The sequence below is a fragment of the Dipodomys spectabilis genome, unplaced genomic scaffold, assembly GCF_019054845.1.
Source record: "Dipodomys spectabilis isolate Male_0828 unplaced genomic scaffold, ASM1905484v1 ptg000024l, whole genome shotgun sequence".
Lineage (NCBI taxonomy): Eukaryota > Metazoa > Chordata > Mammalia > Rodentia > Heteromyidae > Dipodomys > Dipodomys spectabilis.
The window spans coordinates 14,517,522-14,589,610 of NW_024870701.1; positions in this window are offsets into that span (position 1 = coordinate 14,517,522).

Sequence of the window (72,089 nt, forward strand, 5' to 3'; positions counted from 1 at the left end):
AATTATGCCATTTTCTTCACGTGAATATTGCTTTCTGCAGAGAATGTGCTTTGGAATTAAGAAAAATTAAATACTGTTTCTATAGAACTAGGATTTCTCTATGAACAAAAAGCAGAAAATGAGACATAGTCAACATGAGTCTGTGTTATGTTGTCCACACTAGAAAGATAATTTCATAAAAAGAAGGCCATGAAAAATGTAATCTGGGATTTCTCAGTTTTTCATAAGCCAGCCATTTTATACTGCTAATAATTCAGGAGATCCTCAAACCACGATGGTGAGTGTGATTTTGTGTTTTCATACATGTGTAAGGATGTTATTTGTCAAGGTACTTTGGCCTTACAAACTTGAGGGATGCTTATATTTCCACTAGAATTTGATTTAAGTGGCTATTCTTTTGTAAAGAAAAAAATAGTGTTCTTAAAGCGAAGTTTTTATATGTTTCCTACTACTATTATGAACTAATGGATACAGACTAATTTCATGAAGAACATGAGAAAATAGTGGCTCTAGAAGTTCTAAATGGTGAGAACATCAGCTGATGTCTCGTGGAGTCATGGCGGGTGACGTCACAATGAGGCCACCCTGTGAGAGAAGAAATCACAATGCCAGACAGAAAGCCAGAGAGCAATTCCAATTCAAGCTTGTAGATTTGGTCTCCAGAGAGCTAGCTCTAGGGTCTCATAGGAGCTATATTAATCCTTCCAGAGAGAAAAACCCCCAGTGACCTAAGAACCTCCCACTAGGCTCCACCTTTTAAAGTTCTACACTGGTCAGTATCACTAAGCTAAGGACCACGCCTCCAATCCATGAACCTAGTGGTGGGAAACAGAAAGGCAGTGTTTTTAAAGTTCAGTTGATGGGGTAAGTGTTTTAGAGGCCTTGCACTAAGTACACATAATTTGGGGAGGCTTTTGGGGAAGAATAAAAATATCAGGTATCTTTGCGGAAGTCACGCTTGTAGGAGAAGGCAAGATTGGAAGCCTTGAGTAGGCTCCAAATGTTGAAAGGAAAGTTGTAGGGTGAGTCACAATACTGAGCACTCACTATATACCTGGGACAGTAATAGGCTTCCATATTCAATGCCACTTACATCCCTGTCAGGCATATCATTATGTTCCTTTACTAATGAGGACATGAAGTTTAATTAAGTTCTTCATGTGGAATGAAATGAACAGAAAAGAAATTTAAGTTTATGACTGGCTGGCTACCAATTTATGTTCTTTCCACCACTCAGTGTTTCTCAGCCCTAAATGCATAGCCGAAGAACTGGAGAATATTATGTGAGAATCTCTGGGTAAGAGGCTCAGGAATCAGTTCTTAATTTGCAACAATGAGATGTACAAAACGTTATGTTGAAAAATGAACTTTACAACTTTGGGGGTGGAGTGTGGGGGAGGGGGGTGTCGATGGGAGGGCCGGGATGGTAAAGGGAAACAAAGGAGGAGGCAACAATGCTTGATAAGAAATGTGCTCATTTCCTTGCTCATGTAATTGTAACCACTCTGTATGGTATTTTCACAATAAACAAAACTTATTATTAAAAACATCTCATTGAAGTTTCTAAAACTTTGCTGGGGATAGAAACTGCTATTACAAACACTAGAAATCAGAAGGCAATATTGATTTCTCTACTCCTTAAAAATTAATACTAATTATTTAATTTTCTATCCCTCCCTTGGTTTTGTTTAAACCGTCCTCAAAAACCAGTATACTTGGTTAGGAAAAATAATTTCTAATGATCTATAGCCTATAGCATTGTAAGATAACTTGAGGTGAAAATTAATTACATATTTCCAAATAATTTGTAGAAAGGATTTTGAGTGTTCCCAACACAAAGAAATGATATATATTTAAGAGTATGAATGTGCCAGTTACCTTGATCTAATCATTACATATTGTAAACATTGAAACACTGTACTCCATAAATATGTATGATCACTATGTGCTAATTAAACATGAAAGAAAGTACAAGCAATTTCTCCACTATGCCATCTTACAAGCTATGAGCTAACAGATGCTCCAACACAGACTTGACTCCATCAATTTTTGAATGATCTACACTCAATTCAGGTAAAGGATCTTAAAGAGTTATATGTTTTCCAGGTAAATTAAGGTGCTTTCTTTGGGTGTTTGCTTTTGAGGTAACAAAATGGCTACATTCAGTTGATGAAATATACTATGCCTAGTCATTGGCTCTTTTCAAGGGATTCTGCTCAGAACCATTTTTCTCTTGTGAGTTTTATAGCATGGGTTTATGTTTTAGTCAACCTGCCTCATTCCAAAAATAGTAATACATGGGCCACAGAGAGAGACATACATATTTACATAAATATGCATTTATATACACAAATATACATGTATTTGTGTATAGATATATACATGCATGTATTTGTAAATACACACAGATGTTTGCATTTTACATGCACATTATCTATCTAAATCCTGGATTCAATTTTGATAGAATTTCAGGAATTTACACCAATGTATTTTATTTCATATGAAGTTAGTCACCTTGAATGTTACCTACAAGTCATAATGCAATAAAAAGTGAATTCTGTATTATCAAAGTTTAATAAGAGAATATGATATTGAAGTTAATAATTACTCATGACATTTACCATACCCGGTTTTGCCACCTCTATCAATCTGCTCAAATGTCTAAAACTATTCTAAAAAATAGTTGAAGATAATATATATATAACTAAATAATGCATAGTTTATTGATACATGTGTTATGTTCTGGTACACTCTAGGTATTCTCATTAGCTTGCCTGAGTACAGGTAAATAACTGGGTAAAAGCTTTTAGTTACATAAATTAATAATTAATATTTGTATATGCAATTATATCCTGTGCAATATGAAGTTCTGAAATATATATAAACCATGGAATGGCTCAGTCAAGCTAATTAGCATATAAATTGCTTCATATAGCTACCATTTTACATGGTTAAGAAGACTTAAATTCTATTTTATTTATGTTTAATTAATTCATTAATGATTCTAAAATGTTACTCTTGTTTTGGAGCATTTTAATATAATGTTTAAGTTCTTTTTACCTTCCTTTACTAACACACCTTAGCTATTATTAACTTTTCATTTGAGAGTCTGTAAGAAAGCATTTGATTGACATCCTATGCACTTCTTCAAAGCTTCTCAATGATCTCAAATTTCTAGTTCTTTAATTACACCATATTTCATCCTAACTTCAAGGATAGCAAACTAGTCTATCATCTTCAACAATCACTCATTCAGATTCTAGGTTCTTCTTATGTCCAACTTTTTCCAAATACGTTTGTGCAACCTTCTTTCTTCCCTGTACATTGAATTCACTTTACTTTTCTTTCCAACCTTCACCTTCCTATGTTGTCGTTGCACAACTCCCACACCCTGCCCCACCGAGTTCAAGCTATTAAACTACCCTAAAATTTCAGGATGTGCTTACCAGGAAGGTCTTCCATAATGAGACAGGCCTGGAAGGATCACTGTGCCTATTGGTCAGGAAGTCCAAAGCCCCAAGTTCTTATGTAAAAGTATGAAAGAAGACTTTTGGGGTTTTCTCATTCATAGATCTGTGGGAAACAGAAAACAAATACAACGAGGCCCTCTAAAATAGGAGATTAAGAGCTCCGAGCTAAGAGAAATTATAAGGCACCCCAAGTAACCAGAATAGAGTTTCTTCATTTTAATTGGATCTTATATTTCATGCTTCTATAGATAGTTATATACCTTGCTAGGATTACCTTTCATTTTAACATTCCAGATTCTTAGGGAAAAATATAAAGGACAGTATTATAGTGCCTCCTCATACACACACACACACACACACACACACACACACACACACACACACACACGCTGACTTTTATGGGATCATTTTGGATAGATACTTGATAACTTTTTCCCTTGTTAAGGCCATGCTTAAAAGTGAAGGCAGAGAATTACAATTCAAGTTGTGCTTGGATATGCACTCAATATACTATGCAACCTTCTCAGCTCTCCCTACACTGACATGTTGTAATTCACTGAATACATTAGAAAGGGGGAAAAAATGTAGCAATGAAGAGATTATTGGCTCTATCTCAACAGAAAAGCAATGAATTAAATGGTACTCGATTTGGCTGAGAAGAATGTAGACACCCACATATCTGCAGAAGAAATGCTACCGGGAAGCAATCAGAGACTCCATCAAGAATGCTAGGAAGATTCTCAACAATTACAGGCATGGTTAAGGCTAGCAAGACCGATTTGGTACTATAAAGAGGACTGACTGCAGCACTGTACAGACTAATGACTTCCTCCCTGGGGAACACATGGGTGGGGCTTGTTCTCTGGGATAAGTATTCTAGTTAGGCACAGACCCACCAATACTGGCAACTCCAGTGGCAGATGAGAATAAAAGGAACCACTGAGTTCTGGAATATGAACTGGAAATCTAGGTGCTGAAAGGTGAGGGATTTCCTCTTACGTAACCCAGGAGAACCATGGAAAGGCCTTCTTGTAGAGAGCTGACTGTCCAACGGGGCAAAAATCCAGTTAGTCTGAAGGATGTTCTGATTGTGTAATCATTTTATAATGATGTCTTGTAGCCCACACTACATTACTTGAGCAAAGAGTTAAGAAATATCAAATATGGAGGAGATTGACAATGTAGACCAAAACAAGTAAACTAATTAACAAGAAATCAAAGGGAGGGCTGGGAAGGTGACTCAGTGGTAGAGCTCTTGCCTTGCATGCCTGAGGCCCTGGGTTCGATTCCTCAGCACCACATAAGCAAAAAGAAAAAAGCTGGAAGTGGCGCTGTGGCTCAAGTGGTAGAGCGCTAGCCTTGAGCTGAAGAGCTAAGGGACAGCGCCCAGGCCCAGAGTTCAGGCCCCATGACCGGACCCCCCAAAAAAAAGAAAAGAAAAGAAAAAGAAATCAAAGGGAAAATACTACAAGGAGAACAGAATAAAGATGAAATAGATGTTCTTAACAAATATCAGGAAAGAGATGGTATCCTTCAGACTAAACATGATGCTATGAAAATTGGACAATCACAGATAAAATTATTAGATATTAAGGACATGTTAGCAGAAATTAAATATTGAACTGAAGAGAGATGAGAAATTCTTCCAGGGAGATGACTGAGTAGAAGAAATAAGATAATAGAATGTGTATAACTCTAAGGGTTCTATTCCACCTTAAAGGAATTTAACTTCAGAATGCAAGCACAGAGGAAATGGACATCATAGATTGTTTTAAAAATTAGGTGATACAATTTCCCATAGTTGCAAGAATAAAAAAGTTTTAACACATCTAATGGGGAAAGAAAGGAGATATCACACTAAGATGTACTGTTATAAGAGGTAGACTACCAATGCCAGAGAGGAAATGGGAGGAGTAATGAAATGAGAGGGAGAGAGGCAAAAAAAAAAGGGGAGTAGAAAGAGAGAGACAGATATAAAGAGACACAGAGCCCTACTAGTTTTCTACTGAAAACTAGTATATATACAATAATTTTTAGTAACTTCTGTTGCTTAACATATCAGTTGTTCCTACATCTTAGCTATTGTGAATAATTCTGCAATAAAAAGGAAGTGTAAATATCTTTCTAATGTAATCATTTTATTTCCTTTAGGCATGTGCCTAGCAGAGACATCTTTGGGTATGTTCTTAAGCTAACTGGCATTTAATAGCATTATGCAGAGCATGCCACTATTTTGAATTTCTTTTTCTGTTTTTGGTTGTTTTTTTCTTTTATGTGCTGGACTTGGGCTTGAACTCAGGGCCTGGCACTGTCCCTGAGCTTTTGTGCTCAACGCTAGCATGCTCTCACTGGAACCACAGCTGCACTTTCTCCTTTCTGGTGGTTAATTGGAGATAAGATTCTCATGGACTTTCTTGCCCAGGCTGGCTTCAAAACACAACCCTCATATCTCAGCCTCCTGAATAGCTAGGATTTCAGGTGTGAGTTGATCCATCAGGGCCCAGAATTGCATTTCTTTTGTATCTGTTGCTATGACACTGTTTATTATATACTTTCTCTTGTTTATCTACTACTTATTTTTTTAGTTTCTTTCCTTTGAGCAAAACTATGATCCCCACCCAAACATTTTAGTTTTGCATAAATAGTATGTATTTTAACATTCCAATACCTATAGAGAAATATGAAGCATTTTAGTGCACCTTAATTTAACATAAATGAGATGAAAAAGCATTAAAAAAAAACTCAACAACAAAATGATCTCATCCTTCATTAGTCTCTTAAGGACTCAGAGGAGAATATACATGACAAGGACCATTTTCTTCTGAATGCCCAGGGTTTCCCTATGAAAATGTATACTAAGTCCTGAATTTGAATCTCTCGCTTTCCTGTGCATGGGCTATCAGGAGCATTTGTCACTGCCAGGACTGTGCTAGTACAGTCTATTTCTGAAGAACAGAAGAGAAATTAACTGCTTGTTCATGATAAATCAAGAGTATCTGGTTTGCCTGTTCTCTGCCCAGTTTTCTTTGGAAGCAAGCCCTGAAAGCTATTTTTCTGATCACTCCTAACTCATGTGTTAGTGCTTATGAAAAAGGAAAACAACATTGACTCATGATAAAGATTGAGTTCTAGCCATTATAAATCTTATCAATTACCTTGTGAAGATTACAGGGACAGGAAAAAATAATCATCTCATTGTCTACTTATGTCTAACTAACATTCTTCCTGCTACTGTAGATCATTCTGGGATTTCTAGAATCAGCACAGATGGAAATGTAAGGGGAAATAAAGTTGAGTACCAAAAAAACTTGATTAATGAATATTGCACTATAAAGAATGACCAGTTACAGTTCGGGAAAAACATGTAATAGCTTATTACTTAATGGAACATAGGAGAGGACACAACATTTCCTTCTTAAGACAAATGCAAATGATTGTTATCTTAATGTGAACTGATGTAGAACCATTTTCCGTAGGTTAAAATACAAACTTTTACAAACATAGTTCTTTGCTTTCAACAGCACTTCTTGAGAATCAGTTTTGTGCTAATGTTACCAAAAGACACAATATCAAAGCAGTGATTTAGACATGAACTAGTTTGTTCATGACCTCTGTGTGCTCTTCATAGCTCATTTACACTTTGAAGAATAGTGACTTGATTTAGAAAGTAATTCATTCATTCATTCATTAAGGGCAGAAATAGTAGCCCTCTAAGTTGTGGAGCTTATTTCTTTCCATCTATTTGAGAATGTATGAACTACTATAAATACTACCATATAACTGACCATCAAGAAATGTTTGCTGACCCCCAGCTACTCACGAGACACAGATTAGAAAGATCAAGCTCTAAGACCAGTCTGGAGAAAAAGGCTGGACATAGTGCTAAAGGTCTGTAATCCCAGCACATGAGTAGTATTAGTAGGAGGGTAGATCTGAGCCCTACTCCAGGCACAAAAGGAGAGATCCAGTCCAAAAAACAACTAAAATTGAAAAAAAATGTCTTGACTCAAGTGGTATAGCAACTGCCTAGCAACTATGAGGTTTTGAGTTCAAACACTAGTGCCGCTAAAACAAAAACATAAAAGAAATGTTTTTCCATTTCTTTATGAATGGGGAAATGTCATTCTTTCTGATGGAAGCATGCAATTCCTTTGTGTATATATAAACATTTTCTTGATCCATTCATCCCCTAAGGGGCATCTGGGTTGATTCCATATCTTAGTTTTGGTAAATAATACTTCAACAAACATGGTTGTGGTGGTGGCTTTAGAGCACACTATTTTGTGGTCATTTGGTTAAATGCCCAGAGTTGGATTGCTGGGTCATAGGGGAGCTCTATGTTTAATCTTCTGAGGAAACTCCATACTGCTTTCCAGAGTGGTTGAACCAAGTTTACATTCCCACCAACAGTGTAGCAGTATTCCTTTTTGGCCACAACCTCGCCAGCATCTGTTATTATGTTTTCTTGATAACGAGGTCTTTCTAACTGGAGTGAGGTGGAAGCTCAATGATGTTTTGATTTTCATTTCTTTTACAGCCAGAGATGTTGAGCATTTCTTCATGTGTCTGTTGGCCATTCTTATTGCTTCTTCAGAGAAGTCTCTCTTTAAGTCTTTAGCCTACTTATTAATGGGGTTCTTGTTTCTTTGAGGATTTGTTTTTTGGAGGTTTAATTTTTTGAGTTCTAATATTAAGTGAAATTAACCAGATTCAAAAGAAACATAAGCTGTATGGGTTCACTTATTTGTAATAACTAGAAAATGTCTAGGATATTCTTAGGAGAGGCTCACAATGGCTCAATAACTATGTGCATATGACCATATAAAATGATACTTGTCAAAATGAACTCCAAGAAAAGGAAACAAGAGGAATTTTTTGTACGGTTTGCAGTTATATCTTTTTTTTTTTTTTTTTTGTCAGTCATGGGGCTTGAACTCTGGGCCTGGGCACTGTTCTTGAGCTCTTTAGCTCAAGGCGAGTACCCTACGACTTGAGCCACAGCACCAGTTCCGGTTTTCAGGTGGTTTATTGGAGATAAGAGTTTCATGGACTTTCCTGCACAGGCTGGCTTTGAACCATGAAACTCAGATCTCAGCCTCCTGAGTAGCTAGGATTACAGGCAGTTATTTCTTTTATCTCTTTTCCCCCCTTTGGTCTATTCCTTGATATCACTGGTTTTTGGTATGTTTGTTTGTTTTGTTTTGTTGTTTTCCCATACACTTTGTCTTGTCTGTAACTTTATCTGATTTGGGGAAGGGAAAGGGATCACAGGAACAGTGGGACAGATGATGAACCAATTGAACTGTGATACACATTAGACCCTTCGTTGGAAATGAACTTTACAACTTAGAGGGGAGGAGGATTGGGAAGGAGAAAGTAGAAGAAAATGAGGGAGGGGCTAACACTGTTCAAAAAGAAAGGTACTCATTACCTGACTCCTGAACGTGTTAACTGTAACCCCCTTTGTACATCACCCTTACAATAAAATTTAAATTTAAAAAAAGAAAAGAGTTATTTGTTGAATTAAGAACTGCTGTGTAGAATGCATAGTTTCAACCTACAGAAAATGATATGACAGTGGGGCACAGGTAGCTCATGCCTGTAATCCTAGATACTCAGAAGGCTAAGATCTGAGGCTCATGAGTCAAAGCCAGTCCGGGCAGGAAAGTCCATGAGACTGATCTCCAGTAAACCACTCAGAATACCGGAAGTGGTGCTGTGGCTCAAGTAGCAGAGTGCTAGCCTTGAGCTGAAGAGCTGAGGGACAATGCCCAAGTCCAGAGTTCAAACTCCACGACTGAGAAAAAAAAATGATATGACATGCCTATTTTTACTTGAGGAAATCTTATGAAGAATGATACATACCCTTACTTGTGTATGTAGCACTATGCATATCCTGCCATCTTTGACTAAGATGTCAACTTTAAGGAAAAAAGCAGTGAATGCTCCTCCCTCCCCTGCTCCTTTGGAAATATTTGTTTAGACATCTGGTTATGGAGTTGGACTAGAGAGTGAGCAGTTGGTAGCCCACCAGTCTCGCTGGGGGTATCAAAATATCAATGAAATAAATTAGCAATATAGTAAAAGTTAATTATTTTCACTCATGATTTTATTTAATCGTCTTGCTGTAGATGTAACAAAAGATCACCCAAGCAAAAACAACAACAAAACAAATCAAAACAAAAGTTTACTTTCTGGAGTCAACCATTTGCCACTGAATATTCTTGAGATGTGTGTGTGTCCAAGGAGCAGCTGCAGCCACACCACCACCACATGCCCAGCCAGCTGGCAGTTGTCAAGAACTGGCAATGCCTGGACTTGGTATGTGTCTAATGGCCAAAATTACAAAGCCTTCATCAGGCTTCTGAAGGAGCTATGAGTATCATTGACTTGCACATCTTAAAATCACTACTGTGATCATTATAAAACAAAGAAAAAAAGAAAACCCATTTCCAATAGCAGAAGATGTTTTTACCCTAGTGACCAGTAACCAAATGTCAACCTGAGATTTATTAGTAGTGATTTACAGCAAGTTGCCTATTAGAAACACTTGTCAGGTTCTATTTGATGGAATGTATCTCTTTTTTTGTAATTTCCACTCAATCAATTTCTCATCTTTTCTATATATGAGTATGTATCACACAAGAGACACAGACACACTCATACACACACACACACACACACACATTTTCCTTGTCCTCATTAAAGTTTAACATGACAGTCTTGAAAGGTACCAGGGAGAGGTAAAAGTGTGCCTTCTAGCTTCTCCTCCTGCTGTTTTGGAATATAAAAATGACGGTCCATTGAAATCAGTTTCTCCACAATGCATATAAGCAGTTGTGAGCTTTCTTTTTTGTTTTTATTGCTGCTCTTGTTTTTGCATCTCCTCACAGAAAATCCACCTATTGAACCATTTCCCAATAGATTCTGATTCTGTCAGTCTAGCTCTTTCTTCCTCTGATAGGTCCCACCCACCTCACATGATGAAAGCATACACAACTTCCAACGATATGTACCCCCTTCCATTCTTGCTATAATCAGAGCCATGCTGAATAAAATAGTAACTGGATATTAAACCTTAAATGCTCCCTACTGGAAAAAAAATTCTTTTTTACATTCTCCAAAAGTCGCTGGATTCTCTTCAAAGTTCTCCTTGTCTGTAAGTTGTTTACCTGGGACGTCACTGGTGCTGAGCTGCAGCACAAAACTTAAGCTTGCCTGGCTTGCTCCTCTCAGGAATGCCAATCAGAGAATGTTCTCTTTCAGACAGCCAAGTTTGGAAGTCAGTTGGTCTCTGGCAGTCAGCAGGGGGAGGGGAAGGGAAGGCAGGGGAAAGGAAGCAGCAGAGTCCTCCAGCTGATCTTCAACTTGCAAGTGTTTCTGTAATAGCCATCAATGAAAGCATTTCCTTTTACCCACGCAGAGACAGGTAAAAGACAGCTGAGTAAATCAGCCTTAGATGAAACAGGAAGCTGGGAGGGAGGGCAAGAAAGGGAGGGCAGGGAGGGAGGGAGTTTGAAAGCCTGCCATTGGTGAGCTTACCGAGGCATCTGCCAGTGGGACTTCAGTGGAATGTGAAACCAAGTCATTTTCAAGTTAAAGATAGACACAGTGGACACACAGGATCCAGAGCCGGGTTTCAAGCTCCTGTCTCTCCCTAGAATTTTAGTGGTCTCGGCAGTACTTAGCAATTGAGTGGAAGTTTGTTCTCGCAGTGAATAACACTAGGAGTTAATGTATAATCTGATCCTACTGGAATTTAAAGGAGATCCTAGGGTGCGCCCTGTAGGGTAAGTGAACACATTGGCTGGAACATGCGTGGGCTCTCTGGGAAGGTGGATACTGAGTTTTTCTTTCTGATTGGTGTGCATGCAAAAGTGTCATCTCCTGGTGTTTGGATGTAGCCGTGGTTACCTTTACTCATCATGGTTGGCTTTGTACAATTGTGGGAAGGAAATAGGGTATTTTAGCTGATTTGAAATGTACAAGGCAGGTCTGTACTTTCCCTTGTTTTTCACTGTTACCCCTTGCCTGGTGAGTTTCTTTAGTGACACTATCTCATAGTAGTATAACATGGAGCATTACCCTGTCCACTAAGTGAAGTTGTAGCACTTAGATCCCTATATGCCTCTAGGTCACTTCCTAAACTGTGGAGAAAAAACAAAAAGTGGTTCCAGAAAAGAGGGAATGGATAAGGTAATCTTTCAGAGCACCTAAGAAACAATCAGAAACTTTTCTATTTTTCATAAAGCAATGTGGGGGGGGGGGGAAATGCGGTTTTCAACAAAATAGACAATGTATTAATAGCAGTTGTTTTTGGCATTACCTCGTTAATTGCAAGCCATTTTCCTCCTCCAAAAGTGCAGATATTTGCTAAGTGAATGAAGGCGTTGTGATTTTCAGGAGCATGAGAGAAGAGAAAGAAAAATATTATCTTAAATTGCTATTACCAGGCTGTGTCTTGAGGATTCAGAAGCTTTTTTTTTATTAAAGTGAATAACAAACTCATTCTTCATGTGTTCATCATGTATATGTGTGTGTATACACACATATGTTTCATGTTGTTTTGTCAAGTGATCTCTCCCTTTACTCTTATTGACAGCTTTTCCAAACTTACACCAAATTCCTTCTGAATAAATATTGTCCTTAATAGTCACAGAGTCCATGGTGTGACTTCGGAATGGTGCTTTATATGGGAAAATACGGTTGCTAATGCTCATTTTACAGAAAGGTGGAGGAGGGGGGGCAGGAGGTGCGGCTGGGCGAAGTATTGTTAAAGGAAACCAGCCAGTTTGGGGCACCTTTTGTTTTTGTTCTTGATCAGCTTCAGATGAAATAAATGGACAAAATTAGGTACAGACAATGAATGACTTAGTGTGGATCTTACCCTCAGCTTTGATAAGAACAAATAGTATGTTGTGTTACTTTTCTAACTTGAAAAAAAACAGGCATGATGTAAACTTGAGGTTACAACCTCTGAATAACTTGGCAAGCCAAGTGAAATGAGATGTTGGCATAGCCCAGGTTTTCTCTTACTCTTCTGCCCACCCTCCCGTCTCCCCTCTGCTCTTTCTCTCCGGATCCCACAGGGCCTTCCCCAACAGTCAAGACCTTGCCTGAGGAAGAATCTGACTATCCAGTGTTTACAGACTGTGTTCTAAGTCCATCAGGATCATTTGCAGTTCAGTGTAAACATCTAACCTTCATAGAGTTCAGGCAACTTGTTAAGTTGTGGTTAATGTTTAGCAATACTTACAATTAATTCATTAGGTTGGAGAAATTCCAGCTTATTTTCATTTCCCTATAAGTAGACAGTATTTGTGTCACATCAGATGCTTGGTCGGTAGACATAATCAGCTGTGTCCCATATGACATTAAGAATGAGTTTGGCAGAAATCTTGACTGTTACTCAGAAGCTGTGAACACACACACCTTTACACAGTGCACATGACACATGGAGGTAAACCTTCCACTTGCATATTTTTCTGATCCAATCATAAAATGAAGTTATATTAGGCTTAAAGTTACATTAGGCTTGCTAATGTGGGAGTTGAGTTTATTAGTTGTCAGTGTTTTAAAAGAAAGCATAAAGTAAAATTCTATCATGGAAACTCTGTGGCAAAATAGTGTTGATAGGAATAAAGGCAAATATGTCTGTTTATTAATATTATGTGATTATGTTAGGATCAAGAGTTCTACTTCCCTGACATAATTGTCAAAGTTGGCTTTTATTTCATGGGACATAGTAAAGGTAGTTGCTTAATGATTCACATCTAAATATGTCTAATTTGATGTAAGCCTCATCACACTGGTCTATATATAGTATATTATACATTATATAACACAAATAATGCTAATATGTAAATCCAACCATGACTAGATTTTTTTTGCCATTTCTCAGTCATTGTTTCTTATTTTCTAGTTAGTTGAGATATGCTGCTACATGCAGAAGATGTTTGCTTGTTTTTGCTTGTTTGTTCAATAAGTGTAAGGAAAATGGTGCCCCCTGGAGAGGAGACTTTGGTTGGCACCTGCCAAGCATCTGGAGGCCCTAGCAGACTGGAATCCCTTTAGATAAAACACAGCACCTGAGGCTCTGTGAACCCCTTGTGTAACAAGCCAAGCTGCACGTTCATGTGAACACTGACATGTGTCAGGTTCTTTCTAGCTGAAGGAAGGTTTGGCCTTTTCAGATCCCAGTGGAAAGCTGAGTTAGTGAAATCCTCAATCTGCAGCTCAAGAATTTTGACTTCTCAGAGAAACCTTTAAGCTTTCCAAGAAATGAAGCTGTTTCTCAGGTGTATTGTTTTTCGTTGGTTGTGTTTTGCCCCCATGATAGTCATAGACTCAAAGGCAAAACTTCAAACATTGAATATACCTTTGTGGTTTCTGCTTTTCAAGATTTTCATTTGCTAAATTCTCACCATCATATTAACTCTTACTGCTTTTATATTTTGAGTAGTTTTACCTAACTGACTTGGCCAATCCAAATGATCTCATTGTTGTGGCTGAAAATGGAATTTGCTCTACTGTAGATTATTATTTTACTCTTTATTCCAGAGAAGATAGCAGACAGTCTACTGATATTTTTGGTGATCTCAGGCAGTTTCTGTGATTTGTTTCTCTTTTTTATTTAGTTGTGACCTTACTTATTAGTCATTTTGGAGAAAATTGCACAAGCATACTGAAGTGTGATGTTTCCAGTTTGATAAGAACTATCTGTAATGTTTTCATGTGTGCCTAGTTATCCAACTACTTTCACTTAGGGCTGTTAACCTTGAGTCTTCTGGCTTCCTTTTGGCCTGTAATCAATGCCACTGCATTTCAAAACAAAACCTTTCTTTCTCATTCTTTTTTCAATTGCTCAACTTCAAGAGTTCCCTTAGATATTTCTGTGATTCTCCTATCTTTAGTATCTATCTATCTATCTATCTATCTATCTATCTATCTATCTATCTATCTATCTGTATCATATATATCACCACCCCATTCTAAGACCAACATACAGTCTTATAAAAATTATGGTTATTAATGGTCAGTGGCTCACAGGCCCTTCAAATTAAAGGTAAGCCCCTTTATCACCTCTTACAAGGTCTGTCTCAATGTGGTATCCACTTCTTTAATAATTACCACCAGCATTTTACTAACGCAATCATTGCCTCCAGGATTTGTCATATACTTTCATCTGCTGATATAATCCATCTTTTTCTATTTATCCCAGATTGCTTCTTGCACCTTTCCTTTCACCTCATAAGTCATCTATCTTCATGGTTCTTTCTCTAATGGTCTAGTTTGCCTGCTATTCCAAGAGGCTCTACTGGCAAGAATTACATCTTATCCCTTTCTGTATTCTCAGTAACTGGTACACAGAAACTGTTCACTGTATGTTAAAGGAATTAATATATGACTATTGTAAGGATAATGTTCCTCAATAATTTATTGTTTTCACTTTACTCTTTTATATGCTAAATATAATTACTCTTTGTCCTTAGATTCTATTTCTATAGTAGCAATCACTAATGTTACTATATGTCAAGGAGACTCAGGAAAAGATATATTTGTTTGTCTGATAGTTGTCATTGTTGTGGGTGAGGGAATTATCTATTTCCTTTTAATGTCAAATGGATCAAACTTACAACAAGAGAGAAGTATGATGAATCAGATGGACATTATCAAGAGATATTTGTAATCAAAAAATAATCAAGATTAGGAAGATTAATATGCTTCAAAAATATATTCCAGCATGTTAGATAGCACAACAAGAAAAAGACCATGACAACTAAATTAAAAATTTTGTATTTTATACAACCTGAATCTTGACCACCAAAAACAGTTCAATAGTTTTCAGAGTGCTGTGTGCAAGAAAAGAAAGCTAATTATTTATGTGATAGTATGACATGAAGTCTTAAATCTGTTTAAAAATATTAACATTTTAATGCCTTGACATAGAACTTTGATCTCATTTTGCTCTCAGCATATGCTAAGCAAAGAAAAACTGTATTATCAATTAAAACTGGAATTTAGTTGGTGAGAACCACAGATGAAATATATAGCTGGTTTAAGGATATTTATTTAATTGCATGTTCTTTGAACTATTCATGTATTTTTCCTACATTTATTGATCCAGTATGACAGCTTGATATACCATCTCCCAAGATTTAGGAAATTAATAATTTGGCATAATTTTTATATAGGACTGTCCTACTTTAACAAAAAGACAAATCTTGCTATGGGTAGGACCAAAAATGACCACTTTAAATGTATTTTGAATCTAATGAAACTTGAAAAGCTATGTTTAAAATGTTAACCCAGAATTCCCATCTTTCATGTGAAAATATGATTTGGGCCTTTGCATTTTTGACTCATCTATAGAAAAAATGAAGAGGACTCATAAATAGTGGAGGTTCAATCATTACTTCCAAGTAGCCTAGCTATTCTGGCTAATTGATTCAACAACATAAGCTCTATTTTGTTTTGTAAATGTGCTAGGCAATGGAATTAGTTCCTTATCCTGGGCACTACTCATTGACACTAGAGAATATCAAGTTGAAACAATAGATTAATTAAGGTTTATTTATGTACTCTTTCATCATATTCTTTATTTATTTGTGCTGATCCCAGGCATTGACCTTTTTAAAAAAAGAATTTTGCCTTTCTTAATAAATAATATTTTTCTCTTAGAAAGCCAAGTTATAGGCTAGTCCTAAAGTTACCTCAGGCCTTAAAACAATGTCATGTTTTGCAGATGCTTTTATGTGAATTGGCTTCCAGAGACCTGAATAATTTCTGTATACAAGGAAAGAGTTAAACAGTATGAATATTTTTTACCACATATTATCTTGTAACTTAATATAAACTAGAAGTACATTTATCTGCATAAATAAAGCTGGGCTTTGCATTTATGCAAAGTAAATATGCTCTGAGGATGACGCTGAGTCACTCTTGAGTCATGAAAGATCTGTAATCCTCTGCAAGAGAGCAATAGAGTTATTTTTATTATTTTCCTTTTTTGGTCTCATTTTACTTTTATACCCATTCCTATATAATGTGATGGCTCACATATTTGTGCACAATGTGACAATGAATCCCCCCCCAAAAAATCACACTTTAGGAACACAGATGCCTTCATTCACTTACTTAAATGATATAGATTAACTTTGAGTGAAATTGATCTTTTAATGCATAGAACTTCCAAGCCTCAGATTGTTCATTGCTATACACTTATAGTTTCAGATTTACAAACACAATCATTTGCCAAAAGATGCTGTTTGTTAAATGTAGTAATTCTACACCAATTTAATTTTGTAGATTATTTGTAGGTGAACACATACATTATTTTTCTGTGCATATGTGATAAGATTAAGATGTCGACTTAGGAAATGTTCCTCATAGTCTAAGTATGGTTTCCTGAAACTTAAATACAACCTCAGGTCTTAGTGAGGTATAAAAACCTAGGTTTTCTTCTCAGACATGAAACTTAGCCATTACTCATGGCTAAAGGTTTATCAACATTGCTACTCGTACCTGGAAATTGCCCATTTCCCCATGCTCACACTTGCTTGGCCAAAGTATTCCCTCGGGTGTGAAGCACAATTCTACCTCATACCTGGAAAGAGGTAAAGAGGATGAGAAGATGTATGAAGAGCTCTAATGATTCCAAACTATTGGATAATAAACAACCACAAATTTCCCTATCTAGACTTAAAATCTTCTATGTCTATGGACAGGTCCATTCTCTGTAAAGAATATGCAGACAGGCTTCCTGCAGTGCAGTGGTAATATTATTTGCCTGTTTATATATTTTGGCTCTCTTCCCTACTGAGACATTCTGGCTTGCTAAATCTTTGCTCTTTCTAGTGTCTGTGATTTTATAGCCACAGCTTCTCCAGTGCCGCTGAGAGCTAACATTGTACCTATCTTCACACTAAACATTCAAGGAGTCTTTCCCATACAGTTTCTGGAACTTAAAGGAAAGTACATGAGTGTCATTCCTATGGAACACAGAGAACAAATGTGAAATGTTAACTTTCCCCATCTAAGAACTGCTCATATGTATAAGAGAAACAGAGAAAAAGAGTAATTAAATGCAAGTTTAATCTGCAGCAACCTTTTTATTGTATTTTATTTTTTACTGGTTGCAAAGTAAAAGGAGCAGGCTTGGGAGAAAAGCATGATAACGTAATACATATTGAAAGAGGTGCTGTTGAATAGCATTTACATCCAGATACTCTTACCTTTTGCTAAGCATTTCCTATCAAATAAAACTTCGGAACTCAGAGTAACGAAATATTTAAAAATTTAAAATTTTTAAACCAGTATTTTAAGATCCTTTGGGTTTTCATTTAAGTTTGAAAATCTTATTTGTGTTCTGGGCACCAATTATCCAAGAAAGTCCAACAAAGGGAGGTAAGTTTCTGGATCAAATAAATTGCTATGTACATACTACATACTTCTATTGGTTGGTGACTTAGGCCAATATTACCATTTAGGGTTCACAGATATTCTACAATAAAGACATTTGTTTGCATTGAGCAAATTAGGTAGGCAGGCAACCAAGTAGGTAAGTAGATAGGTAGATAGGTAGATTGATAGGTATAGATAAATGATAAGTAGGTAGGTAATCTAGGTAGATGCTTGATAGCACAACACATACTTTAGTAAGTTCTCTTTGAATCACTATTGGTATGTTGTATTGATAATTTACAATTTTACTCTATTGTAGTTCATGTAATACTTTCAGAAAATAAGGCTAAGTGCATTTAAATGGGTCTTTATAAATATCTTTATTTTCTGATAATTTCATTGTCTTAATAAAAGGCATTTGCCTCTATATCACCTTTATAAGAACAATAAAAATATTTACAAAAACATTGAAAGACATTTGTTTTAAATACCAGCAAAAACCAAATTTTCAACTGACAGTGTCTATTAATATCAAACAATATTCAGGCATATAATTTGTAATACAGCACAAAGAAGGAAATTGTCTATATTCTTTAGAACCCAGAAATAGAAAGAGATTGGCCATATTTTACCCATTTTGTTCAAATCTCTAACATTGTTATTTTACTTTACAATATTAGTTTACTAGATCTAATTGACATTTCTTTATTAAGACCTGGTGAAAAGTTTTCTTCAATTTTTGAGATATTTCTCAATATTATTTTTTGTTTACTTCCTTTAAATTCACAAATTTTAAAGCTTAAAAACAATGCAGACTTGTTGGATTTTGCAAAATTGCCTGCCACAGTTACCACCTATGAGAATTTGTCCTGGACAAGAAGAAGGAAAATAGATTAACAAAAATATTTACTGTTCCTTAGAATTTATAGGTTATATTCAATTAAATGCAATGTTCACTTAAAATCAAACGGTTGTTCTATGAAATTTTATACTACCAGCAACTCTTTTCAAAAAAAAAATTCTTAGCTGGGCTCTGGTAACTTCTGTAATCCTAACAATGCAGGAGGCTGAGATACGAAGATCAAGGTTTGAAACCAGCCCTGAGCAGGAAAGTCTGTAAGACTCTTGTGTCCAGTAAACTACTCAGAAAAAGCCAGAAGTGGTGCTGTAGCTCAAGTGGTCAAGCTCTAGCCTTAAGCAAAAGAAGCTCAAGGACAGCACCCAGGCCTTGAGTTCAAGCTCCAGGATCCAAACATACATACACACAAAAAATCCTAGCTATGAGATTCACACAGAGGGTAGCTTAGTGTGACAAGTTCTGGTTCTGGTATGTTCTCATCCCCTGTGCTATCTATAAGATAGCTCTGCTTCTCATTTATTAGCAATTTCCATTATCTTTCCCCCTTTTAAATGCTAGATAATGCTTAAAAATAATTTGTAAAATAAACTCTCTACACCACTAATAGAGAAACCATTCAATCCAATTTGTGAATAGTAGAAATGCTTAGAATGTTTTTTTCTCTCTTTTGTGTGTACCCTATAGAACACAAACAAGTTCCAGTTTTTTAACTTTGATTTTGCTTTAGTCATGAAAATACCCTAGTTTAAGAAGAGTTTTAAGTTTAAGATGGTTAGTCAATATGTTAAACTAGGCTAATTAATTTAAATTTGTTTTTATCTTATTCTTTGCCAACACTAAATTCTTCAAAAGAGGACCAAATCCATACATGTGTCCAAAAGTTTTCTTTTTTCTTAATTAGTATAAGCTAATAGTCAAATTACTATCTATTTAAATTTTGCAATTGACATAAGTGAAAAATAATTGAAAATACCTTAGGAAATGGAGATTAGTGATGAATTGGATAAGGAAAATGTGGTGTATGCTCACAGTGCAATACTGTTCAGCCATAATAAAGACTGGAATTTTGTTATTTGCAACAAAATGGGTAAAGATCATTAAATAATATATATAGTGTGTGTATGGTATAATTTTCCTGATTGATTTTTTTTTGCTTTTTATATGTTTATTATGTTATAATGAAATTCAGGAAGTATCAGCATGTCAATAGTACCTCTAAACTTCTATTGTAGAGAAGGCTCTCCTTTGCCTTTGAATAGCCGTATAGAAGTACTCTGTTTCAGATTTGCTAAATTATGAAGTCAATTATATCGCATTCTAAAAACTGCCTAGCACCTAAAACTTTTGGAAGACAGAAATATCCTGGGAGACCATTTGCTAGACCCTGGAACATAAATCCAAGTTACTTAGATTTACTGTATTACAATTTCTTCTCTAAAATGACATGAGGGAAGCATTTAACTTAATGAGGCAGAGGGTCTTGGCATGCAAGTTACAATGTATTTTTCATTGCACAAGGGTAAATTATGGCTGCAGATTCTTATATGATACCCTAGTGGCCTGGAAGGTACAATGTAGCTTTCAAAAATGCCTGCTTCTGTCTTAGACAATAACTTACTCTCTGAGAGGATGTTTTCTGAGAATTACCCATAACATTTCTCACAGGAGGCAAAATTTTTTGAAGGTCAACCTCTAATACTATAAATGAACTTGACTTAAAAAAAAAACCTTAGGAACAATGACTGAAGAAATAAGCCTGCATATATTACTATACAAGGTGTCTGCCTTTCACATTTATTGAACAAGAAAAATTCTCAGTTAAAATATTATAGGGCATAGAAATTTTTATTGACATTTCTCCTTTGTTGCTACACAATTTTAAAAGTAACTATGGACCTTGTAGTGGTGATCTTGGGCAATTTAGAGTTAGATAATTAAGTATACCATCCTGTATTTATAAGCAAAAATCGTAATCCTATTTTGGACATCAAATGTATAGACATAAACATCAAAGCATGTAAGAGTTTGATCAAACAACTTTACTTCTTAATAAGATAAGGTAAGAATTTAACTAAGACAAAAGAAATTAAAAATGTCCTCACCAGTCAATGTTGCAACATGTAAATAGGTAAATTTTAGAGCTTGACGATTTGCAAGCCAGAGCCCTGTCTTCAGGAGCTCTGCCAACCCATCCCCAGTAATCTGATGATGAGGGATGCAGCAACTGTGCCTGGCTCAGTTAGATACGCATTTGCTAGAAGAGAAGCCAACACGTTCTTTATGCAAACCATCAAAATTGCAACTCAGAAACATACAATCTCTCTCTCTCTCTTTTTACACACACACACACACACACACAATCCTCTTTCACTAGCTTAGGAATTAGAACAGAACTTTGCTCAACAGAAGTAGCAGAAACATCTGGTTTTAGTTGGTTCCTCTCTGTATTTTGAGTGGTTTCAATACAGAGCAGTATGTCCCTCTGTGGCTGCAGCAGGAGGAACTCAGAAATTCTTGCCTGAACAAGGTGGAATATGACCCTTTGGTGGTCAAATTCCAGTGATGACCCAAAAATCATTCATAGTCAAAGACACTGGTATTACAATTATTAAGTCATTTAAATAAATACCTATTCTCCCTATAGTGCTAAAATCAAGTTAAATCATATAGTGATATAAGAGAATAATCAAATTAAACATTTTCATAAAAGAAAGATTATATAAAATTTCATAAGCTCATAGAAGAGGAATATATCTATATGTATATGTAAGATCCACAGTTATTTACTCAATAACATATATTAAATATTTACAGTATTCAATAAATATTGAGTATTTACAATTATTTACTCCGTATATATTGTTGAGTAAATATATATGGGGTAAATAACTGGGTCTTACATATATAAGTTGTGGCCATTGGAGGAGGTCTCAGTTTTTTTAAACTTTATTTATTTATTATTTGTTTATTTATTTATATTTATTAGAAATATACTCAATATGGCTGCAACTTCCAATATTATGAGTTTACATCTTGGCATAATAAAGTCCAGTTTGTCTGTACGCTAGCTGATAATATCATGTGCATTTCCAAAGTACAAAATACAATAAATCAGATTTCATTATGTTCTTTCATAGTTGCAGAACAAAACTATTTCACACTGAACAAAAATAGCAATGTATCTATTTTTAGAATCATTTTATAACTGTGACTCCTGTCAAAATTACACAATAATCTGCATATGTGATGAAGACATTTTTAACATTTGTAGTTAGAATATGTTTGACATATTTGAGAGACTGAGGGATTAAACCCAGGGCCTCATACCCACTAGGCAAGTGTTCTGTCATTTTAAGCTATGCCTCTAGCTTTCTGTTTGCATTTTGCTTATGAAAGAGAATACCACTAACTTTATCCAGGATGATCTGAAACTTGTGGTCTTCCTGCTTCCACTTCCCAAATCAAAGGACTGAACAGCCAAATACCATGCCTGGTTTTCTGTTTGACAGTATATTTGCATGGCATCAAGTTCTTGCATTTAAAGTGTATACTGTCAACACAAAAGACATGTACATACAATTATTATTTAGTTTATATTGCAGTAATCCCTATTTTAAAGTGTTGAAGTGCTCAGAGAAGGTATGCTGAAGAAAATGGTGATGCTGTTCAATCTTCACAAACAGTAGCTGTTTTCCTTGACACAGAAAGACAGGAAGAGCATACATAGCTAAATACAGGGAGCAAAGGTATAGAACTTCAGGGTATCTAACTAGCAGTTTGAGATTACTTCAGGGTGAACTATGAAGCTAAAGTAAATGTAGATGGGCAGGGAAGGACTTCTATGTCATCCAACAAGCTTTCTCTCCATTCTTCAGAGGACTTAGTGCCTGTGAAATCTAAGCCCTTCCAGAAAGTAAACACAGCAAAAATAGAACTAAAATCTTAACCTGGAGACAGACCTCACAATGGCCTCTCACACATTCTTTAAATTTTCATTTTATTTCACTAATAAATCTCTGTCTCATTTAGTATGTAAACAATAGTTTTTCTCCAAAATTTCAGGAAGATGCACCATTTTATTCAATAATTTCTCCTTCTGCATACAATAACTTCTCATTCTGGTGTCCTTAAGAGTTCCCTTTGATTATAAATCCCCTTTGATTAAGGAGCACAGCTGCTGGTAGCATTGCTTGTTCCAAGTAGGTGCCTGGTACTCAAGGTGTGGCCCATGCCATAGAGTTTCTGCTCAAGCATGCAAAGCCTTAAGGAAAAACCCCAGTGTCACTGAAAATAAATGAGTAAGGAATCCCAAGAAATAAGTTTTAGGTAAATTAATTACTCTGAGTGATCATTTTAAGGATGGCAAAAAATGGAGTTAGAGAAGAGAGAATACTACAGTGGTTTGCTCATAAATATTAGATTAACTAAGATTATGATTTCTAGTTAAGTGGCATATGACTGTGGCTGCCGAGGAACATTCTCATAAATTTTTAAACCTTGATTCTGTAGGAATCTACAGGAAAAATAAAAGTTTCATCCATCATTTTGTGTATTGGAATGATCTGCCCTGTGTGAGAATAAAAATTAGACTTCATCCTTTTTCTCTCATAATGTTATGTCTGGTGTCTTTTCACCTATTATTTATACTAGTAGATTTTCAATCAACCACAGAGAATAGCAGCGTTTCTACCAGCTGTCAACAAATTTAACCCTGAACTAGGTGTGCTGAGAGAATGGCTAATATAGAATTTCTTAAGGCTGTCATACATTGTGTCCCATGCCGAGATCATATCACAATGATCCCTTTCTCCAGCCCATTTTACACCATGTGTAATGTCATGACTGAGAAGCCACTTTGTTTTGTACCCTTGATTATTGTTGCAATTTACCATAAGACATGAATGGATCTTAGGGAAAATTTAAAAAAAAAGAATTGTTTTGAATAATGGCATGAGTATCATGCTAAATGATACTTTATATCTTCAGGGTAAGGAGCTCTAACACACAGCTCATGAGAACATGCGTCAGAAAAAAAGTTTATAGGCATTCCTTGTTGTGTAAGGAAAACTATAATACAGAACTTTCCAGTTTTAACTACCTCAATTCTAGAGAATGAGCTAAATTAAATGCTAAAATGTTGTAAGTGATCTAATTTGGGTATCTTATGCAATTATTATTGCCTTCAAATTTTCTTTTAAACCATACATTAGGAAAGTACCTTTATTTCCTCTCTTATAACAGGTACATCATGAAGAGAATTCTTGTCTTTTTTTCTTGTTGGTGACCTCTGCCTTGGGTGATACTGCTTAGCATCCCACTGTTTCTTATCACTGAGCACACAGTAAATGTTTGTTGAATTAACCTTACTTTATCTAGTATTTTTAAAATAATATTCCAATTTTTTGGAAATGGAAGTTAAATTTTTAAGCAATTAGAAATAGCCAACGAGATAACTGACAATAATGAATGAATGAAAGCAAGGAACAATTCCTAAGAATGTTCTAAATTCCAAAAACGTTAGCAATATTCCGCTCCTCATTATCTTTATTGTTGTCTAACTCTCTATTACTGTTATCAGTCAGGTCACATTTTATCTTATTTTAAAAATATTTTTCAATATTTAATTTTTCCACATTTTTATTAGCACCAGTTCGTTGCACAAGGTGTTTTCATTTTGACAGGGGCATTTTGCACGCAATATACCTCAATCAGATTCATCGCCTCTGTCACTCTCCCATCTCACATTTTGTTTATTTGTTGAGTTTTATTTTTCAGCAGATTTTGTCTTTGTAGAGTTTGCATCAGAGAACTATTTGGAATGGTGAACCGATAAGGTCACGCTTGATTGTCATGTGTTAATGTCATCAGTTTGTTCTATTCTTGTAACCAAGGCCACTAGTCAAGTACATGAGGAGAATTACATGATCCAAGGAAGATAGTGCTGTCTGTGGTTCTTTTGGGGGACTTCTAATGAGTCAAGCCAAACATCACTCATAGCTGCTGCTTTTCCCCTCACTGAAATCATCTAACATCCAAAAACAGTGAGGCTAGAGAGACCACATATTTGTCCAACAGAATAAATCAATCTAAATGGAAGACTAAAATCAAACATCACCTAATTTATAATCTAAAACTCTTTCTAGGACTTCTCAACGTTTTCTAATATTGAGACAGAAAGGTGCCTGACCAGGCATTTCTTCACTGTTAAGATGAACACGCGTAGCACAGTATGGTGGTATTGGATGTCCTCACTGGCCTTGTGTTCATAGCATAAGCAGGTTGATTTTGGGCATGTTCATGAAATGAATGGATCCAACAAGGTAAGGAGAGGTGTGAAATTTCATGAACAATATGCATAATTGAGTCAAATGCTAGTGGTTCACACCTATAATTCTAGCCACACAAAGGGTTGAGACTTAGAAAATGGAAATTTGAAGCCAGTCTTGAGATAAAACTCCAGGAGACTCTATCTCTGATTAACCAGAAAAATGTCTGACTGGAGCAGTAGCTCAAATAGTAGAGCACCAGCCATGATAAACAAACCAAGCAATTATTGATGATTTGGGAAAATGCTAATGTCATTGTACAGTAATTACAATTACTATGACATAAAACTATACAATTAGACAATTATATAGAAATATTTATAGGAAAAAAACAAAACTCATAGAAACTAATGCTCACTGTGGTTATATTAATGTTTCATGATATTGAGATTAGTTTTCTCTCTGCATTTACTATACAAATCTTTTATAGAGAACATGCACAATGTGTCCAGAAAAATATAAAATTCATAAAGTTAAGTCTCAGATTTCCTCTGCTTGGTTCTTAGCATTTCTTGGTTGGGGGCAGAAATGGGTATGATTTCATTTACTTTCAAACTTTTACCTAGTAGCATGCCTTGCATCCACACTGAACAAATAACACCATCTCATTCTAGTTCAATTCCTTTCCAGCCTCTTAGACCAGATCATTCGCCTATAATGAAAATTTAACAGATAGAGAGTTATAATCGTCTCAAGTTTCCTCCATGCTCAAGTGTTGAGCTCTTTAAATCTGGATTCATAAAAACTCCTTATTTATTCCTTCAAAATCTGTCATTCTTTTAGCAAAGAAAAATGTTCAGGAGATTCACAAGGTTTTGAAGGACAAAGAGGTGTTCTATTATATATATATATATATATATATATGTATATATATTTGTATAGAAAGGTGATATGCAGAGGAGTTACAGCTACGTAAGTCAGGCAATATGTACATTTATTTTTGTAGTGTTACTTCTTTAAAAAGGAAGAATCTGAGACTCCATGCATACTTCTCTGCCAAGGCTATGTCTAGCTATATTGGAGAACAGTGAGGTTATCATCATTAATTCTGCAGTATGTACACTCATCATTAACCATTATGGCACTCTGACATTTTCATTGGTTCTCAACTTATCTGTAACCCCCCACACCAGTTCACCTTGTTCTTATAATTACAAAGCATTATGTGTATTAACCTAACTGAAGATATTATACTCTGAGCATTAATCATAGCTGAATTGAACTGAGTTCTCAAGAGTTTGCTTCTGAAAAGTACCACAGGACAGAAAATAAGGCTATATATCCAGGCTGTGGCAGGACCACCTTAGACCAGAACTCAGGCACTAGCCTCTTGGAAATGTATCCGTTGATAATGAAAATCTCAGGCTTTACCAAATTAGGAAACAAATAACAACAACAGCAAAATGTGATTCAGGATCCAGACAGTCCAGACAGACTGAATTTTGAGGACTTTCATTTTCTTTTTTTTTTTTTTTTTGTTTTTTTGTTTTTTTTTTTTTTTGGTCGGTCTTGGAGCTTGAACTCTGAGCCTGGGCACTGTCGCTGCACTCTTCAGCTCAAGGGGAGCACTCTACCACTTGAGCCACAGCACCACTTCCGGTTTTCTAATGGTTTATTGGAGATAAGAGTCTCAAAGCCAGGGCTGGCTTTGAACCATGATCCTCAGATCTCAGCCTCCTGAGTAGCTAGGATTACAGGCGTGAGCCACCGGTGCCTGGCTCATTTTCATTTTTGTAGGATTGGGATAAGCATCAGAATGAAACCAAAGGAAACTCCTCTCATAATGTAAAATAGAGGTGAATTTTTGGGGAGTTGGTGTGTGTGTGTGTGTGTGTGTGTGTGTGTGTGTGTGTGTGTGTACAGTTTTCTTTTCTTATTTTCACAAAGGCACTTTATCTTTCTGAATCTTCTTCTCTATCTAAATTTCCCATTCCCAATTCCTTTTAGGAACTCTAAGGCATTCACATATTGGGAGTACATTCTAGGCTAGAATCAGTGACTGAAATTAGTAGACAAGTAGATGATACAAATGGACTAAGTTAAGGCTTTTTGCATCCTCATGTTGATTCATAGGGAAAATACTTCCGAGCACCTGTTTTGTGGCAAGCCTTGAACTATATGCTGGCCATGGGGTAGGCAGTCATTCAAGGAATTGAGTGAGAGAAGTCATCACGAGTAGCAAGAAATGCAGTCACATCAGTGAATGAGACATCAATGTCGTTTCTGAAAGCTGCATTTTTAAAACTCTAATTCTTCCCAACTGTGTTGAAAATTGTCCACAGCAGCTATTTTAACTTTACACAGACGCAGCGCTTTTATAACAGGAATATGCTCATATTTTCAGCTCAAGCTCTTAAGAAAGGAAAACAAAACAGATGCTTTTGCTAAGCATAAGGAATTGATTTGAATGGAATTTATTAAAATTACTCAAAGCACTTAGTGGATAGGTTTTCCATGTCTGCATCTATAAGAAATTCTGTCCACCTGGAAACAAGAGGATTATGTTAGGATTAAATCAATAGAGCAAGAAAAAACAAGATAACCAACTACTGATGGTCAGGTCATGAAGTTTTTCTTAAATGTTACAAATATTTTTACTTGACTTTTACCAGCTGCAGATAAATTGATTTGTAGAGATATTGACATCAAGAAATTTACATTGAGGTAAAATATTCTAAGAATAGCAAGACACATTGACATCTCTATAAAAGAATACTTACAGATTATAAATATTTTTTGCATTTTTGACACAGCAACTGCCTCTTATTTAATGATTGTTTGACAACACAACTGAGTATATTCAAATTTAGACTATATCACTCTTTTAAATAAATTGGGAAAATATCAGGCTATTACTGCCTTCTCACTGCCAATGTCAATATCAAGTTTCCATGTATAATTGTTTTAACAGTGGAAATGCTTGTTGCTCTTAAACAGGACTGTAGGGAATGTTGAGATGTTAAACAAAGGCGACATTTAAGAGAAACTTAATTTAACAAGCCTTGTTCACCTCTTTTTGTAAACAGAACTGTCTTAGGTAAAGATAGCGGTAAGAACGTGCATTGAACAGGTCTGTGACTCATCCAGCACTCACACTATTCAGAGAGAGACAGCTGTGATAAATGCTTCCATAGCTGAGTAAACACCAGTACTGATGGGAACAGGAATTAATTTGAGTTAAGCATGTCCGGCAAGTGTACACCATGTGGAGCATTTGATGCACAGAGGACAAGAGAACAAGTATGTAACGTCTTTTCTTTCATGCAAGAAACTTGGCAGGTTCTTGGGAAAATAGAGAATACACAAAACAAAAGACTATGAACAGAGAAAATGTTATTAAATGTTCACTTGCATACAGAAGAACTAAAAGATAGGTCAGCAAGTACAGGCTCAAAGAGTTTCTTAGAAGAACCAATTATTGACTGCAGAGATAAAATGATAGCTTAGGAAAGACTGGCCAGGAGATTGCTGAGATGAATGAAGAGAGGAAGGATGAAAGAATTCAGTCATAATAGTCAGTGTACATATATGAAAAGAGAATTAGTCAATTGAGGGGATGGGTAGAGTTGGGAGAGATGGAGAGAATGATAGAAGGGGTGACATTAATCAATCAATTATTGCACTCACAAACTGACATGTTGAATTGAAACTCCTTTTGTAGAACTACTTAAAGGTAATTTTTTTAATCTTGAAAGGTTGAAAATGATGAATGAAGACTAGACAGCTTATTGGATGAGCTTCATTCATTCCTTTGGGGAGCATTGAAAGAACAGATTGGTTGAAATCAAGAAAGATAGACAGGGATGCCAAGATGGAGAATCAAGTTGGATTTAATAAGAATTAAATCCCTGTAGTTTGCTGAACATCTAGTGACACTTGACAGCCACCAGAAAGATTGGTCTTGCAGTTATAGTAGTTTTTCCAAAGAATTGTTTTATGTGTAATTCCTCTAAACAGTTTGAACTCTGCAAAAAATTAGAGTTACGGTCGTATTATTACTATTATCTTACGCCATACAAAGAACTAATGATTATGCGTAGAACTAACATTTGTGGAAAATGTTCTGCAGTCTTGTGCCTAAGCCTCAGAAGAAATCATATGTTAGGTCTGTCCATAAAAGAGCAGATAAAGAATAGTTATAATGGATTACTCTTATGAAGATTAGGTAGAGACTAGACCAAAATTGCTCCATGAAAAGAAAGATTTATGTCCCCAAATGACCTACATTATAATAAAAACCTTCAGAAGATATCCTCACACTGATAAAAGGAAATTTGCTTTGGTAAGAGGTTTTTTTAGGGTTTTTTAAGAAAAAAGAAACACAGAAATACATCTGAAAATTACAAACTGGGTCAACTTTTATACCAGAGAAAAAATAAAACCTATAGGTTGCCAGCAACCATCAGAGCATTTAGCGTAAATAGTAATCAAAAAGGGAAAATCAGGGCAGATCAGTTCAATTTCCACCCCGGACAGCATAATAGATCTTAGTGATAAGGAGATTATAGTATGACTGAATTTTTGTAAGAATTTGGGGTCTGCTTTACTTCACATACTTTTAAATAAGCTACGCAGGTGCAGTCTGAGAATGTGGCACATGGAGATGGAGGATGAGACCTTAAATCCACATATTATTTATTGATTAAGCATGTCTCACCACTATCGTAGAAACATGTGATTTTTAACTGATAAGCTCTGGGCCCAACAGTGAGCTAATTGTTTCCAAGTAATGGAATTGCCCTTCAAGGGGGACCTACTTCATCCTGGAGTCTCACCAACCAGGCTCATTCCTTCCTGTTGATTGAAAATGCATGCGGTTGTCTCCAGAAGAACCAGAAAAGAACAGAACGAACTAATCCTCATTACTACAAGGAAAAATAGTCCCTATAAATCCTGCTGAGGCAAAGTCTACAGAGTTGTTTGAATGTTAGATCACAATAGCTAACCAATCACAAAAGCTGATTGTATGCCTGGAATTTTTTGCTAGTTGATTGGTCAGAACAAATTTACCCCTGAGAAGCAGAAACTTTGTGCTAGCACTTATATAGCTGGGGATTCAAATATATTTCAAGTGTACCTTACATTTTTTTGTCCCAATGAAATAATGACCACTGTTCCCTTTGACCGGAGAGCAGATTCTTCCCAGTTCCATGTGGCCCTTTCTCAATCTACTCCCTTCAGGATCCTATTAGTTCCCATAGTATGTTTAGACTCTGTTGTCTTCTCTCAGGTTTCTTACAGCCAGCCTGGACACAGCCATCCAGAAAGAGCCATCTTGTCAGATTTTATAGATGTCATTTATAATTCTTCTTAGGTGGACTAAGGATGTAGTTCAGTGACAGAATGGTTACCTGGCATGTGTGAGGCTTTGGGTTCAATCTCTAGCAGAAAGAAGAGAAGGAAAGGGGAGGGGAGGGAAAAGTAGAAAGGGAGAGGGGAAGGAAGGAAAAGAGGGTGGGAGGGAAGGAAAGATTTTTACAGGCTCTCTATTAACCGATATCTAAAAGTCATTTACTTTTTGTAAGATGAAAATTTTAAACATATAAAATAGCTGTGTGCCAAATGAATTCTATTGAGATATTTACAAATGATTGGGTAAGCAATTCACAATAAGACACACTGGTTTCTTTTGATCTTCTTTTGACATAAGCAGCTTTAGACACAGCATGCAATTTTATAAGTAAAGTGAATCATCAGGTTAGTGATTCAATTATGGGAAAAACTCATCCCCCCCCACTCCCACCCTCTACTTACACAATGTTCAGATTGCATTATGTTCTTGGAGATTTTGTTTTCATGGGCCTAAATAAATCTTGTTTGATGCTTTTTCAAAGAACTGCTTATCAAAGAATTTTCAGTAACCTTCTGGCATTTCAAAATTGCATATTCCCTGGATAACAATTGTATTTGTTGTAAATAGCTTCTACGTTCCTAAAGATACACCTAATACAGAATGGCAGCTACATGAAATAGAGTTGACTATCTTGATTTCCTCAAACCTCTGTGCATTCTGGTCTTCATACTTAATACTGTTTGCTGTGATAAGCTTGTATTCTCAATTATTTTGATACATGGTATTCCTACAGTACTCAGGCAACTAATTATTTAAAATGTACACTATTCAAATGCAGTGTTTCTTCACCAAACGAATGTTAACAACTTCAGCATATTTCTTCTTAGCATGGTAATTTCAAGTGATCACATCAGATGTTTTATTATATTGTGTGCATATTCTAAAATAGATCAACAATATAAAAACTGACTACTAGGCCAAATGAGGTTTTATTTTCTTCATTAATAAAGAAGAGCTCATTCTCATTGCTTTTTTATTTCAGCTTCAAATGAGCTCACAAAAGCCTGACACATAATTTATATTAACAAACAAGCTGATTTCCTCCATATCTTGAACTTTTTTCCTATGCAAATTAACTCAGAAGCTCCTTAAAGTGATACCCAGTGATGGTCCCAGGAATTCACTCAACCTGTTACCTGCCCTCCTAGGCTAGAATTTCTTCAGAAGAGCAGCAAATTTAGGTTTCAGCGAAATATACAAGGTAAGTCTAAGATGCCATCTTTACTTAGACTTCCAGATGCGTGCAGGTGAAAGCATGGCGTCTCCTCAATTCTCCATGCTACTCCCTTCATTCCAACCTATAAACCAGTCCTTCATCCTCTCCTGGACATGCATCGCCAAGCAGGCGATTCTGAGCTCCCTCCTCCCTATCTGGATGAATCACTGTTTCTAGCAAACCTCCCCACTTGCAGTCTCTTCACTAAGCATTTCTCCATTTCCAGCCTTGATAGAACCTCAGTGGTTCTCTTGTTACATGCCCCTGACCCCCCACCAGGAGCCACCTTCAGGGGAAATTTGAATCTTCTTTCTCACCCTCTACCTAGCCCTATACCACAGGGTTGGAACTTGTGGTTGGCATTTTCCTCCCTTATTGGAAGGAGATTCTGGACCTGGCTCACATACATGGGAAAAGATTTCTTCTTGAGGTTTATAACATCCATTTTTATCACTCTGTACCTGGTGATCCTTGTCATCTACCTATATGCTGAAAAGTTTAGACATTAGGACATCTAAACATAACCCTGTGTTTGACATAACCCTAGCAACTGACAACATTTGAAGTGACTTCAGTTCTGACTGGATAAACCAAGAGCACTGTAGCCTTTGTTTCCCTGATTCCACCATCTTCTCTATCCCACTTCAGCCATGCCACTTCCCAGCCACATTCTGAACTTTATATAACCAAACTTTCTGAACTTCCAAGATCACAACTCTGTCACTCATTAGCTGTGGCTATTGGCAAGTTGCATGTGTTCTTGGAACCTTCATAGTTGATCCCTTATGGGGTAATATATAGTGTATAGCATGTGAGCCACATGAAACTCCTACAAAGCCTTATGTAGTGTTATTTGTATTAGTGTAAGTCTATTTAGTATTAAGATGATTTGAAAAGGAAAATTTTTCAAATTTTCCACCAAGGCTCAGGAAAGCTGTCTTACTAAGATGAATGTCAGAATTTGCATCTCAGGGTGATCTTCCTGAACAGGGAGCCTGTGTATTTAAGAGACAAGGGAAAGAGTCTGCAAGAAATAAAAAACAATCAGTTGTAAGAAATAGAGAAAGACTGAGTATTTTTATAAGTTTTTTATTGTTAAAATACTGTACAGAGGGGTTACAATTACATGAGCAAGGTAATGAGTACATTTCCTAACAAACATTGTTGCCTCCTCCTTTGTTTTTCCCCTACCATCCTTCCCTCCCACCTCCACAACTATACTTCCCCCTTACCCCCCCCCCCCACCCACATAAAGTGTGCATAAAGTTCATTTTTCTACATAAACAGGGATACAGGTTGTCCCATTGCAACAATGAGATATAGAAGACTCTGAGTATTAACTGGAGCAAAGTTGTCATGGAAAAACTCCAGGTTACATTTTTTTAGCTAAGCTGTGCACAAGGACTGCCATTGCACACCTGTCATTACACAAGAGTCACTGTGCCAAGAAGATCTCACATTTAGCAATTTCCCTTCACATCCATGCTATTAAGAGTTGGATTGTCCTGGAGTCCCCTGATCTCTACTCCTATTGGGTAGTTCACAATTTATTGAACATTTGATTCACTTGAAATTGAATTCCATCCTCTATGGTCATTGTGCCATTTTGTTTGTTTGTTTTTGGGTCCGGTCGTGGGGCCTGAACTCTGGGCGCTGTCCCTCAGCTCTTCAGCTCAAGGCTAGCACTCTACCACTTGAGCCACAGCGCCACTTCTGGCTTTTTTCTTTTTGCTTATGTGTTGCTGAGGAATCGAACCCAGGGCCTCATGCATACAAGGCAAGAGTTCTACCACTGAGCCACCTTCCAAGCCCCCATTTTATTTTTGATTACACTTTCGGAATTCATTCTCCATTAGACAGAATTGTAGTGTTATTTTCAGTTTTACTTCCTACTTTCCAAAACCTTGAAGAACTTTATTAAATTCACATCTTCTTGTATGTCTCATATGTCTCATAGGATTTTCAATCTGAAACTCTTTTAATAAAAGAAGATGGAATTCATGTAATAAGAAACTTTGAGTCTCTTGGCAGATTATGTGGATTTTGTTTTCTTTCTCATGTGGTGGCAGCAGACATAATGGCTTGTGCATTTGAGGCATTTTTCCTTTACCAGGCCAGGAAGCTTGTTAATGGTGCTTTAAGGGGAGGACCATTTAGAAAGCAAGCCAAATTGTTCTTATTGCATCTTAACTCTTCCTAACATGATAGCTCTTAGGTTTTGTTGTAGATTTCTACCTAACTCTGGGCACAGTGCCATATTTAACAGTTCCCCTGTATAGTTTTGGAAAAAATCCTTTGCAGAAAATGCCAGCACACAGCTTGAGCTCTTGTCCCCTGTCAGGGAGAACCTTTCACTCAGCAGGATTTCTCAGCTGTTTCAAAAATGATTTTGTGCTCTACTGGTAAATGTTGCTCCTGTGGAATCTGCCTTCTGTAGCTTACCCTTGTGGTTCATTCTATGTGCTATAGATGAAAAAAAAATTTCATCAGGAAATTTCAAATTTTTATACTAGGGTAAGAATTAGTGTCTCGGGGCTGGGAAGGTGGCTCAGTGGTAGAGTGCCTGCCTTGCATGCTCGAGGTCCTGGGTTTGATTCCTCAGCACCACATAAGCAAAAAGCCGGAAGTGGCGCTGTGGCTCAAGTGGTAGAGCGCTAGCCTTGAGCTGAAGAGCTGAGGGACAGCGCCCAGGCCCAGAGTTCAGGCCCCACGACTGGACCCCCCCAAAAAAAGAAGAAAAGAATTAGTGTCTCCACAGAGAAAATAGAAATATCAGTCAAGGGCAAAACCAGTATTTCAACTCAGGCTCACTCTAAAGCCTGATCACTGTAATATTGTGCCATACATGTTGAAGAATTCCTAGAGCTTTAGGTTAATTTCCCTCCCGTGGACATGGCAGTGGTTAAGTATTCCAGTGGTGCCTAGATTAAGACAGTTCTTCACAACCATGCTGAGCTGAGTTCTGGAATTCAGATGACAATGTTAGAGAGGTGGTGTGCCATACCCATCCCACAAAGTCCAATTTAAACCTTAAAGTTGAAGAAATAGAGTGTATTTGCAGTAACCAATACAGGAAAGTTATGATGTTGCAATCCCAGAAGCCAAGGAAAGCACACACACACACACACACACACACACACACACACACACACACACACACACAATAAAGAATTTAAAATGTGTCATAGTATTGTTTGAAAAAAGTTGAATTAAATTATAAAGAGAAATATCAAGGTGTTTGGTAGCAAGAAAGGCATCAGAACAATACTGCATAGGTGCCATTACAAAGCACAATAATTTTTTTTTCTTTTTTTCATTTTATTTTTTTGTGAACATACTGTTCAGAGGGGTTACAATTACATGGGCAGGATAATGCGTACATTTCTTACCAAGCATTGCAGCCTCCTCCTTTGTTTACCCTTCACATCCCTTCCCAGCCTCCCCCCCCCACTCCCCACCCAGCCCTCCCCCCTACCCCCCCCCCTCACCAACGTTGTAAAGCTCGTTTTCAACATGACAACTTGTACTTCTCATTGTTGCAACAGGTCCACCTGTATCCTTAAATGACTTGTTTTTCCCCATCTCCTCCACAAGTTATACCAACATCAAATATAGTAGAAGCAGGGGTTATACTGTGGGGGAGGGCCATACAAAGCAACAAAGAAATAATCTTATAAATGCATTAGAAACAAATGCATGAAAGAAAAAACATTAAAATACATATCTAAGGGTTCATTTTCCTAACATCACATTATCTGACCTTTTCCGCTTGACTCATACATATACTAGATATTCCAAATAAGGGAAACCATGGGACCTATGTCTCTTTGGGCCTGGCTTACTTCACTTAATATAATTTTTTCCAAGTCTTTCCATTTCCTAACAAATGGGGCAATATCATTCTTTCTGATGGAGGCATAGAATTCCAAAGCACAATAAATTGTGATGAAGAAAATACTGGTTAACTGAGAAACAGAAAATCAGGCAGAGAGGGATGGGAGAGGAAGAAGTAAGCAGAGAAGTTTATTTTTTAAATATACACAGTATTAAATCTGCAGAGTTCCCTTGATTTCTAAATGTAATACCTTTTGTACAGGAACATATACATGTTTGTACCTCCACATTTCTATCTCCCTGTCTGACCACCTGCCACTATACTGATGAGAAAGTTGGACTGGCCCAAAGACATCCATGCCAGCTTTTTGGTTTATGGGAAAAGAGAATAAATGGACACAGCAGAGCCTGACTCTTGAAATTCCAACCAACTATTTGGGCATCATGAAAATTGGATTGTGTGGGGGAAAATGTGATACTGCAATTCAACAAACTAAGGAAATAACTCATGCTGAATCTACAGAAGGTTGTGCAACAAATGATAAATACCCACTTCCAAACTCTAAAACTAAATATTACTAACTAATCTATTTAGTACATTTGAAGGCAGCTTTTGAATTTGAGGATGAGATTTAAGTCATTTAACATCCAGAGAATTGTCTTGTGTGTTATGTACTTCTTCTTTTGCCTGGAATGCATTTCTGTACATTAGTTACTTTACAATGTTCCAGGGTCAGGACCCCTTATACTCTTCAAAACTATTGAAAACTCCAAAGAGCTTTGCTTGTGTGGGTTACATTTATAGTCAAAATAAAAAATAAAACTAAGATGTATTTAAATTTTTCACTTAGGAGTTTAGTTAAAAACACAAGAAATATTTTATTAATGACAACCTTTATTAAACCACTTCTGAACGCATAGCTAAATGATAGGACACTTACTCAGCAAAGGGCAAAAGAATCAGCTAGCACGGCTCACAATCATTTACATGAATTCTTTGTACGAAGTTGTAACACACATGCACAACTTCTTGGTGTACAGCAAAAGGGATGCTATATACATGCCAGTGCACAACAAGGAATAGCAAAGAGACAAGTATTTGATGATGAGATTCAGAAAAATTAATAATTTTACTGCCACACCAAGGAAACAGAAGTAGAATGCTTCTATTTTAAATTGCAGTTAAAAATTACTGGCATACATAAAGACATTTGCACATCCATGTTCATTGCTGCACTATTCACAATATCAAGTTATGGAAACAGCCCAGGTACCCTACAATAGATAAGTGGATCCCCAAAATATGGTACTTGTGCAAAATGGAATATGTTACACACCTGTTAGAAAGAATAATATTATGTCATTTGCCAGGAATGGCTGGACCTAGAACAAGTCATGCTTCAGACATACAAACAGCACATGTTTTCTCTCATGTGAGGAAGCTAGATCTAAAATACACTGGGACATGACAAATTATACAGGGCTCTAAGCATTCACACACACAGTGAAACCAAAGGAAGATACACTTAGGAGAGCAACACAAAGGTGCAATGCCTGTGTGCATCTGATCATATAAAATAATACTTATCAAAATGAACTCCAGGAAATGAAAATGGGAGTTTTTTGTTGCTCTTTATATTTTCTTTTTCTCTTGTTTTGTTTGTTCGTTTATCTGTAATTGGGAAGGTAAGGGGACATAGAAATGGAGAGACAAAAAGTGAACAAATGTAGCAGTGGTACTCACTAGACACTAGGTAGGAAATGAACTACACAATTCATGGGTGGGAATAAGAGGAAAAGCTAGGAGGGGGAAGGGGTGACATTGTCCAAAAAGAACGCACTCTTTACCTGACTTATGTATCTGTAATGTCTCTGTACATCATTTTTATAAAGTTGGGCACTGGTGGTTCATGCCTTTAAATCTTGCTACTTAGGAGGCTGAGATTTGAGGATCACAGTTTGAAGCCAGACTGGGCAGGAACATATGTAACTTATCTCCAAATAACTGCCCCCCCCAAAAGCTGGAAGCTCAGAGATACCATCTAGACTCTGAGTTCAAACCTCAGGACGATTACAAACCTAATCACACACTAATAATAATAATAATAGTAATAATAATATATTATTACTACAGTCTGCATTATTCCTTCATTTCTCTCAGAGACATTGAAAAGTTTATTTACCATTACTCTTACGTATCCACACAAGTGGTAACTTGGTGACTAAAATTGATGACTTGTTAAAACCACTATGAAAATAGTGTTGAACTTTGGATACCCCAAGAAGGTCTCCAGGATCCCACTGCACTTCTGGGGGGCTTGTGAATTGCACTTGAAGACATGCTGCAGCACAGATTGCCTCTTCTAAATTTATCTTGTTATGTCTTACTTTAAAATATCTCCCTCCTCACCCACGGCTTTCAATTCTCTGTGTTACAGGATCCAAAGTCGTGACTCTGCCCGTAGAATATTCCTTTGTCACTAAAATGCAGAACATGGGTGTTAATGAAAATGAATTTAATAATTTCTCTGCTGATGATTCTGAAATGACACAGGAGAAATTGATTATCAATGGCTATTTAGCAAGACATGTCATCCATCTCAATCTTCAGGTTATTTCTTCTCAAAGGAACTTACAGGAAGAGAGATAGACACCTGCCAATTGTTTAATAGTGGCCAACTAGAGCTTCAAAAGCAATAAATCCCTTGTTTGCTCATGTAACATCTTGCTTAGTTAATTGCTGGCATTTTCCATGAACTATTGTAAGAGAAAGGAAAGGAAATAAGTGGATTTGTGTCCAATATTGTGTTAAAAGAGTAAATCAGTATCTCTTCAGCCCCAGGTATAATTGGTTTAACTGTTGGGCATTGTTTCCCTCCCTGGCATACTCCTACATTCACTTCCAGAAAGCAAGATTTAATTAGGTGACCTTCGTTTCCCACTTCCATCCCCTCAGCAGCTCTTATCAGATCCTTCAAAAGCAGTAAAGCCACTGGCAGTATCCGAAAAACAGAAAGTACACATGTGGGGGAAAGTTTCATGAAAAATATATGTATTTCCATTACAGAACTAAAGAAGAAAATATCCGCTAAGGAAAACATGTGTATAGAGAGGTAAATTTCTTACATGTCCATGATAGTCCATCTTCTGTGGCTTTTTTATTATTATTATTTGTGAGAGAGGGACATACAAAGCAGCATAGAAATCGTCTTATAAATATGATAGAAACCATTGCATGAAAGGACAAAAAAACAAAAAAATTTTGAATACTTATCTTGGGGTTCATTCCCCTAACATCAACTTATCTGACCTTTTCTGCTTGACTCAGACATATACTAGTTATTGCAAATAAGGGAAACCATGGGACCTATGTTTCTTTGGGCCTGGCTTACTTCACTTAATATAACTTTTTCCAAGTCTTTCCATTTCCTAACAAATGGGGGCAATGGCATTCTTTCTGATGGAGGCATAGATTCCATTGTGTATATATACCACCTTTTCTTGATCCATTCATCTACTGAAAGGCATCTGGGTTGGTTCCATATCTTAGCTATGGTAAATAATGCTGCAATAAACATAGTTGTGCTGGTAGCTTTAGTGTGGTCTTGTTTGTGAACATTTGGGTAAATGCCCAAAAGTGGGATTGCTGGGTCATAGGGGAGCTCTATGTGGAGTCTTTTGAGGAACCTTCATACTGCTTTCCAAAGTGGTTGAACAAGTTTACACTCCCACCAACATTGCAGTAGGGTTCCCTTCTGTCCACATCCCCTCCAGCATCTGTTGTTATTAGAGTTCTTGATTATAGCCATTCTAACTGGGGTGAGGTGGTATCTCAATGTTGTTTTGATTTGCATTTCTTTTATGGCTAGAGAGGTTGAGCATTTCTTCATGTGTCTATTGGCCATCCTTCTTTCTTCTTCAGAGAAGTTTCTCTTTAAGTCTTTAGACCACTTATTTATTGGGCAGTTGTTTCTTTGAAGATTTGTTTTTGTTTTTTGGTTTTTTTTTGGGTCCGGTCGTGGGGCCTGAACTCTAGGCCTGGGCACTGTCCCTCAGCTCTTCAGCTCAAGGCTAGTGCTCTACCACTTGAGCCACAGTGCCACTTCCGGCTTTTTTCTTTTTGCTTATGTGGTGCTGAGGAATCGAACCCAGGGCCTCTGGCATGCAAGGCAAGCGCTTTACCCCTGAGCCGCCTTCCCAGCCCCTGAAGATTTGTTTATGAGGGATTTAATTTTTTAAGTTCCAGGTATATTTTAGATATGAGACCCTTGTCTGTTGTATGGCTAGTGAAGATCTTCTCCCAATCCGTGGGCTTTCTATGTGGCTTTGTAAAGCATTCTCTCCATAACTAACCCACTCCTGGGAGAAATGGCGGTAATAAGTCCCACCTCCCAACACCAACATGAAGGCCATCAAACTTCAGCATGAGTTTGGAAGACAACAAACCCTATTCAAATCACAGCAATGTGGAAATATGATAAAATAGTTAAATAACATGCCATTCCATTTTGCTTTCAGATACTATAAGGTCAACCAGTTGCCTAGATCTCAGTCTACACTCCATAGAACAGCCTGCCAGCCACACTCTGTTAAGTAGTGATGTTTACTTCGAGCACTACTCTGTGGAAGAGTAGACATGCCTGTCATTTCTGTGGGTACATTCAGTTCTTTCTCAGAGGTAACCTTGTATTGTTCAAGCTCACAGAAACAAACTTACACAGAACAGTTAATTTAATTTTCTAGTCACTAGTGTAAGTGCTACAAAGATGGGTTACATACCTCTTCATTACCAATAGCAAAGGTAGGAATGTAAGTAGAATCCAAGAGTTGCTTAACTAAAGAAAGGGCAATAGCATAGATCACAAAAATGAGAGTGCAATAAGCTAAGCATGCATTTCTACTACAAAAATGAATCTGCCACCCAATCTTGTCCATGTGAATTGGTCATTGTCATTTTTATCAGAGTATCTCCCTTTGATATGCTGAGCTCCTCAGTTCCACATTTGTTTTGATATGGTGGCACTGGGGCTTGAACTTAGGGCCTAGCACTGTCCCTTAGCTTTTTTACTCAAGGCTAGGGCCTCATTTGAGCCAGAGCTCCACTTCTTCCTATTGGAGACAAGAGTTTAACATACTATGCTGCCTGGACTGTATTGGAGCTGTAATTTTCAGCTCTCAACCTCCTGAATAGCTAGGATTACAGATGTGAGGCACAGATGCCCAGCTTACTCTACTTCTCACCACTATCTGTCCTTTAGTTAATTAGTTACTTAGTCCTTTTAGCTAAAGAGTATCCTTGGGAATTAACTGAGGTAATGTTATGGAACACTTAATAAAATGCCTGGCAATGGTTAGGAGAGCAGGAAGTATCAATTCCCTCTCTCAATCTTGCTTTGCTATGCTCCTCCTCCTGACGAAACTGTTCTCTGCAATCTTACTTTGCTCTGCGTCTGTTGCTGACCTCCCTGCAGTTCTAATTAGCACTTAGTTTCTTTCAGTTAGCCAATAACCAAAGTGCAGTTATGTAGTGCAGCCTTGTAAATAATGGCTACTTTTTACTGAGTCCATGCTATGATCTAAGCATTGCACTTATTAAATTGCCTTAATACATTCTCATTTTCTCCTCTTGACAACTCTGTGACAAGTGCTGCACTTACATGTTATAGATGAGGAAACAAAGATGCAGTGGCCATCTAATTGGCCTTCCTGGAAGATGGAAGAGCTGGATTCTTAGATTCAAATCTTAGCTCCACCATCTTCCAGGAAGGCCATATTACCCTCACCTTAATCATAAACATTTCTATTTGTCTAATTCATAAGTGTAGTGAAACATGGTAGCCATGCCCTCGATGAAACAAAAGTTCATTCCCTTAGTGGGAATAATGGATATGAGCTATTTACTTTGACACACTCATATTCTTTAAAGTATTTATTGATTACCTACTGTTTTTGAGGCATTATTCTAGGAGGTAAGAATGGAGCTCAGACCACCCACAGGCTGCCAGACACTGTGACATTGAGGTAAATAATTCTTGGTTGTTTGAAGACACACATCGTGACATCCCTGTCTTCCACGCACCCAGGTCAGTCCCATCTCTCTGCCCATAGTTCTGACCTCTGATAGTTCTCTAACATTGATAAAGGTGCTCTCGAGTTGGGAACAGCCATTTACTCACTTTGCCTATACTTTCATTGTGTTTACACAAATGGACTTTAAAAAGGGGGGTAATTAGAGATAAATAACCCAAATTTAGGTACTATCAAGGTAAAGTGATCCCCAATGATAGGGGAGGAGAATATTTATAGAGAGTCATCAGAGACCCCACCAGCCAGCTGTCTTCACGCCCCAGCACACGGCTAAGACACAGTGTTCCTAGAACTGGGAAATGATGTAACAGTGGAAAAACTCATTCCAGGAGAGGCTCGTGGAGCCTGCTTGAGTTGGAATTCATCGTTCGTGCTCAAGCAATAAGCACAGCTCGTGATCTACTTTGCCCTCAGCAGGAAAGAAATACAAGTTAAATTTGGAATTGGTGGTGACATCTCACTTCTCCTCATTCCCATTTAAGCTCTCATGTCAGCTCAGCATTTCTCTCCAAGTGGAGATGAAGGGAAGGTGGCAAGGCCAGCTGCCAGATATTGACAGCAGGCATTCTGACACCACCATCTCCACTCTATGGACATGGGGAGGGTGGTTCTTTAGATGCGGTGCAACTAGGGTTTGAACTCAGGGCTTCATGCTTACTGACAGGGACTCCACCACTTGAGATATATCCCCAACTCTTTGCTTTTGTTATTTTTCAAAAAGAGTCTTGATTTTGCCTGGGACATCTGGACTGTAATCCCCCTATATGTACTTCCTGTAAAACTGGCAAAACAGGGCATGCACTGCTGCACTTCACTCTTTATTGGTTGAGATGGGGTCTTGTGAACAAAGCTGGTTTCAAACCACAATTCTCTCCATTGCCTGGCATGACTAGAATTACAGGAATGAGCCACCAAGCCTGGCTCTCTTTCATTCTTCATTTCAGTGTAAGGTGATTTGTAAGACTGCAGTTGGGAGTGGAAAAGTGGAAAGAGGTAAAGAATAAGAACAAAAAGTGTTGTACATCAGAGAAATAAATTTACTAAATCCTAAGACATACTTTTATTCGTTTATTTACTGCTAGTAATCCCGCAGCCAAATAGAGTCTCTGAATAAAATAGTCACACAGAGCAAAGACCTGGCAAACCATAACGCACCAACGAGGAGGCATCAGTATTGGTGATCATTCTATAGTGAAAATTCTTGCTGAGTTGCTTTACATCTGTCTTCCAAGGAATATATCTTGGTTATCTGCTGGATATGCACTGCTATTACCTCAGTAGTAGCTTTCCTTCGAAGTGTCATCACATATTACATCCTTTTCAAAAACCAAACACCTGTGAGACAACTTTGAGGCTGATTGGTCCAGAGCAGAATACATGTGGTGGAGCATGAAAGTATGAAGGCTTGGCGCTGCACTAGGCTCCCCTTACAGGTTGACTAGATCAGAGCTGGTTTTCTCCCCACAAACCCCACCCTGCATGCTGGGCCTTAAGATACTCCCCTCCCCCAGTAACTTGCAGATGTGTAATAGTAGTATAGAAGTTCATACTTAGCCCAGGCAAAAATTTAGTGAGATAACCCATCTCAACAAACAGTCCAGGTGTTTGGCCCATAACTGTAATACATGGGAAACACTGTTAAAAGGATCACAATCTGAAGAGCAGCCTAGCCTGCCTTTCGGAGAAGGCAAGACCTTACTTGAAAAATTTTTAACATAAAGAAGACTAGTGACATGCCTCAAGTGGTAGAGCACCTGCCCAACAAGCATAAAGCCCTGACCTCAAATCCCAGAAGCAGCACAATGATGAAAACAAACAGACCAAATAAAATAAACCACTTTTTAATGGCATAAAACTCCCACATCTTAGTACCTCAATTGAGGACCTCAGTCTCCTGACAGAAAAACAGCTTGTATATTCTGCTTTCCACCAGGCTGGCTTTCCTGGGGAAACATGTTGCCTGGGTTCCATTGTGAAAACTCTTATCAAACTTCAACCTTCCGAGAAATGTCACAACACCCCTGCCCTGTCCAAAGCTTGAACACGCACCTGAAATTCACAATACTAACTAGTGTGTCATAACTGAGCAGCATTCTGGGTGATAAGTTGGGCTGGAGCTTATGACTGGGATAAAAGGAATTTGGTAGCTATTTCTGGTAACATTCTTTTAATCTGGGGACATGGGCAGTCTTTATTGAGCAAAAGGAATATGTATCACACTGTGGTGTGGCAAAATAGATTCTAGTACTCAGCTCCTTAGGGCCTCTGTAGTGCTATCAGTACTTTTAATCACAGTTAGAGCACATACTGTCTTATCTATAGTGGTAAAACATCTGCCCCGATTATGCTGAAGTATCACCCTTAGAAGGATGTATTATGTTTGCTTCAGTTCTTAAAATTTAACACTTACTAAAAAGTGGGTGATTTGCACTCATAAGTTCTTATTTTATAGTTGAAATCTACAGGCATCACTCTTAAATGACAGCAGTCTATTCCCAGTTCCTGGGATTTAAGTGAAATATAACTAAAGACCCATCAGCAATGTTCTAATTAGCTTGGTACTGACTTGTTTCCACGTCTTGTGTCCTTCTGGACATATATTTCTTCTTTATTGCTCTACAGCAACTTTGAGAATATATTCCCTGGACAAACTAGAAATATTGGACACGAGATTGTCCCTGTCCATTCTTTTATTTCTTAAGATTATGGCTTTTGACCTTCATCCTACTTTGGTCCTTAAGAATATTTTAGGTTACATGATAGAAGCTGCCTTTGTTAAAAACAAAACAAAAAAGAACATGGTTATGTTTAGGGCCAGTTGCTAACACAAAACCTTGATAAAATCATTACTTTATAAATCATAGTAATCATATTATATATTCATTAATTACATGTTCCATTAACACCCCCACATGCCATTTAACATTCTCTTTACCTGCAGAAAATAAATTTCTGTAACTCAAAGCTAAACTGCCAAGAACAAGCTCCCCAGCCCATCAAATAGTCTACCTTACTTCAGCTATATATTTGTGTTTGCCTTTCAGTATCTGTCATTCTAATAATGACCAATGTGATTATGGGGGATGATAAAACTTAAGAATCTGAGATATTTTAAATCCACCAAACAAGAGAAATACTGTTTGGATAAGTAGTGTTAGCCTTCCCTTTCCAGATCTGAGTCCATTTAGTGTTTTTCCTTATCCTACTCACCTACTAATATAATTCTTAATAAGCAGTGGAAACGTATAGAGATTTAAACTATGGAAGAATAAAGGAAAGAGTCAAAATTCCACAAGGTCCAGTTTTTCTGGAGCAAGAATGAGTTATTATTATCAAGATGATATCTTGGTGAATGTTAATTATTTATGACAACTTAAAATCCTTCTGTGTGTTACCTGAGATACAAGAAGAAAACATTTCCATAGCCTCTAATAAACTAACCTTTAAATGATTCTAGTTTAAACACAATAATCATTTCACAAGGCATTCTGGGCTAACAAACTTGGCGACGTCTCCCAGATCCTACTAGGGAGCCAAAGGCTCTCCAAAGATTTCTACTCATTTAAACATTTCAGTTTATTTTGAGGTTAGGTTTATTTAGTTACTGTTGATTTGTGTACTTGTAATATCAGGAATGTTCTAGAAATACAAAATTTAGTGCCTTACTTCATAATCTAATGAGAACATCACTGACATTTAAAAAAAAATAGGAGCAAAAGAAAACCATGATTTTCAGTTTACTTCAAGCAGTCTTTTTGTCTTCAGCCTAATATGGATATAAAATGTATCTGGCATTAGTGTTTCCTAGCACTGCTGTAGCTTGCCAGAATGTTTAGACCTTTGCACAATGAACCTTTTATTACAGTAAATATAAAAGGGCATCATATTCTAAACAGCTCATCACATTCCTGCTAATGTTCTTTGCATGCTAGTCGTACTTTTAATGTATACTAAGCACTTGGATGTATTTTCAAATTGGCAAATTTGTTCTTTCGGTTGTTGCTCTTTAGGAGTTTTTGGTGCACAATTGTAGGCCTGTAAACTTGGGTGCATGATTTACTATCACCATCACCCAGGAATAAAATACAACATTTTTCCTAAGTTTCTCAAACTTATTTGTTCCATGAGATAGAAATATACATAGTAAATAAGAATCACAGAAGTAGAAATTTTCACAAAGTTGGGCTCCAGTCTATATGTTCTGATCCTTGATGCCATTGGGGGATTTTTATACCACACAGTGGACTTGGTTACATGAATGGTGTGATTTCAGAGGTATTTATTATCTTTGCTAGTTGATACATGCAGTGAACTCTGGTTATGGCCACTAAGGTAATGAGCTTTACTGCTAATAAGATTTGTGTGTGGATTTTTGAGACAGTGCATGGAAATGGCAAAAGTTGAAAGGGTTATTCATTCATCTTTGCAAGGTGAGCATGTAATTGAGAATTCCAGTTGACCGGGTGAGGAGTAAAATTGAGAGTTTGTTGAATGGATCTTGACATTGGCAATGAGGCAAGCCCTCCCTGTTTTAGATATTTCAGCTATTAGAAAACTCTACTGACATGTATCTCTGTATATAGGAAATAGGGAATAAATCTCAGCAAAGCAGGTAGACGGTATGTATACATGGAACACAGAGGAGGGTGGTGGAATGTGTCACTACTGAAAGGGGAGAAGCCATCCTCAGCACACCCACTCAGTAGGTATCATTGGACCAAGTGAGTCTCTTGAGTTCCCACAGCGTCTTTGCTAGAAAAAAAATGCGAATAATCCTTGTGCTTCCTTGGCTCTTTAAAACCTGGTCGCCATCATTGTCTATTCTTGAACTCATTTCTTAGTTTCCTGACCATTTTGTGAGAAATTTCTTCTCATATACTAACTTTTCCTCTAGGCATATGTCCATCACCTATTCTCTTATCTAAAGATTCACCAACAGAGATGAGGTAGACATCCCGGGACCAGTTTGGGTTCTGCTTTTAAGCAGCCTTAGATTTTTTTAATGTCATGAACTGGATATGTATATATTTATTTAGCTAGTATTCTATCTTTGGTTGAGCATTTGAAGTCATATCTGATTGTTCTTCCAGCTTTTCTAGTAACCCACTCCCTCTTAGGCAATAGTTCAGAAAGTCATTATATCAGTTACTTCAGCATAGCCTGAAAACAATCCGAAAATCCTTATTAATAAACAAATCTAATGATAATTAGTTAATACTCAAATCATTTCTTCTTGGTGACTTGTCTACAATGAGATCAAATGTTATTTATTAGAATTATCAATAAATTTTGTTTTAGATGTTAGCATTTTAGTTCCCTCATTTTAAAATTAAGAAAGTTCCTCTTATATAAAAAAGAACAAGGAGCCAGGCACAGTGACACAAGCCTGTGATCCCAGCACTAGAGAGGCTGTAGCATAGGGATTGTAAGTTCAAGGCCAGCCTGAACTATGTAGCAAAATCCTGTCTCAAAAACTCCAAAAAAGTCAACAAGCAATTATGTCATGTTTTGTACATTATTGTGGGGAGAAGTATATATTGTACTAAGCTTAATTACATGATAAATAAAAGTCAATTCAAGTTATTAGGCAAATGATAGGAAATCACTAGAGCAATAATCACCAGTTTTAACAGTTGTGTCACTTGATTTGTCACAGGTCAATGTTTGGAATGGACTGGAAGTTCTATATTTTTTTCTTGGTGGTACCTAGGCTCAAGTGCAGGGCCTTGTGCTTGCTCAACTTATGTGTTTGACTTCTTTGCTAAGCTGGTGATCTACCACATAAGCCATAACTCTAGTCCTGCTTTGTAATAGAGTCTCTCAGACTTTTCTGCCAAGACTGGACTTAAACTGTTGATTCTCTAACTTTTATTTTCTAAAATAGCTAGAATTACAGGTATAAGCTATAATTACATGTATAAGGCTAAGCTTAGTTTACTTTTATCATAGAAGGAATATAATACTAGAAATTTTTAAAAGTTATGATGAACAATTTTTGAAGAAGGAACCACATGGTCAAACTATTGTTCTCTATGGATCACCATTTGAAGTTAGTAAATTTTATGATTAATAGGTTCATAAATTTGGCCAGGGATTACAGTGGACCATGAGATTATTTTACTGAATATTAAATTTATGGGAACTGTCCAGTGGCTGTCTTTAGGAAAGATGTATATATTCAACATGGTATCGCTCACAACAAATGGTGCCTCTCACAATGCATAGTGGTCATCTAGGCAAATGTCCCTAAATTCTGATATTATTAGGAAAGCCACCTATGTAACAAATTAATTAGATAGTAATACTGTTATTACAAATAAATCCCATAGTGTCTCCTTTAAGAACCTGTAAATGTTGTTAGTCAACAGGTGACTTGACCAATTCACCTCATGGACCACAGTGTCCTCTGTTCCTAGCCAGAGATTAGGGAAAGAAAGTGGAAGGTCATGCATGCAAATTTTATAGGGTCAGGTATAGATAAAGAACCTATCATCTGTGTTCACCTCTTATTGTTTTCAGGCAAGCTTTGTCACTAAGGAATTGTGAAAAGTCTTTTAGGTTTCTACATCTTTACCTTCTGTACTACTGAGTCTCATAGAGTTTTTAAAAAACACAGGTATTAAATAAACATGCAGACAAATGTGTCATTACAAATGACACCTAATGGAAGTTCCATGTGACCTTGGACCATGCCTCCTTGGAAGTTCTTAGTATCTGTTAGGTGTTCACCAATAATTGAGTGAATTTATGCCTACGTGCATGCATGAATGAGTAAAATGTGTCAAGGTAAAGAATAGGTGCTCTGAAAGAAAATAGTAGAAGAAATTAAATTGATTGAGGGGCAAGGAAAGACTTTAATAGGAAATAACACTATCCGAGAACATTGAAGGAAGATTAGAGATGACATAGAGAAGAGTTGCATGGTGGATGGAAAAGGAGACAGCATGTTTGAAAGCTCTGCATGAGGTAGAAATTATATATTTAAGGGACTAAAACGAGGCCTGTATGACAAGAACCAAAAGGGACTGAGTGGTAGTGGTGTAAATGAAGCTAGAATAGTAGCCAAGGCTTATATGATATATTTAGCCTTTTGATCTTTGCTGCAGACACAATGGAAATTAAATGAGAAGCATAATGAAGGTAGAATGATAGGATCATATTTTCATGATGTAATATTGCACCAATTTTCTGCAAAGAATGGGCAAAAGTGAGGTGTAAGTAGATGTAGAGAGTACTTAGTAAATGACTGTGAATGATGAAGAAAAGATGAGTAGACAGAGCTGTGAGTGGATTAAAGCAAAGTAGAGACAGAGAAGCCAGAGACTTGAAACACATTGTGTAGGAAGGGAAATTGGAATAGATGGACAGATGCAGCACTGAAGGCCTCTGGCTCTATACTGCATTTTTGTTCACTCTCAAAGTGTCATTTCAGAGACCATGCTGCCACTAGAAGGAATCATTTCAAGACAGTGCACTTCCTGTAGATTCCTTTAGAAGCTTTGTCTCACTTCAGGACTTTTCTAAAAAAGATCATTAAGTACAATACATTTCAGTCTAGACTAAATTCTTGGGATGCTTCAGAGCTTGTTTCAGATTATATTGTATTTCATATTCCCTTTGTCTCTGAAAAGTTCATTTGATAAGTTCATAAACAGCGTAGAGTACATGAACATGTGTGTATAAATATACTTTTTAAATGCTCAAGTGTTTTATTTTGAAAATATATTAATTATGTGGTAAATGCAGGACCATCTTCATCTTGTGCTACAATGGCACTGTTGTTTTACTCTAATTTCATAAAATAATCCAAATAATGCAGTGGCTGAAGTGTTAAACGTGAGGCTAGTGTTCTGCTCTTTAGTGTTGTTTTGTTTTGTTCAGCAGTACTTGGGTTTGAACTCAGAGCTAGGTAAGCATTCTGTTGCCTGAGCCATGTACCCATGTGTTTTTTAGTTAATTTATTAATAAGGTCTTACATTTTTGTCCAGACCAGCCTTGATAATAATCATTTCCCTGTGCCTACTAGGTAGCTTGAATTTCAGCACACACCACCATCTTCAGCTTCTTTTGTTCTCAAAGCATGATCTTGATCCCAAACCTTCTGAGTAGCCAGGATTAGGAACCTGAATCACCACACTGGGCAGTGTTCTACTCTTTCAAAATACATTCTAATGGTTCGATCTTTGTTAAAATGTCATTGGAGATAAGAACTCTCTGTGCAAAAGACTGGAAATTTGAAGCTCTTGAATTCTATCTTCTCTCCTCCCTCTCCTTACTTATTCTTGGTTTACAGATTTATCTCTGTATTTATCATCTAGAAAATGGACATCCTAGTGATTTCCCAGGGGCATTGGGAGGGTTATTTCAGCATTAATCCATCAGCTTTTAAGATGATGCAGTGATTGGGCAAAGGAATATCATGAACTTGGGAATAGATATGGCTGCAAAGTGGCTGTTGTGCACAAATAAGAATGAGGTGAGGACCTGGCAGATTTCCTGCAGGGACATTACATCCATGGCCAGGGAAAGACTTCCCGCAGGCTCCCTCCCTCATTCTATCTTTAGATAGAGTCTCATTTCTGGGATCCTCTGGCAAAGGCATTTACATGTGTTAAATGATGTTCTGATTTTAAATAGTTTATTTGAATAATTTTCACCCAAACGCACTAGTTTGAACTACGAATGAGCAAATAAAATTCTTTAATGGCCTGAGGCTCTGTGGAGGGAAAAAAATGGGAAACTAAGATTTTTACAGAAAGCAAAAGCTTTCTAGTTGGTCTTTCATACACATTGATGTTTATATCCTTCCTTTTTTTTCATGTTGTGTCTATTGAGATACACCTCATGTTCTCTTTGATATATAACACAGAGTACCTTTTATGCTCATTCTATCTTTTAGTGTTTTAAATCTTTGCAAGTGTGTCTTCTCTTCTCTTGGCTCTTTGTGGGCATATAGTCACTCCACATTGAGATTATGCTATGTGTAATGCCAAGCACACAGACCATACAGAAATTTGTTTATTAATTCACATCCTGATTTCAGTGTGTATGTGGATAGAGGAGTGTCATAGGTCTGCTTACAAATTCAAAGATGTTGTTAATAGTTTGGGTCAGGTATTCGCATGTTTCGTTTACCCTCAAATGATACTTCTCATCCTAGCACACACACACAAAAAGGAATGGAGGGAACTGGAAGGGAAAGAAAGGAAGGAAGGATGGATAAAACCCAAGACTTGGTCCTGGGTAAAGACACAGATGCAGAAAGAACTAAGAATCCAATGTGTGCTATCTTTGTTTTAAGACTCCTCATTGCACAGATCTCTCACACTGTTTTCTGGCACCTGGCACAGAAAAGGGAACTTCTTACTTCCTGGAAGCAATGTGATTAGAGGTTGCCCTTCCAAGCATCCAGACTGGCTGCCAAAACACTAAATAAGAATTAATGCAGAAGCAGCATGAGTCAGGTGAACTTTGTACTTCAAGGATGCAATTCCATTTAGGTGAACCAACAGGAAGGAGTTGAGGGGTGTGTGTGTGTGTGTGTGTGTGTGTGTGTGTGTGTGTGTGTGTGTGTGTGTGTTGGTTGTTGGTGTGCATTCTCTCCTTGTGCACACCTGCTTTGATCTTCTTCTCCCCTCAGGACACAGTCTTTTTATAGTAATAATGGTAATTAGAGCTCCTTCCTTTTAGACACTCAATCATTTTTTGGACTTGGAGCCAATACCTCTATCTTAAAATAGAATGGAAATTCAGTTTCTTAGCCTGCAGCACCCTTGATCTTTCTTCTAGAATTCAGTGAATATTTATTGAGCTTAGAGGCAAGACACTATACTAGGCATTTATAGCATTGCTGCTACCACTGGATGTCTATGAGTCTCTGTCTAATGACACTAATGAACATTAAAATTAGTGCAGTGAATTAAGTATTTCATCCTGTTTAAGTAGTATTTTTATATTATAGTGGTCCCCAGGAGATGAGCTATCAACGAATGTATTTTTCTTACTGTTGGATTAGGAATTTATCCTAATGTAGATTAGTGAGTTATTATAGCCCTATGACTCATGAATCATTTGAATGTTGAAAGATTATTTTTTATTTTCATCCCTCAACTAGTAATACTAGTACTGTATCCTTTTATGGGTCTAAAACTTACCTATTGGAACTACAATAGATCTCTAGTGGTTCAATTGTCATCTTTTCCAGGGCATTAAAATATTTGTAGCCTTCATATCTTTTCCCAAACAAGAGTACTCTACTTTTAAAGTCCATCTTTATATAGCTCCTTCTCTGTTTTCTTTAGATATTTCAAATTTATTTTGTGGAATGTGGAATACAAAATTACAAGTGATATTTAAGATATAGACAATTTTTTTCTAAAATTAGTCAGACCTTATTTCTGTATAATCACATTTATGATTGCATTTCCTTAGTAGCAACACTTTTGTAATGAGATTACTAGATGGATTAAGTCAGATTATGCTTGGAAAGTGATTAATGTAGAATTTGAAGTGATAAGCACTCAATAAATGTTAATGATTATTATTGCTTAGTTAAACTTCATAATATCTTAATGATCATGTAGCATTTCTGACCTTTCATTTTTTGCTTTTTAAACCCTTGGCCTTCCTCACTCAGTAATGCAACAAATATTTAACATCATCTAATGTTGTGTTAACATTCCTTTTTTTTTTCTTTTTTTGTCGGTCGTGGAGCTTGAACTCTGGGCCTGGGCGCTGTCCCTGCGCTCTTCAGCTCAAGGCGAGCGCTCTACCGCTTGAGTCACAGTGGCACTTCCGGTTTTCTAGTGATTTATTGGAGATAAGAGTCTCACGGACTTTCCTGCCCGGGTTGGCTTTGAACCTCAATCCTCAGATCTTAGCCTCCTGAGTAGCTAGGATTACAGGCATGAGCCACCAGTGCCCAGCTTGTGTTAACATTCTTAATACTAAGCTCTGACCTTGTATGTTTCAGTCATTCAGTAGTTCCCTTTAATGAATAATCCAGGAATTGAACTAGGTTCTAGAAATTCTGCCACACATTCCCAAGGTCTCTGTATACAGACCCCATCAGCAAAGGGGAAGACAAATAATAGATAGGTCAACACACTGTGGTTCCAGTACTTCTTAATGATCCACTTGAACAAACCAAGAAATTAAACTGCTTCAAGGTTATTATATGTTATTCTAGTACATGCTCTCCTAAATGTCATTAGCCCTTACATGGTACAACTATTGATAGAAGGAGCTAAAAAAGAATAATATACCATTGAAGCTGAGGCATTATCTTAGTTCATTGTCTGTAGTTAGAATGTAACAGGCAGTTGAAAATGGCTAATTAACAAAGGTGAACGGGTTCCACTGGCTCACTGACCTGAAAGTCTGAATTATGGTGCTGGCAACCTTTTAGCTTGTGGTGAGGGCCATGTATAGCTTCGACTCATGGTGGAAAGTGAATAAGCCAACATTACTTGCAAGAGAAAATGTGAGTGAACCTAGTCCTAAGGGCCAAACTCATGTGAAAACTTTCCCACTACCCCTGAAAACTAAGTAAGTTTTCTGACAGAACACAATTCATCTTAAAGACCCTACTTCCCAACACCAGTACATTGGCAATTGAATTTGGAAAGTGCAGATAAAATCACTTCCTAACCATAGCTCACATTTAAAGGACTTGAAACAGTGTCACTTTTGCTCTCAGAGGTCAATTCCTCATACTTATTCTCACATCTTTATTATATACTGAACACTTACTATTATTTACTTATAGACTTATATTTATTATTCTTATAGACTTATTACATATTGAAGTACTTGAAACAGCATCATTTCTGCTGTTAGAAGTCAATTCCTCATACTTACCATTATATTCTTCTAAAACAGAAAAAATAGAGTAGACATGTACCTGTTGTTTGTTAGATATAAAACTCAGTTTCAACTTTAGTTTTTTGTTTTGACAATTAATTCTCTGTTGAGAATGATAAGTAACATTTCTAGCGATGGCTTCTGATTACATAGGCAGACCAGTTTTACCTCTGGAGGTATTTCAGTAGCATCCTAATTGCCTCCACCGTGACTACTAGAGACAAAGCGTACTTTTCTCCTGTGTATTTCTTGTCTATTTGAATAAAAGAACAAGGAAAACCACTTAATGCTAAGGAATTTTTTAAAATGCCACTGAGGAATCCATGCTGAAATACCAGACAGCTTTGAACTGGAAACCTACAATAGATGTCTTCTGATGCATTGTTCCACTTCAGCCTGCCTGTATCTATCTCCCCATGGGTGCTCACTCAGTTTGAGCTTTATTTGAAACTACATAGAAGTTTTGAAGAGTGTTCCTTGGCAGCCATTGCTGGTAATACACTAAAAGCACATTTAGAGGATTCTTTTGAGAGGAAGCCTTGGGAGGGCAAGGATTCCCCAAAGGAACGATTTGTTTATTTACACGCTTGGCCTTTCTCAGCAATTAACCAGGTAAGAATATTCAATTCTCCTCTTTCTGGCCTAGTGATAGCCTCAAATTTCTGGTATGATGGAGTTAATTGGCAGGAGGATGACTTTTTTCACTACAAAAACGACACCCCAGAAATCTTCCTAGTCCCCATATCTGTGTAGTTACATTTCACTCCTCATCCCCATTAATAATTCCAGAGAAGATACCAGTTACTGTGTGGCTCTTATGTGTTAGGTGCGTGACTCCTATGTGTTAGATGCATGCATTATTTACAGTATAATACAGAAGTGATCATCAGTGAGGATGAGGAAATACATTGAAAGCAAATAAGTAATAGAAACAAATCCACACTCTTGATCACTGTGTTGGAATTTTACCTCTGGCCAGATCCTTTCATACTAGCTGGATTCAAGGTTAATTGTAAGGCTAGTCTCCTGAACACTTTCTGAAAAGCAAACTTCATATTCTAAACCCAAATACAGAATTTGGTGCTTGGTTTCCATGCAGAATAACCTTCTTCTGTGTTTTGCTATTTTTATCTCTTTAGAAAGTTGACCACGAAGTTGACCCAAAAAACAAAAAAATAGCAATAACAATATTAAGGAATTCCTTTATTAATTATATAATGTTTTCAGAACACTGAAGCAAGTGATAGTCTATTACTCAGCTGGGCAGATAAATACAAAGTGTGGTCTATGTAGACATGCAGGTGAAAAGTTGAATTTGTGAGAAGACCTCTCCAAAGTACACCACCCAATCAAGTCTTTCTTTGCATGAGACACTGGGTACCACTGTTTTCCTGTCTTATTGATACTGTGTGAGACTATTACCAAAGTCTAGTGGTTGTTGTTTATTTGCCTTCTCTGAAGGAGTTTCATCACCAACCTATAAAATCTTAGACTATATAAAAGTTGTTCAGTTTATTCTACTTCTTGGCTCTCAAATCTAGAATAGTAAAGAGGAGAACATTTCCATAGTTAGATATCAACACCATTTTTAAGGTAGTAAAATACAATCGTTTAAAAATAGAGTGAACTGAAGTAAACAGTACATTGTACATGTTCTTTCTATGTTTGCCATCTTATTCAACAATACTTTAAGCTTAATCACTGAAATTAGTGTAAAGTTGTTATTTTGCCAACACTGCCAGCTTTCTTTCACTGACTTGGCATTTTCTTGCATTTTTATATTTTTCCAAATGTGGCACTTTCTTTTTTGTTGCTCAGAAACACTTGTCAGAAATTTCAATTTACAAAAACTTTTCAAAGTTAGCTCATCTTTGTTTCAAATATTTCTGTCCCTTTAAATGAAGATACTGAACTGTGCATGCATTATTCATCATTTGCGAAGGAATGGTGATTATAATGGAGAATTATAAACCAGGTGTTGGTGGCTCAGACCTTTAATCCTAGCTGCTCAGGGAGCCCAGAGCTCAGGATTGCAGTTCAAATCCAGCCCAGGCAAAAAAGTCCCAGGAGTCTCTTATCATCAATGAACCACTCGAAACCTGGAAGTGAAGCTGTGGTTCAAAGTGATAGAGTGCTAGCTTTGAGCAAAAAAGCTCAGAGACAGCACTTTGCTTCTGAGTTCAAGCCGATGACCTCCCCCCTCCCCCCAAAAAAGTGAAGAATTATGAGCTGATCTCTTCCAGAGACCCATCAGAATTTCTGAATTTAATAGACAAAACCATATTATTTCTTTGGAATGGCGAAGAGACATTTCATGGATCTGAATGAAAACACATTTGAGAAATTTTATTCTCTTCTCTCACTTGGTCAGAAGCCACACACACGGTCCCCTTTTTATTGCTAGAATGAATCTATCTTTGGACAGTCATTCAGATTGCCCTAGACACCATTAATTATACCTCTGCTCAGCTGGATGTTGTCCAGCTGTGTTCACAAGAATTAAAGTCAGTAGTTAAAATGGATGAAAGAAACTGAAAGCTAAAGGATAGGTGACTTGCAAGTCCCAAATTGGCATCTATCCTACTCCAGGACTTTGAAGTCCTCAAAGTAGAAGTTGGCAAGGAGGATGGAAGAAGCTGAGTGATATAGCTGTTCAAAGACAGAAGCGTAGTAAGAAACCCAGTGAAGCAGTTGGACACCCCTCAACACTAGCCAGAATTCAAGGCATTAAGTTAGTTGCAGGGATACATTGCTCCAAGCACAGAAAAGTTTATTCAGGCCAATCTAGAAACTAGAAATATTTCATTGATGTAAATAGTCCAGATCAATCTCCAGCTCTTGCTTTTTATCAAAATCTTTGTTCACCCAAAAGTTAAACCCAATGAATGAACCACCATGACCCAACCATTCCTGAGAGCATTTAAGTCTAAAACAACCGAGGATCTCAGAGACCTATATCCATTCATTTCTACATAGCTCTTTTTGTTTTTTTCATTTGAGTGGCAAGAGGAAAAACACTTTGTGACATCTGTGATAGGGTCCTTTCCTTCTTCTGTAAGTGACCGGTATTAAATGAACTAGGACAAATTCTCTTGCCCTCTTGATCCTGGAGCTGAAGCCTGTTGGCAATTGAGGTTGGGCCATCTCTCAGCAATAGGGTATACATTGTACAATTTTTGGCTAAGGGAATCAAGATCACCAACTCATCACTGTTAAGTGGAATTCTGAAGCCTGTATTACTTTAATACTCACTCCCATGGTCCCTCTTCTTATCCTAGCCCCACATGAATTCTCCTGCGTATATATGTATTACGTACATGTAGACATGTGTGAATACATACATGTGTACAATATACTGAGGGGACATGCTATCCAAATCTCCTACAATGACACTGCTCAATAGAATGCCAGGGATACAGGTAATTTCAGATTTTCTAGTGGCTACCTTTCTAAAACGAAAATGAGCTCAATAGCTCAGTACCTCACACCTATAATCCTAGCCACTCAGGAGGCTAAGATCTGAGAATCTCAGTTCAGAACCAGCCTGAGCAGAGAAATCTAAGACTCTTATCTCCAAATAACCAGCAAAAAGCTGAAAGTGGAGATATGGCTCAGTTAGTAGAGGAATGTCAACTATGAGCAAAAGAGCTGAGATAGTGCTCTGTTGAAGGCCCATTTCCAGCCAAAAAAAGTTATTAGTGATATTTAATTATTTTTCAGAGCTATATTATTAAATACTGTTGTATAATTTATACTTAGAGCATATCTCCACTTGGATTGGACCCTGTCGGTAGTCCTAAGGAATCCAGCAATAACCAGTTTGGTTGGCCCAGCTCACGTCCTTTCCCTTAGCACAACTATATTCTATTTGAAATTGCTGGCTCCTATTTCATCTCTCAATCTGATTGTGTTTCACTTTACAGTAGGTTCTAACACACACATAGACATCTATGCTTTAAAGTCTACAATGGATGTCCTCCATCCAGATTTGTGCTAAATAAACTTGAAAAATAAAATGCTTTCTCCCTCCTGTGCTCCCTGAAGATACCTGTTTTGCACCTAGCCTGTGCCTTTAGTGATGTCAGGCTTACTGACTTAGGGCCTGTGGTAACCATCTGACAGAATGCCAATAATGGCCGCCTACTGCTTCTGAAAAGCTGGCCTTGTAACAACATCCGCATCCTCCTGGCTGCTTTTCCTAACATACACTCTCAACTCCAAAATGGTTTTCAAAACAAGAATATAGGGAAGTATTGAGCTTCTCAAAGCAGTTGTATTGCAGTTCGTTAAATTATCTTTGAGTGCCAAGGAGATCCTGAAGGCAAAGAAACAAATATACACAGGGAACCATCCTTGAAAGTTGGCATTTGAACTACAGGCACATGACACCTGGAGCCAATGGTCCAAGACAATGTGTGCATGCAGGTGAAACAAAGCTATCATGAGAGCTCTTTCTAAACTTCCTCAGAATCTCTTATTAGCTCTATGGTAATGACTTCTTTGAAATTTGATTTACTTTTTTTAACTTTGCCAAATTTATCGCATTCTCCACCCTAAAACTATTTCCAAGTGAATTTTCTACACAGAGGATATGAGGTCTTGATTAATTAGTAAGCACTACGATACTGTTAAATATTTAAAACAGGAATCGAATTAGCAGTAACTGGTAGATGCTACTCTTGTTGGTGAATAAGCTGCCCTCCACTCAATAGATCATCTGTCCACACGAAGCTCACTATACACCTCCACCCAATATGATGAGCCACTGGCTTTGCCTTTTGGTAGAGTACACATTTTTAGATTCCTCCTGTTGGCGAAGTCTAGAAGTCATGTCTTATACTCTCTGCCTGGACTGATTGCTCTGTTTCTTATTTATGTCAGGTTGTATACTACAGTTTAATAGTCACTCACAGTAAAATTCTTTTGTAGTTTGCATTGTCTGAACGCAGAATAGCCAGAGCCTGTTTTGCTGGATTTCGTGATGAATGATGAGTTTCACATGGATGAAACCTTTCTGTCAACAAAAAGGAGCATTTAGCTGCTGTTTTGGCCAGTGTTAACCACTAGAGGGAGATCGAGGCCCCTCTCATTACTCCTGGGTCCCACCCATCCTGACCCAAAGCAGCCCTGATGCTAAAGATTAATCAAATACAGTTTAAAGATCCTTGAGATGGGGAGGGAAATGAAGTTTTGTCTTTGAAGCAATTCAAAAGATGAAAGCTTGTGAACTTGAACAATGTATTTTATTTGACCAACCCACTTAGAGGCAACGTTTATCAATATGAAAATTTCATGTACACATTTGGATTTTCACCCTGAACTGGATGCATGTCTCCATGTGATGGAATCAGAGAGAATCCTCCCTTTAAATAGCATAGTCTTTATTCCAGCAACAGTGCTCCCACCATTATTGTTCTCCCAACACCAAAAGCAAATGCCGTGTGTCACTTCTCGTCGAATTTATGTTTCTTTTTTGTTGTTTTGATAGTTGGTTTGCTTTTATGGTTGAGAATTAGATTGCAGTTTTTGGTATTGAGGTGTATTTCAAGAGAGGTGGTTTGATGCAGGAGAGTGAGCAAATCGTTTATAGTTTCAAAGAAAATGAGAGAGCACATGCTTCATTGAAGCGCAGAATAAAAACATCTATAAAGGTAAGTTATGCAGGTATGGTGTACTTGGGTCTCACCTCATTTAGATCAGCTGATGTCTCAATGATGTAATAGTGGTTTTTGCCACTCAGTCCCTGCCAAATATCTTCTTGTGAGAGTGAAACTCACCTATGTTCATGTGTGTGTGTGTGCGCCCCACATACAAACTCCTTCATCATTGATAACACCTGCTTCCCCCCCCTTTCTTTAGAGTTTCATTTCTTTGAACTCAGTTTTCTCCATAAGTGATCAAATGTGAAGCACTAAGACATACAAAACAGACAACATGTCAGGAAAGATATTTCTCAAGTATGTATTTTTATTCCTTAAGCAAAAGGAGTTCCTGTGGCGCCATGTCATCTAGCTCTCTGGTAACTAGCTATAGGGTAACTACCTCGTAATTTCTGTTTTGAAATTTAGTGTGCAAGATAGCATATTTTGGATTAGCAGGTATTTTGGCCCATCAAGACATTATCTCTCACATATCACTATTAGCTTTCACTACCAAGAAGTGTCTCTTCTGACTGACTGCACAAAGATTTATATAATTAACATATGAGGGAAAAATCCCTATCTTTTTTTTTTAATCCCTATCTTTATACTCAGGATACTAAAGAAAAAAAAAAGATTCCACATGTAGCCTATAGTCAAACTGGAAATTTCAACTTTAAATTTGGATTTGGGTAAGATAAACAAGTTCTGACAGCTGATATTCAGACTTACTCACATCACTGGCTTCTTGTTCTCAAAGAAATTTGATAATATAAATATTAGTGATCATAGCTAACATCTGTTGAATTTTCTGTATGCCAGGCATTGTGTGATGTGATCTCTTTTAATCTTAAAAAGGAAATTTGTGAGGAAAGACTTGGTAATTCCTATTTTAGAAGTGTGGGGATGGGAAAATGAGTCTTGGAATGAATAAGAAACTGGTGCAACATTGCATTGAGGTTAAGTCAACAATACGATAAGAGTTGCCTGGGACTTCGTTGAACATCAAAGCTTCCAGCCAACCTCTTCAGTCTATTCTTTTCATTACATGACAACAGTTCTCCAGTCCCCAAGATGCCTTCAAGGGGATCCTTGATAGCATAACTATGTTAAGCAAAAATACAGCGATACTCACAAGACACTATGTTGGAAATGAACTTTACAACTTGGGGGGCGGGGAGTCAAGGGGGGAAGGAAAGTGGGAGAAAACGAGGGAGAGGGTAACAATGTTTGACAAGAAATGTACTCAGTACCTTATGCAACTGTACCCCTCTGTAGATCACCTTTACAATTAAATTAAATTAAACTAAAAGGTCCTAATCTATTGTTTACCTTTTTCACCAAGTGGACAAAATTCTGACAGCACAGAAGTACTGGGGGGTAAAATTACTCAAAGTTGATTACAAAAGAAGCAATGATACCAAATTCTACTGGTAGTCATTGTATTCCTTACTCCAATGCATGTACAATAAAAATCAAGCAATCAACAACAACAACAAAAATAACACTTTATTAAACCTTGAAATCTTAGTACATATAAGTATTCATAAAGCACTTTTGAAACATATGGAGGTGTAATGATAATCACCAAATCTAATTGTTTGGGGTACAAGTTGAACCAGCTACTTCTGCCACAAACTGGTTGGTTTCGAAGACTACCTGGCTGACAAGCCATGATTATTCAGATAGGGGAATTTGGCAAGGATTTTCTTGGAAATCAGTGAAGTGAGCTTGCAAATTCAGAAAAAAAGATCAACTGGCAAATTTCTGACAATGGTATAACTCAGACTTTGCAGTAGAATTCACAATTTGGGGGAGCATGCATCTGTTACTATGAGCCTGACAGCTTTCAAGTGCCTCAAATGCTTTTCTGATGAGACTGATGGTGACACTAACAGAAATAGCTTATTTTTTGTTAGTAAGATGAAATAAGTCAACAATTCAGGTTATCTAGTGCACCAATATTTCACAAACTGACAAAGTGATGGTAGTACCAAATCATACATAGGTTAAAAGAATCTATGCAAAGCGTGACACCCATGATGGGTTTGACATAATGAATTATGTGAAGTTCAGTGATTTGTTTACAACCCCAAAGTGTCACTCCTTGTTAAGGAACAACCATGGTTATAGTAGAGACAAATAGTGTGTTAAACTGAAAGGCTAGGGAATTGCTGAGCCATTTCAACCTGCCTATCTGTGTGGGTCTGGGGAGTCAATTCATACTCTTCAACTCAAATAATGCATTGAAATAAGTGAAATGCAGCTAAACCTAGCTACCTTCTATTAACGCAGACAGTAAGACATAGCTAAATATGTAAAGCTATGCCAAAGTTCTTGTGAAAATTTTGTTTGGGAAACAGTAATCTTTCATTATTTATCTTGAAGATAACGTGTTTACCACTGTTACGTAAATGAATTTATTCTTTTTTTAATTTATAAGGTTAATTTCTAATAGATATAACAAGCACAGAAAAGCTTTTTGGTGGTCTCCTGAACCAAAAATAAAAAAGTTGAGAATCTCTGATGTAGGAGATAATATCACTTTTTTTTCCCACACTGCGGATTGAACTCAAGGCTTCACACTCATAAGGAAGGTGCTCTACCACTTGAGCCAACACCTGTCACCTCTCTAGCTCCATTTTGTCTTGGTCATTTTTGAAGTTTGGTTTCACTTTATTCCTGGGGATATTTGTTTACTTTAGCCTGGGGATTAACTTTATTCTGGAGACGACAGGAGCATACCCCTGTGCTCAGCAAGCCATTATACTCCCACTGTAGTTGGGGATGCTACCATGCCCAGCCATTGATTAAGATGGAATCTTGCAACATTTTGTGCCCAGGCTGGTCTTTGATCCTTCATCTCTGCCTCTCAACTAGCTAAGATTACAGGAATGAGCTACCATACCAGGTACCACTACTTTTTTAACCCCAGAGTAGCATGGAGATTTAGTGATACTAGATTAAATGATTTACCATTTGTAATGAAATTACAAGTGTTTGTAATTATAGTAAGTGGTATATTAAATGTTGTCTTTTTTAGGGAAAAAATCTCCATATTCTCTGAGTCAAAAGAAAATGATAAGACAGTTTCTTATAAGCCCTCAGGTGGCTGTTTAGCTATTCAGAATCTTCAGAGCCACTAGTCTAGGTAGAAAAGCCTCACTGAAGAGCCAGGCTGGAGCAGAATCCCAGAATTAGATCTATTTATGATTTCCAGTAAAGGCATTTCTTTGCTTAAGAAAACATTCACACAAGTTTTGCATATAAATACAATTTTCTAGGAGAAACAAGTATACGCTGCAATAACAAAATAAGAATCTGATTTTCATGCCAGTGAAATTGCATCCAAATAACTGCTATATTTGCTTCTATGTTATTTTATGCAAATATCTTTATGGGTAGGTTCTTATGCATATTAGAAAAGAATAATGCTTAAAACCATGAGGGATTCCATGTGCTTGGGACAAGTTTCATTCAGGGTATTTTTGGCAAATATGCTTCTTGGCAAAAATATTTTTTTATGTTTTTCTCTCATCTTTTTTAATGTAACTAATATAACTGGTGAAAGGCTTTATAAGATCTCCATTCTTTTTATAAATTTTTGCTCTTTTTCTCTATAACCACTTTCACATGAGTGTCTTTTTAAAAATATTTCCTGCCTTCGTTTCTTGAATTGTTTTAATCTATAATTTCCTGGTGAAACCAAAGACATTTGTAAGAGATCACATTGTATCATCAACCTCTTAGAATTATATAGTAGAATTCTCCAGTAAATGAATGAAGATAAACTCTGAGTGAGATTTGAAGGTCACATTTTTCGAGGGAGAAACAGAATCTGTGATATACCTGGATGGTGTCGTGGTTCTACTTCTAATTTTTTCGAGAAACCATTCTACTGATTTCCATAGTCGTTGCACTAGTTTATAGTTCCACAAATGTTTCATAAAGCTTCCTTGTCCCCCACATCCTTGCCAGAATTTCTGGTGTGTGTTTTTGATGATGGCAGTCCTGACTGGAGAGAGATGAGATCTGAATGCTGTTTTGATTTGCATGTCCTTCGTGGTCAGAGATGTTGAGAACTTCGTCATGCACCTGCACACTTTCCAAATGCCCTACAACTGATGAATGGATCAAGATGATGGTATTGTGTGTGTGTGTGTGTGTGTGTGTGTGTGTGTGTGTACGCGCATTACACAACAGAGTATTATTCAGTCAGAAAGAATGAGATTATGTCATCTGCAGAGAAATGAATGTATCTAGAAATTACTATGTTAAGCAAAGGCAGCCAGGTTTAGAAGGGCAAAACTCATGTTTTTTTTCTCCTATGTGGATGCTAGACCTAAAAGATAAACATATATAAATACATAAAGGAATACACCACCCACAGAGATACATATGGGTGCATATATATATGTATGGGTTAAATTATGCTATATACATGTGTGGAATACCATGCAAAGCCCTTTTGAACAATTAACAAAAAATCAGATGCTGTCTGGAGTGTAGTACTAGTGAGAGGGCAGAGGGGAAAGGGAGAGGGTATGGAAGGTGAATAAGCTCAAAGTGTGTTATGTCTGTGTGCTGAAACAATGAGGCTTGCTGAGATTAGTTTGACAAGGAGGTGGGGATCAGGGAGAGTGATGGAGGAGGGAGACTAATGAAGACACAATATATGCATAAATCGACATATAAAAATGAAACCTCCTTGGACAACTACTTGATACTTATAAAACATGAAAGAATGTATTGTATATGCATAGGTATATATATATATATATATACATATATATATATATATATGTACCTGTGTACATGCATGTATATATATATATATATATATATATATATATAACCCCATAGATATACATATTCACATAGATGCAAAACTGAGAGTAGGAATAAAAAAATTATCATAGGGATTTCCTCTGGGGTAGAATGAAAGGATGTCACTTTCCTATTTCTAGCTTTCTTATAAAGGAAATGATTGTGATTCAAAATTACTTACCTCTGTAAGTTTCCTGCCATCTCATGTTCTATTTTTAAATTAAATTTGCTTTTGTCATGCATGGTAGCACATAACCTAATTATTTTTACATTGCTTCTTTTTAAAAAAATGAAAAATTACATATAAGCACTCCAGTGAGTTTCTTAGCAACCGATCTCCTCTGCTGAGGTTGTCCGGGATAGCTTCTGTCCTCACACACATCATGTCAGGGAAATTTCCTCTTAAAATGCAGTTGTCATCTGAGTAAGCCCTTGCTTTAGCCTTAAGATGTAACCTAATGAAATAAGAAGGTAGTTCTTGGGGGTGGGGAGGGTGGGGTGCAGGGGAATGCTATGCAGGAAACAGAGTCTAAGCTGGGTACTGGTGGCTCACACCTATAATCCTAGCTACTCAGAAGGCTGAGATCTGAGGATGGTGGTTCAAAGCCAGCCTGGTCAGGAAAGTCTGTGAGACTCCTATCTCCAATAAACTACTCAAAAAGCTGGAAGTGGCCCTACAGCTCAAGTGGTAGAGCACTAGCCTTGAGTACAAAAGGGCTCAGGGACAGCACCCAGGCCCTGAATTCAATCCCCAGGACCAGCAAAACAAAAACAAAGCAAGCAAAGACTTGGAAAAAATATTAAGTCACATAAGCCAGACCCAAAGAAACATAGGGTCCATGGTTTCCCTTATTTTCAATAACTAGTATATTTCTAGGACAAGCAGAAAAGGTCCAAATTTATGTACATATGACCACATAAGATGATGCTAAGCAAAATGAACCCCAAGATAGGGACACAAGAGGTTTTACCTTTGTTGCTATTGTTTTTAATGTACTATGTGATTTTTTTATTTCTTTTGTATGTTCTTCCCCTCTGGTTTAACCCCTGTTGTTACTGTATGTGATTCTGGTACCATGCATCTTGTATATAAATTTTTCTAATTTGGGAAGGGGAAGGAAAATAACAAAATGCTGAAACAAGGATACAGGTTGACCCATTGTTAACAATGGACATACAAGACACTATGTTGAAAACAAACTTTACCACTTTGAGGTGGGGGGAGTAGGGATCATAGGGGAAAAAAAGGAGGGGGTAACAATGTTCAATAGGAAATGTACTCATTACCTTACTCATGTAACTGTACCCCCTCTGTATAGTATCTTTACAAAACAGAGCTGAGGAATCCTTATACATCACTTCCCTACCCAGTGCCTTTGGTTGACAGAATACTCTACTGATATTGACAGACAAATAACTATAGGTTCTTTTTCTATGTATGCCAGTCCTGGGGCTTGAACTCAGGGCCTGAGCACTGTTTCTGAGCTTTCCTTGATCAAGTCTAGCACTCTGCCACTTGAGTCACAACTCCACTTCTGGATCTTCTGGTGCTTCCTAGGGGATAAGAGTCTCAAGGGACTTTTTGTCCAGGATGGCTTCAAACCAGGATCCTCAGATCCTGTCTTAACCGGTAACAGGACACCACGGTGTGTGCCTGTCATCTCAGCTACAGCGGCAAGAATATGTAAGACGATCATGATCCAGGCAGCCTGAGCAAAAAGTGAAACCCTGTTATGAAAATAACCAGAGCAAGCAGGCTTAGAGATGTAGCTCGAGGGATAGGTACCTGCCTCACAAGCAGGAAGTGTTGAGTTCAAGGTACTGCCAAAAATAAATAAATGAGTCAATGAATAATTGTTCAGTACTGGAAATATTATGTAGGAAAATATGGCCAGGTAAACAACAGAGGAGGACAGTGTTGTTGCCATAGGAAGCTTGGGAAAGGCTGAAACATGAATAAGAGACTATTAACTCTATCTCAGTCATATTTGACTCTGTCCCATGTAGTTATAGCTGGGAGTGACCACTTAGTCTAATCTTGCATGAGGAGTGCACATTGCATGCTAAATCCTATGTTATAAATGATTCTCAAGCTTCTGCATGGGTTGACAGAATCAGCGTGAAGGTCACTGACTTTTTTCATGTGACTATCCATCTAATTTGAAGGAATTTTCACACTAACAAAAACTCGGCCTCCTGCAACCCACGTGCTTCCACCTATAAATGAAATGCTTCTTTCCTGGTGAAAGCCTGTGGTGCGATACTGACTCATAACTCCAATTGGAGACTCTCCTACCTGGAAACTCCTCAGGGAGACAAGGGAAAGAGACAGTATCTTTCTTGTTTTGGAAATTGATCTTCTGACACTAGATTTTTTTTGGGGGGGGGCGGGGTCCAGTTGTGGGGCCTGAACACTGTCCCTCAGCTCTTCAGCTCAAGGCTAGCACTCTACCACTTGAGCCACAGCACCACTTCCGGCTTTTTTTTCTTCTTGCTTATGTGGTGCTGGAGAATCGAACCCAGGGCCTCATGCATGCAAGGCAAGCGCTCTACCACTGAGCCACCTTCCCAGCCCTTTATACTAGATTTTAACTTGTAGTCACACTAGAAATTTTAGGCTAGCCAACCTAGAACTGCAGTTAGCTAACTTAGAATTTAAATAAAAATTGGAGGAGAAAGGTATCATTTTCTGTTCCCACATAGTGTTCCTGTGAGAATGTTGCCCTGCAGGTGTCCAGGAGTTGCAAGAAGAGAGGGGAGGGAGGGAGAGAAAGAGAGAAAGAAAGAGAGAGGAGGATTGATTATTTTAATTCATGATGATTTTAATTCATGATTTTAATTCATAATTGGGAGGCAGTCACCCTCAGGATCATGAGTAGAAAGAATGATTTCTACTCCACTCTACATATTCTAGGAGAACCGGAGATAACAGAAGCTATGAATAGAGAGATGGATCTACTCCAGGTTGGACACCTGCTTTTGATCACTGTCCGTGAGATACAGGCTGAAGTGGGGCAGGCCACTTCTTGGTAGAGAAGGAATGGCAAAACTGAAGCCAGCTTACCACTGAGATCTCTCCCTAGGTGGCATGTTTATTAAAGTCATAGATCTCTGTCAAGTGGGCCACCCAGGAAGCACTTAAACAGCACCTCCATCTGAACACTGCCCAGTTACATATCCATTGCAATGTGGAGTCACTAACCACTGGGACTGAGGAAAAACAAACAAACAAACCATGCAGAGGGCCAATCAGAAATTGACAAGCAGAGGAAAAATAACCAGCCACAGAATCCTAAGCAGTCACTCAGTCAATTGGAAGAGATTTCTTGAATGCTTCTGTATTGTCAGATAGAACTAGACAGGTTTACCTGTGTGTTTGCTTTGTTACATTTGTAGGTGCATAGTTATATGTGATATGATATGAGATTATATAAATTTCTGTCTGCTCATGCTTTACTTTGTAACTGTTTCCAAATGCATAGGTCTAATCTACTTCATCCCTATTTTTTTAAAAATTATAACATGTATTTTAACATAACAAAAAATGAGATTGGTGATATAGTTCAAGTGTTAGAGCAATTGCCTAACTCTGCGCTCTCCCCAAATCAAAAGCACAGTATGGTGGCTTATATCTGTAATCCAAACTATTCAGGAAGCAGCAATTAGAAGGATTGTGGTCTAGAGCCAGTCCAGGCATACAATGAGTGAGACCCTCATCCGAAAGCTGTACATGGTAGTGTCCACCTGTAATCCTAGCTCTGCAGGAGGTATCATCAGGAGGATCATATCCAGGTTAGCCTGGAACAAAACTGAAAGATACTATCTTATAAATAACTAAAGCAGCCAGGCACTGGTGGCTCACAGCTGTAATCCTAGATACTCAAGAGACTGAGATGTGAGGATCATGGAAGCCAGCCTGGGCAGGATAAGTAGTGGGACTCTTATCTCCAATTAACCATCTAAAACCCAAAATGGATCTGTGGCTTACAGTGATAGAATGCTAGCCTTGAGCAAAAAATGCTCACGGACAGTTCCCAGGCCCTGAGTTCAAGCCCCATGGTTGGCAAAAAGAAAAAAAGGAAGAAAAAGAAAAAGAAAAACAGCTGGGAGCATGCCTAAAGTGGTAAAGTGCCTGTCTAGCAAGTGCAAGGCCTTGAATTAAAATACCAGTACCACCAAAAAGATTATCTAAAACTACTAATTTGCAATAATATATTTAATGCCAACTTCATGTATGTATAAACAAGGAATAGAGCCCAACCAATAGCTCAAGGAAAAACCATTGGGGCCCAATGTATCAACATGAGGAGTCATTGTGCAATGAACATTTCTTTATCTCCTGCTAATAAATCTTATGAGGTAATGAACATCTCTGAGAACTTTGATTAGAGCGAGTGAGAATGATTGTCATAAAATTTTCTTTATGTGCCTAAAGCCATAGGATGCCTAAAGCCAGTCATGAAATCTAAAATAATTATTGTAGTCACCTTAGGCAGCCTGAGTTAAAGAAAACCATTGGAAGAGAAAAGGACAAGGGACAGAGCTGGAACAGAGCAGCCCAGACCCATTAAGATTTCTTCTCCATTCCCACTGTGGTCAGATGTTCTTCTTTGACCTTGCTGTAGCCCTGCTAACACATTTCTCTCACCGTAACATTAGAATTCCAGAGCTTTGGATTTCTACTGTTTCAAGTCTTCTGATAATGAACATCCATTCTGTGTGTTGCCAAAGAGAGGAAGGAAAACAACAGTGATAGATCGGAGAAGGCAGTAGAGTGTTTGGGCCACTAGCAGGTTGAAGGTCAAGAAGTCTGGGGCACTGTATAGGGCTTCCCTCTTTCAAGGCTCATTTAGAGAAACTTCTTAATGAAACCATTCAGCTTTAAGGAACATAACAGCCAAGTTTGTGAATTATTGACTATTTATGTGATTTCTGCACAACATAATGAGTCATCTGGATTAATAAGTAACTTTAGGTTGCCTTTGACTGGTCAGTTCCTGTGACACACCTATTTACACCTGCTTCAGCCAAACCCCACAGACAGCAGGTTGGTCTGAAGACTCTAAATTCAGTAATAATTTCCTTGACCTTAGTCTAAATTAGATTATTGATAGAATATTCTAGAAAATTACCTACTTGGAAAGGAGAAAAATCTCATGTTTCCCCATCTCTGAATTTTTAGTTAACCAAACATGAAAGAGTTGTGTTAGGATAGCAAGGTTCCAGCCCTTCTGTCACTATCCAGTGGCTTCATCTTGAAGGGTAACTAACCTCCTGCCTCTGAGCCTGACCATTCTGATCTGTGAAAAAGAAAAGCAGAATAAATGTCTACCATTCTAAATATTTCTTTATAGTAAGTTCAGAATCAAGGTTCTGAATAGGGCAAGCTGTTTGTAGCAGAGGAGCAGTTTGTAAAATACCATTTGTTCTAGATCTGCCAATCCTGGCTCCCTATTGTATCTGTAGTCAATAATCAAGTATAAGTTTCTTAGCTCAAGACAAGTATGTTTTCTCATTTCAGATAAATAGGACTTACCAGTCCCTGGATAAAGCCCTTGGGAAGTCTTCAAATGCCATCATCAACTGCCAGTTCTAAGAAAAGAAAATAGATGGTTTTGGAGAGTTCATGTTGCTGCTTCACTGAATTTTAGGTGAGTGTGTTTAAGACAAAGAATTTAAGCTAAGCATTAAACTGCTTTTTCAAAAAGTGCTTTTCACTTCTGCATGCAAAAGAAAATGAGAATGTCTTTCCTTTTTGTACTTTCAGTAGGTGTTTCTTTATCTTTTGTTTATTTTAGTTATCAGTAACTCTCTGAACTAGTGTTCTCTACCATACAGATGGTTCTGAAATCTTTTTTCTAACTTCATTAGGCAAATGTCATAAGGCTTCATTCTATTATAAAGGTTTCCTACTTTTAAAATATAGGCAGTAGATTTAATATCAGACTGATAAGCCAGATAAGATTAAATCATCTGGTGGCATAAATGGAAGGGGCATTTGGTAGTGAGGGTGGTTGAAGCATTGATACATCCATGTGGGAGGTAAGGAAGCATAGCCCTATAGAAGGACCAGCAAGGGGTTTTGTGTTGCCTAAATTAAAAGTAGGACATGGGTAAGGTGGAGTACATTAAATTTCTAAACTTTTATGCCAACTAAGAACACATGCACATATAGATGTGTGCATACATACACACACATTAAACTTTGTTTTGCCCGGCTATGGGTAAGCAAATGTGTTTTACATCATCATACATGATTACTATTGCATGCTGTGACAAGAGCCTGTAAGTTGGTGTTTTAATATTAGTCTGAGATATGCCATTATCATTTTCTCAGCAAAACAGAGAAAAATGATAGTTATATGTCAAGATAGTGTGGCCTTCCACTTCTTCCTAAAGCCACTTTTCACAGTTTATTATGTACTTTGAAGAAGGCTTTCCAAAACATAAAAATATACTTATTTTTAATTATAAAACAGTGCAACTAACAGCATTGACCACTGTCTAAATCTAATACTAAAGGCATACTTTATCCTTTATATTCTTCTGTGATATGAAAGAAAACTGAATAACCATTTTTGAGCAGACATCATTTTAGAGCAGTCAAAATGTAAGTCAAAGTGACATTATGACAGGGTTTGCAAACAACTTTGATTAAGTCTCAGTTTAAAATTAGCCATCAAGTTTGAATAAATGATATGAGATTCAAATGCATATGGCAAGATTATTGCTTTTTAGATACCAAGATTTCCTTCACAGTTCTGAGTAACTTCATGATGAAGGTAGGTGGTTCAGTTGTCATCTTAAGGATGTTTAAATTTTGTTTATTGAAAGAGAACATAAACCTAAAATGGTTATTTCATTTATTTTCAATATGTTTGCTGAATACAGTTTCCAAGAGATACACTTCACAGGCTTTAAAAACATCAGTAAATCAATTTGACTGGTGTAGAGAAAATGGAAATGAAAAGCTAATTTTCTGAACTGTCTATCTACTAGTTGATCCAATCTATGCATTTTACCTTGAAGGCAATTCTTTGTTTTGTCACCACTATGCTTGACCTTTGTGGTCGGTTTTCCCGCCATAGCCCTCACCTGTAGCTTAGCTCAATACCTTGAACCCTGAGCTTCAGTAATATCTCTTCTTCTTCCCTTGATAATGGTGGGTGGTAGAGCCTTTGGCTTCTTGCTGCTGCTAATCTTCAGGTTGATTCACTATTCTCAGTTTACCTAAGCTACTCAGTTCTTCCATCAATTGTGTAACCACATCCCTGTATTAAATTATTTAAAAATTTACACTGTTTTCTCTTTCCTTGGTTGGGTCCTAACTAATCTATAAAGCTTCATTGACTTCTTTCAAAATTACTGGAAGAAATGTGAACAGGGATAACTTACATTTACCCCCAGAAAACAAATGGTTCCCAGAAATACTTTAAATTTACAGGTAAAGTTCAGTGGGATTTTTTTATATAAACTTTGTATTTATGTAACTGGAACCCCTCCATACATCACTTTCATAATAACAATAAAGATACTCATAAAAAGCTTCATATTAAGGGATGGGAAGGGTAAACAAAGGAGGAGGCTGCAATACTTGATAAGAAATGTACTCATTATCTTGCCCATGTAATTGTAACCCCTCTGTACAGTATGTTCACAATAAAAAATTAAATTAAATTAACTTAAATTAAAAAAATAAAAAAATTTAAAAAGCTTCATATTAAGAAACTGAGATAAAATACAGACACAAGAGTATACAAGTAAATTATGACTTCTGTCACAAAACATGATAACTTCCATCATCATAAGAGGACGCTTCTAGTTGGTCCTCTCAGAGGAAGTCAGTATTCTGGCTTTTCTCATCATTGACTAGTTTTGCATATTCTTAGAACTTTTCATGAAATCATACAGTGTGTCTTGTAGCTATGAATCATTCTTTTTTAAACTCAATAAACTTTATTTTTAGAGCAATTTATGGTGCAGAGCGAAGCTGAGCAGATGGTACAGTCATTTGCTGCATCGTCTCTGCTTTACACATACACAGCCTACCCAACTCTCAGTATCACCTTCAAGAATGGCACACATGTCAGAGTCAAGGAACCCACATCAACACAGTTATCATCCAAAGTTCATTTTATGAATTAGTGTGTGTTCTCTGGGGGGTTGACCAATACATAATGCCAGTTAGCCACATTTGTAGTGTCCTATGAGTT